This window comes from Lonchura striata, chromosome 32 (assembly GCF_050655825.1).
Source record: "Lonchura striata isolate lonStrDom1 chromosome 32, ASM5065582v1, whole genome shotgun sequence".
NCBI lineage: Eukaryota > Metazoa > Chordata > Aves > Passeriformes > Estrildidae > Lonchura > Lonchura striata.
In genome coordinates, this window is record NC_140734.1 from 2,218,858 (window position 1) to 2,289,689 (window position 70,832).

A 70,832-nucleotide genomic window follows, 5' to 3' on the forward strand; every position below is an offset into this window, starting at 1 on the left:
CCCCATGTCTTTCCCAACAGCCACCCCGGGTCATTTGGATGAGTAACATTGAGGTATATGAAAGTACAGTTCCCCAGTAAATCTTTCCCTGTCCATGGCCATTCTTGTGGCTTTACACATCCAGCTGGTCCATATCCCACCCTTAGGTATTTATCCGACCCTCCTCCCGGGGCCCATGCTGATGCTATTGTCTCACAACCCCAATAACCACAGTAGTAATGCCCGGGGAGGTTACAATATGACCTCCCTAAATTTGAAGCAGGGCACATATAGAAACTTGTCAAATTTAACAGCCGCCCACAGCTTGGATTTTTGGTCATGTTACATACTCCAGCTTTAAAGCTTGGTGCCCCGGGGGTTATCACAGTCTGCAGGTTATAATGAGTATCATGATTTTCCCACCTACTTAATGTCCATTTAAAGGGTTCATGGGTTTCAGTAGCAACACTTTGGAGAGGAAAGCATATCATCACAAATGTAAGAATCTTTAGGGCTGAGTAGTACGCACTGCAGGGGATGCTGCTTATCATGCCCAATTTCACATTCCTACTTTTTCTCATTCCATTGTCACCATTCCCGTGCCTATGGTGGTCAGTGTTTTTTCTTACGATTTGGGAGGGTCCCTCATCCCCACTAGCTATCTCTCTGTCTCTCCTGTCAACTTGGTTGCTACAAGCTACAGGGTAGGCCATCTTCTTGACAGCAGAGATATTCTTCAGGGGCGGGATTATTTCCTCTCTCCCACTTTGACCTCCGGGAGTTCCAATTTTTCTCATTTAATTGTGGGGTGTCGCACCTCAGTCCCTTGACCAGCCTGCGACACTTGACCTGGACTATGTCCGTAAGAAATGGACTTGAAAGCTCGTTGGAGTGGTAGCAATGGAATTCAGGATTTATTCCCTTCATAAAAATTTCCCACCACTCGAGAGATTCTTTAGTCAATTCCCGAGTGGCGACCTTATAATTCAATATTTCAGAGGTCAACTTGCGTTGTTCTAGCCAGCAGCGCTGACACACACTTTTTGGAGCCCTCCCCTTTCTACAGTGAGCCCACCACAGCCCTTTACAAATTTTACAAGAAAAGCAAGCAAAAGGGAAACAATTACAATCTAACCAGCTACATTTTATTCTAATATCTTCATGCTCGGCATGACCCTCCCCTTCCCAAGGTCTCTGCTCCCTTTCGAGTCGGATGGGCCGATAATAGGGCTGCTGAGCTAAGTCTTCTAAATGCTTACAGTATCCTGGGGGCTTTGTTTCTCCTATCAGTTGTGTTTGCAATCCCCAGTCATTCCCGACCCAAATGTCCCCGGAACTGGCAGTGTCCATTAAGATTACTTGAGGGTTCTCTTTACTGTTAGCTTCAAATCTCCCAGCTTCCCATCAATCTTCCAGCTCGTCTCTCTGGAAGTTGCATGAAATCGAGTCGGGTCCACTGGCCCCTTTATTCTGCTAGCATGGGTCCATCCCTTTTCTGCCGTACAAACTGCGGAATCAGTGGTGATTAAAACCAGATATGGTCCGTCCCACCTTGGGGTGATTGAATCTTCCTTCCAGCTTCAGATGAGAACCCAGTCGCCGGGTTGTACCTGGTGTAATACAAGATCTAGTGGTGGTCTTTGGGCCCACATCCCCTTTTCCCATAACTGTTTCTTGTATTTCATTAAAACAGTTAAATATTTGTTAATACTTTGGTCAGTGATATTAGGATTAGATTGAACTTTTTCTAGGGAGTAGGGCATCCCATATAACATTTCAAATGGGGAAAGCCCTATGTCTGATCGTGGTTGAGTCCGAATATTTAATAATGCTAGTGGCAGACATTTTATCCAAGATAACTTAGTTTCTAGTACCAATTTAGTGAGTTGTTTCTTAATTTCTCCATTCATTCTTTCCACCCTCCCGGAACTCTGGGGGTGCCAGGGAGTATGTTGTTCCCATTTTATGCCCAGGGCTTCTGCCAGCAGCTGTGTTATTTTTGAAGTGAAGTGGGGGCCTTTATCGGAGTCTATTGTTTCTGGGACCCCATACCTTCGTATTATTTCTTCTAGCAGGGCCTTTGTCACCGTTCGGGCTGTCTCCCTAGCGGTGGGGATTGCTTCCACATAATGTGTTAGATGATCTATTATAACTAAAAGATATTTTATCCTCCCCACTTTGGGAAGCTCTGTAAAGTCTACCTGTAAATTTGTAAAAGGCCTCTTTGCCACGGGTCTCCCTCCCAAGGGTGGCTTCCTTAAATTCTTCCTATTTACACGTAAACAGGTTGGGCAACCCTTAGTAATACTTTTTGTTAGATCATGGAGACCCACAGTCATATAATGGGTGGCAAAGTGGTCTACCAGCCCTTGAGCACCCCAGTGTGTTTTCTGGTGTAATTTATTAAGCATTTGCTGGGCTATGGCCCTAGGCAGAACCTCCCTCCCATCTGTTAACAGCCACTTCCCCGATTCTTCTTTTATCCCCAATTTTGCAAGTTTCTCCCGCTCTTCTACAGTAAATACAAATTTCTCCTGGGTGGTTAACCCAGGATTCTCTGGGGTATCTGTAGGATCCCTCCTGGCTCTCTCGCTCAAGGTCAGTGCCTCGATAATTGCAGCCTTCTTCGCTTCATGGTCTGCCGCGTTGTTACCCCTACTCCGGTAATCCATTCCCCGCTGATGCCCTTTTAAATGAACTACAGCTATCTTTGCAGGGCCTCTCAAGGCCTTCAGGAGGGCTACTATTAATCTCTGATGCACCAGGTTCTTTCCTTGTGAATTCACAAGGCCCCTTTCCTCCCATAATTTTCCAAATGTATGTACTACCCCATACCCATATTTAGAGTCTGTATAAATGGTTCCCTCTTTTCCCTTTAATAATTCCAAGGCTCTTAGGATGGCGTATATTTCACAGGCTTGGGCTGACCATGTTTTGTCTAGGGCTCCGGACTCAATTACTTCTAGGTCAGGTCCCCCTACTATGGCATACCCTGATTTTCTTTGGCCCTCTACTATTCTGGATGATCCATCTACAAACAGCTTTTCTCCAGTCTCTAACTCCTCTTCTTCCAAGTCAGGTCTAATTTTAGTTTGCTCCTCTATAGTGATCACACAGTCGTGAGTCAGTGGGTCAGTCTCTGGCTCTCTGAAGAGGAAGGAGGCTGGATTTTGTAATGAGGTGGTTTCTAAAGTGAAATTAGGGGTTTCTAATAGAATCCCCTCATACTTTAGGAGCCTGGCATCAGATATCCATTTGTCTGCTTTTTGCTGCATCACACTCCGTATGTTATGTGGAGTTAACACCTTCAGAGTGGCATTAAAGGTGATTTTCCTTGTTTCTTCTACTAACTCTGCACAGCCTGCAATTATTTGTAAACAGCCCGGCCATGCCCTACTTACAGGGTCTAGAATTTTAGATAGATATGCAATAGGTTTCTTTTTCCCCGCCCAGTCCTGGGTAAGTACTCCATAAGTTACCCCATCTGTAATATTGACAAATAAAAAGAAGGGCCTCTTTAAATCTGGGAGGCTTAGGACTGGAGCATGGAGCAGAGTTTCTTTTAATTCTTGGAATTTAGATTTTTCCTCTTCTGTCCACTTAAGGTGCCCATCTTGGATAAGTTTTTGATACAGAAATCTTGCCTTCCCGCTATAGTTTTTGATCCACTGCCTACAATACCCTGTAAGTCCTAATATCTGACGAATTTGTCGTTTATTTTGCGGTAAAGGCAGGGGTAGGATTGCTTCTACTCTATCTGGATCAATTTTCTTTTCTCCCTTTTTCAAATAATGTCCCAGGTATCTAACTTCCTCTTCTACAAATTGTAGTTTTGCTTTAGAAACTTTTAATCATTTCAGTCCCAGGAAATTTAATAGTTTGATACTTTCTTTCCGGACTTTGTCTTCTTCTTTACCTGCTATTAACAAATCATCCACATACTGAACTAGCTTTACCTCTGGGTCTGTTTTATAATCTTGCAAAATTTGTTCTAGGGCTTGCCCGAATAAATTGGGAGATTCCGTAAATCCTTGAGGTAATACCGCCCACCTGAGTTGCTGTCGCCTCCCCGTGTCAGGGTCTTCCCATTCAAAGGCAAAATAATCTCGACTGGATTCGTCCAGAGGGCAGGCCCAAAAGGCATCTTTCAGGTCTATGACACTATACCACTCGTTTTCAGGTCCTAATTTACTCAAAAGGGTATGGGGGTTTGCCACTACTGGGAACCGAGCCACGGTTCGCTTATTAATTTCCCTAAGGTCATGCACCAGCCGATAGGATCCGTCTGCCTTTTTAACTGGGAGTATGGGGGTGTTAAAAGGCGACATACATGGTTCCAATAATCCTTTATTTAGTAATCTTTCAATTTCGGGTTTCAATCCTTTCCTTCCCTCTAGTGAAATAGGGTACTGTTTTATTCTCACCGGGACCTCAGGGTTTCTGATCTTTACCGTGAATGGAGTCATATTCAATTTGCCCACGGTTCCCGGATTGTACCATACTTCAGGATTTATTTTCTCTTCATCTTCCAATTGAAGAGGGCAAAGCCTGATTTTCAATTCCTTTTCTACCACTTCGATTTGAATTCCCAGTTCAACAATTAAATCTCTCCCCAATAGGTTGTAATCTGTTTCAGGGACTAATAAGAAGTCACCCACCCCCATTTTTGTTTCTGATTCTACCATTACCTCTTTAATAATTTGTACTTCAAATGGTTCCCCTTTTGTCCCTACTACCATAGCTGTCTGTTTTGACAGGGTACAGCCTTGGGGCAGGAATTGAATGGTAGATCTTTCCGCCCCTGTATCGACCAAGAATTCTATTTCCTGGCTTTGGGGACCCACCTTTAATTTTATCAAGGGCTCTTTTTGATGTCTCCGGGTCCCCATAAAGTAGAGCCCCTGACCCCCCTAGTCGGCCTTGAATTCTTTCTCATCTCTAAGCCACACTCTGCACTCTCTCTTGAAATGTCCCTTTTTGCCACAATAATAACAAGTCTTTTCTTCCGTTCCCCCCCCTTTTCTTTGTTACCCGCTTTGTCTCGAGTAAACTTCTGTCCTGTCTCTATGCTCCTACTTTCCCTTACCGCAGCAACCATCATTTTAACTTGCCTCTTCTGACTCTCTTCCTCTCTCCAGACGTACACTTTCTGCGCCTCCCGCAGCAGCTCTGCCAAATCCCTATCCTGCCAATCCTCCATCTTTTGTATCTTCTTTCTAATATCGTCCCAAGACTTGGATACAAAATGCACTTTTAATATTGCCTGCCCCATTGGATCATTCGGTCTTAATCCTGAATATAATTGGAAGTACTTTCGCAGCCTCTCCAGCCACTCAGTGGGTGTTTCATCTTTCCTCTGTCTGTCATTGAATGCCTTATTGATATTTTGACCCCTGGGGACCGATTCCCGAATACCATCAATTAATATGGTTCGGAAGTCCCGCATATTGGCCCTATGATCCTGGTCTTGGTTATTCCAATTAGGATTTTGAAGAGGCCACTTAGTGTCAGCTGGGTGTTGAGCATGTGCCGGCTGGGCATCCCAGACCCGCATCCCAGCTGTCCTAATCATGTTCTTTTCTTCAACCCTAAATAGGATATTCAGTATGGACTGCAGTTCTTCCCAAGTGTATATATTGGGGCCCAAAAATTGATCCACTCTTTCTGCCACACCTAAAGGATCCTCTAATAGGCTTCCCATCTCCTTCTTGAAATCTCTCACATCTCCCGAACTCAAGGGAACAGAAATGAATCCTATTCCTGGTTGTGGCCCCCCCATGGGCATTTCCCTCAGGGGAAACAGTTTGCCTTTTGCCCTGCTCCGGGTGACTGGGCCAGTCTATTCAGAATCTGAGTCAGACTCATCATCCGATGAGGGGAGGGGGGGTGCTCGTGGTACAGGAGGAACATAAGGAGGTGGGGCTACTATCAGTTCCTCTGGTCGTCCCTTTCTTTTCCCCTTAGGTTTTTCGGAAAGTTTGAATACAAGCACCTCTGGTCGACTCACCCAGATCTTAGCATAGTCACTCTCCTCTGGGCTAGGGGGTTGTTTAGTGCTCACCCAGATGTTTAGAGCTTGTCTAACCCATTCCTCTGAGGACCCGAATATGGGCCAGAATGCATTTTTGGAAACTTCCCTCCCTCCCCACACTTCTATACAGTAATGTATCATTTTTGCTTTATCCTTTCCCCTCGTTCCTGGGAACTGTTCCCAATTGGTCAACATGAATCCCAGGGGACTGTCCTTAGGAACCGAAGGGAGTTTTACCCCCACTGGGGAGGGGGATTTACTCTTCCCCTGCCCCATTCCTCCGGAGTGCCTTCTAACACACACAAATAATCAAAGAGTCACAATCACTTCCCCTGGTTCGTGGCCCAGGCCCTCGCGGGCTTTGGGAACCGCACTACTGAGGGTCCGCGTTCACTTGGGGCGTCCGGCTGCTGGCTCCCCTCTCATGCAACTCACACACTCGCCACACTCCGGGATCCCGACCCCGCCCGAACGGAACCCTTATACTTACGCGTCCTGCGCCTTCGTCGGGACTTTGTGCACAAAATTTAAGGGGTATCTTGGGCCCGCTTCCCTTTCTTTGCTTTCCTCTCAAGGCTTTTGGGTTCGTCGGTCGGGATGAGGACAAGACCCCCAGTCTGAGTCCGCTCAAAAGAGCGGAGTTGTGGCGCCTCTCCCAGAGAGGGGTCCTCCAAATCCACGATCCGAGTCACGGCACCAAATTGTTATGAGTGAGCACAAGAGGCCATCTGATCCGATTAACAGAATTTATTTAATTCATTTAAGAGAGTATATGAGAGCAAAGCAAAAAGCAGCGCTGTGGCGACAGAGGGGAGCAACCGCTCCGCCAAACTGCCGCCCTGTGATCCCCTAGCTCGCTCTTCTTATCTCCTTCCTTAGTTCACTCGTTTCTTCTGCGCAGTCGCATTCTGTTGCTAGGTGGTCGTTTTCTGCCTCCTGGTGGTCGTGGGATGAAGGCTGGTTGTCTTCCTCACAGGTGTCCTTTGATCTGGGGATTCTCACAGTCTCAAGTATACGTGTTATCTTAGAAATGCATGTTATCAGTTAAGCACTGCAAAGCCTATTGCCTACTACCGCTGTAAAAGGTTAGGAATGCGTATTATCAGCAATTCACAGCCTGTTGCCTATTACCGCTGTAAAAACAAACTTCTTTGAAACAAATTACTATCTGCAGCTGCATCGAACAAAAAGGTCACCCTTCTCTTACAGTGCCAACTGGAGCTGCCGGTGCCTTCCCCGGGAGCGCCGCCCACTAAAACGTGGGTCTGCTCCCACCGGGGTAATTTGACGGCCGAAAGGATAAATCCACGGGTCTCCTGGACTCCGAGGGTCCTCTGCCGTGGGGTCAGGCTGTCTTCTGGCCCCCCGGCAGGCGCCAAATTGCCACAGCCCCGCCCCAGAGCACTGTCCTCAGTCCCGGCTAGCTCTCCTGCGGGGCGAGTAGGGCGAGTGGAAGCACCCACCACTGTACCAGCTGGGCTTTGGAGAGTGCTTTGTGGGTCCTGAGGTCGCTGCTGATTCCCCCGGTGAGGAAATGAGGAGAGGCACTTGTTGGGGGCATGTTTATGGAGGTCCTGGGGATCCAACAGCACCGGAGGGGGCCAGCCAACAAGAGCTACTGAGGGGTGCTGGCAACATGTTCCATAGGGAGAGGGAGGGGGCCAATCAGCCAGTGGGGAACAGACAGGAGTGACTCTGTGGGGATTGACATCTGGGGGATCCAGTGAGGGAAAGACAGGGGAGGGGTCCCAGGATCTCATCCAATCACTCGGTGCCCTGGATGGAAGTTTCCAGAGGTAGGGGAAGGGGCACCGAGTGACAGACAAGGCACTTGGGAGAGGGCAGGGAACTGACTCGGCACCTTCCAGGGAAACCGGCACTTGGGGAAAGGCGGGAAAACTCAGGGAGAAACCAATACAGTATGGGGGTATACTGGAACAAACCATGACAGAATAAAGATGTAATAAAACATATAAAACCGCAACTCCACAAGATTTCCAATGAAATTGTGTTCAGAAGAGAGCATGGAGCAGCGGGGGGTGTTCTGGAGCTCTCCTCTTTGTAGTTTTCATTCTTCCTGGGACCTCAGACTGGTGACTTCATGGCTGCTGCTGATTTCCTTTCCCTTTTTTAGATGTAAATGGTGAAAGTATCTTTGACCTGCCTTACTGGACATTGTGAAGAGAACAGTCATCTACTGCAAGTGGAAGTGTCACAGGTGGAGCAGGGTTCTGTGAGTGCTGTGTGAGTATCAAATCAGACCTGGTCACACCTGGTCAGAGCTGCCAGAACAATTGGTCCACGCTGCCCTTCCCTGCTCTGCCTGTTCCACACTATTTCATGCCAGAGTAATGGAACTGCTGTTAAGTGTGTCACTCGAGCCAGGACAGCAGAACCAGCAGAAGCCAGCCCCGGAATTAATGGGACTCTGCAGAGGAGCCCCAGACTGTTCATCAGTCTGCCTGCAGAACTGGCTCCAACTCTGAACTCTTGTAACACACACTCTGAAGAAAACATCCTTCTAATATTTCTTATAGGCACTTCTGACTGAGACACTGCATCTGCTTGTGCAGGTAAGAATCCAAAAGTTCTTACTTCAGGAAAAACCCTGTGGTGGTGCACATCCAGCATATGCTATCAGCACATCCTGACTGCACGTGCAGTAGAAGAAGCAGCAGCATTGTACACGTGGGTTTGTTTAGCTGAGCTCCCCTACACTTTAAACAGAGTGCTAACCACAACTATAGTTAATGGCACACCGGTGCCATACCTTGCTCCTTAAAGCCTCCCTGTAACTCAACTTTGCAAAAACAAGTTAATGCCGAGGCTGAACGAGTAACTGCGGTCTCGGTCCGGCAGTGGAGGGCTGACAAACACTGACTTTCCGAGAGTAGCATCTCTCCTGCAGCACTCGGGCCCGGCCGAGCCGCCCCCGGGAGGCCGGTGCAGAAGCCGGCCCGGACTCACCTGCAGCGCCAGGCACCGCGCCCCGCTGCTCTGCAGGGCGGCGCGCATGTGCTCCAGCAGCTCCCGCAGGTGCTGTTCTCCTCCCGCAGCCTGGCCATGCACTCCTCGGCCGCTCCAGCGCCACCATCTCCTCGCAGCGCTCTCGGCAGCGGGGCCCCGGCGGCCGCCGCTCGGCGCTGCCCGCGGCTCCGCGGCCGGCGGGGTCGGCGCGGCGGCGGCGGCGGCGGCGGGGGCTGCGCAGGCGGATCTGGGTCTCGATGTGCTCGCTCTCCCGGCCCGGCGGCAGCCGCGGCCCCGCGCGGGTGCTGAAGTGGCCGCAGAGCCGCGCGTGGAACTGGCGGAAGGTGAGCTCGGCCGAGAGCCCGTCCCACAGCCCCGCGCACTCCTCGGGCTCCGCCGCCTCCTCCAGCCCCAGCACCCGGCACAGCGTGCGGCAGTCCTCGCCGGGGATGCGGCCCGCCGCGGCGCGGCCCAGGCGCTGCAAGATCTCCTGCAGGTAGCGGTCCAGGCCGGTGGCCAGCACGGCGATCTCGTTCTCCACACCGCGCACCAGCCCATAGTGGGAGGCGAGGGCGCTGACCAGCCACTGCGTGCGCCGGGCCGGCCGCCCGTAGGGGTCCCAGCCCTCCGGCGGCTCCATCGCGCCCGCCCGGCCCGCGGCGCGGCCCGAGCATCCCGAGCGCCCGCCCGGCCGAGCGCTCGGCCCCGGCCCGCGGCGGGGCGGGACGGGCAGGGCGGGGCCACCGCCGCTCCAGCGCCGCTCACCGAGCAGCGTCCGCCTTTGTCCGGCACCAAAAGGGATTCCGGCAAAGCGGCCCGGTGCCGCCCTGCTCCGTCTGGCTGCCGAGCCTGCGCCCCAGGTGCGTCTCTCATTTCTTAACTCCTTTCTCCCCTCGGCTTTCTCTTGAACGCAAGCAAGACAGCAGCATCGCACAATCCACTTGGACAAGTAAGGCTCGTGAACGAGTGAATGCTTCTGCTAAATTAAAAGCCCAATGTGCTTGAAAGCCGACCTTCTGTTCGCTCAGACCTGCTCATCTCTGTCGATAAGCTGACTTTATGTGTTGCTGTGTGGCTTTGCAGGGGTCTGGCATAGAGATGAGTAAGCGTTAAACTCGCTCAAAGGAGCTGCCCAAAGCAGTCACTTTAGTCTCTCTTTGGCTGGCGAGTAGGACCGGCCTTGTTGAACACAGGCAGCAGCACAAGCAGGGATCCTCCACCAGCAAAGACATGCCACAAGCCAGGACAGGTGCAGCGATACACAGAATAAATAAATAGACTCCACAACTCGATGTAGTTATGAAGTGGGTATGTATGACAGCGCTTGGCACAAGTGAGATAGCTCTCCAAAACCTTTTGCCCCGAGCTGGAGTTTGTCCCAATATTTTATTCACAAAGGTGTTCCATATGCAATACATTACACAACTTTTCTATGCATATTCAACCCCTGGCCCCGCCTGTCTTTGCCTCTCATGCTAAATAGGTCCACGCCCTTCTGGGCATGCATGGTTGTTTGTGGTGGTCTTTACGGAGGTCTCTGGTGGTCTTTTGAGGCTGAAACCATAGCCTTCCTCTGCATTGAAATTTTGAACTCTTCTCCTCTGTGCATGCACTTTTGGCCTTCTGCTCTGTTATCTGGATAAGTCCATCATCCTTGACAGAGGGGCCTCCTTATCTGAGTTCTTTGCATTCCTGGTCTTCTCTGGTATTTGTCTTTTTGCAAGAAGCTTTAAAGTTTTTGGTTTTGTTTTTTGTTTTTTTTCTCTCATTCCTATGCCTTTTGTGCCATGGCAGAGGTTTCTTAAAATTCAACAAATGATTCTACAAATATGATACATTCATTTTTGATACATTCATTTTGTTAGCTCAAGTGATCTCTGGAAAATCTCTTATTTCACGGGCACCAGAGGGGACTGTGGCACCAGAGGGGACCGTGACAGCAGCCATGCCCCGCTACCATGACCAGGGTGGCAAACCCAGGTACTGCTAACAGGCAGGCAAGGCATCATGAGGAGCCAGGTTTGGGGACCATCCAAGGAGTCCTGTTTGAATATTCTCTCTAGGACAAAATAAAGCAAACCAAACCTGCTGATATGTGAGGAAAGTGAATTCAAGTTCATTTAAAGTGCTGCTCAATCCAGGGCTGGGTTTCTTTTGAGTGAAGTGATGCTAATAAATATTTTCTTTCATATGGTGGGGTTTCTCTGCAAACAGGCTTTGATGAGAAATTTCTGACCCCATTTGGTTTTGCTCTTTTAAGATAAATCCAGAACCTGAGTAGCTTTGTTGAGGAGTGAAGAATTGTTTGTAGCTCAGTTTTTTCTCAGGAAGAGCCTTACATTTTAGCACAGGAGGAAGGTAAGGCAAAGGTTTAAAAGCTTTCCCCTCCTGGAGTGCCACATTCTCAGAGGAATCTGTGAGAAGAAGTCCCCTCAACCAAGGCCAGGGCTGTTTGCCTCCTCTGCAGGCTCAGTATTCTGGGAGTTCCACAAACCTCAACTGCCACTGTATTTTCCTCTGAATATTTCTTGTTGTGCAGTACACAGGGAGAATATTTTATGCTAGATTCCCCTCTGGGCATTGAGGGAAATCTCAGTAATTCTGGTGCCTTTTAAGTCCAGATGAACTTTTTATGAATAGTAAGGAAAAGGGAAGAAGTACTATGGAAAATTAATTGCTCAAAATGTGAGTGGCCCAACCAAACTAAAAACGAAGTCTAAACTGAATAATTTTTTTTATTTTTTTTCCCCTGATAGGTGGGGTAAAACATGCAGTGCTAATAAAGTCTTTAAGAGATACAGCCAGCAGCCAACTGTATGAAATCTAAGAGGTAAAGGATTAAACAGAACAGGGAAGAATCGTCAGCCCTTCCTGTTGAAGGTAGAACAATATGAAAAGTGACTCTGGCTGTTGTCCATGGGTAAGGTGTGTTATTTGTAAAGGAGAGCAGGTGCCCCAAGCTGTTGGTGGCCCATGCCCTGCCGTGGCTGGCCCACATCCAGTCCTAGATGGACCAGGGCGGGGGGCTCGGGAGGGGAGGAGGTGGGGGGATCTCGGGAAGCTTCTGCATCACGGCCGGTCTGGGGGGCCGTGGGGGAGGCACGGAGCGCTGGGGCTCTGCTTTCTTGGGCAGCTGCTGCTGCTGAGGCGATGTCTGAGAGCTGCCAGACCCGTCGCTCTCTGGGCTCCCTGGGGGCGAGGGGGAGTCACGCCTTCTCGGCCGGGATGCTGGAGCTGCGGCAGCGCTGCTGTGGAGAGAGCAGTGGCTGAGGCCCCAGCTGCCAGTGGCACACAGGGACCCTCCTGCACAGGAGGGCCCAGAGCTGGCAAGGCTCCCCAGCACGGCTGGAGCGGCTGGCACACCTTGGCCCAGCTGGACAGCTGCCCCTCGAGGCCCCGGCGAGCAGGGGACGGCTCTGGGCAGGCTCCCTGGCCAGGAGCGGGCCCCAGAGCGCCTCTGCCTTTCAGGGGCCATCTCGTCCCCGCTCTTTCTCCTCCCCACCTTGCTGTGCCTCTGCCCTGTGCCCCTGGGGCTGCTCCTGGCCAGGCAGCCTCAGGGGGAGCCAGCACTGGCTGCAGCCCCAGCGGCCCCCCAGGACAAGGCCCAGCAATGAAGAGGCCAAGGAAAGCACTGGGCAGCAGCAGAACCCTCAGCAGAGTTCTTTGGACAGCTATGGACTGGCCACAACTCCACTGCAGCCTCACTGGGAATCTTCCCTATCAGCAGCCTTTGAAGATGCTGGAGGGTAGAAATCCGCAACAACTTACGGTTTCTGTTCCTTCCACCACCGGAACCCGACATAGCACAGGACCACAGAAAGTGGCACAGTGAACAGTGTCACCACCGTGCCTATCATGCAGGACCTGCGCACATCCGGGGGACAGAAAACTCTTGGCGTGCTCGGTGGATTCAGAGCATCTGTACTGGACTTGCCAAGCATTTCTGTGGGAGCAATGGGGAGCGTGAGCCCGCGCTGTGCTGCACTGCTGAGCTGGCAGCACGGTGGATACGGCCAGGACGTTCTCTGTTTGCCCAGAGCTGGGGCCTGCAGGCACCTTGCCGCCCCTTGGCACAGGCTGTGCCACCCAACAAAGCCCAGCAGGCCGGCAGGAGAGCCCGGGGCCAGCGCAGCTGCTTGGGCCGTCGCTGCTTGGAGGGACAGGGGCCAAACCCATCCCTGAGCAGCCCCTGCCAGCCCTGGCCCTCCCTGCCCTGTGACAGCTCCCCCAGCCCCAGGGGACAGAGTCAGGCCCTGTCAGGACACACTGGAGCAATTACCTCCTGTGCCAGTGCCTGGAACTTCCTGCCCTCCTGCAGTAAAGGCTGGCACTAGGCCACTGCTTCTTTCTGGAACAGCCACCTTCTGTACAGACTTTTGCTTCATCGCTTGAGAAAGAAAAGGCACAGCTGGATGAGATGGGACTGTTCCCCATCGGGGAGGTTCCATCTTCATGACCCAATACTGGTCAAAGTCATGGAGAATGATCAGGAAATCAGATGAACTTTTGCGATTAGAAAGAACCTTCCCTTCTCCAAAACACCACCCCTCCTGATCTGCCTGGAGACCAGGAAATTGCAGGGGATGTCAGGGTGTGCATGGGCCATGGTGCAGTATGGGCTCCATGTCAGCTGGTGCCAAATGTCTTCCTGCAGAGGCTGGGGAGAAGCTGCAGCCAGCCCAGGCTGGGAAACAGCCCTGCAGGCCATGAGAGCAGCAGCGGGGCAGCGAGGCTGCCATGGATCCCTTCCCACTGTGCCAGGCACAGCCTGTCCAGATGTGCAGGGAACACCCCTGGCTGCTGAGTCCCAGGGGAAGGGGGAGGGAAATGCACCCACCACGCTGTCTCTCCAGATCACTCAGCATTTGGTCCAGATGTTTGGCAGCCTCCAGGGATTTCCTGTCTCCTCTGCCTTGGTTCTTCTCTCTAGGAGGACCTTAACAGAAAGGTGTGGCACGTCTCCCTCAGGTTGGAGTGGCAGTGAGTGGCCCTGGGTGATTGGTGCCCTCCAAGGCATTCCCTCAGCTCTGCCTTCCACTCAGGAGCAGGGGCAGGGGGACCACGAGCCTGCGGTGGGCCCACACTGGGAAGGAAGGAGCTCCTTGCGGGGCAGTCAGGGGAGAAAGGACTCCCTGGAGCTGCCAGCAGCTCTAAACCCAGCCCCAGTGGAGGCCAGGGCTTGGCAGCAGCAGCAGGAGCAGCTCAGGCTCCCTGGGGCCGGCAAAGGAGCTGTGAAAGGCTCAGCCCAGGGGCACAGCCCAGGGCCTGGCCCCTTCCCTCTCTGCTCTTCTCTGGGGCTGCACAGAGCACACAGAAGGACACACTGACATTGCACATGAGTGGAAGATGGGCAGCTAAATGCTCCTTCCTCCCACTGACAGTGATCCTGTGGAATCACTGTTGGGCTCTAGAAGGGAGCAGGGCAAGTTTTACAGAATCTTTCAGCCCTGAGATAATGTTAAGGTAAATGGATCATGAGTGAGCTCTTGTCAGAATGACATTGATTATTCTTTTAGGAAAGACACACGGAGTACTTGCCTCCACCACGATCTAGATTCTCCAAACCATCATTCACCAGATTTTCCATATAAGCCATTTTATGATACCAATCTAGAAGGGAGCAAAGACCAGAACCAGTTCCTCATGTGCTGGGATCCCTCTCTGCCTGTGGGAACTGGGCACTGCAAGGGGTTCAGGTAAGGCCATTGGATCCAGATGTGAAAAGACACAGCCAAAGCTGCACAGGGGTCTGGGGAAGTCAGGGCTGTCTCCTGGCCACTCTCCATCCTCTTTTCAGGCCCTGTGCAACATCCCTGGGAGGGGTGGCATGAGTACCCCAAGGGCCATGGGGCCCTCTCCCTCCCACAGAGGGAAACAACCGTAAAGTCCTGGGGATAAGTGCAGCATGTAGTGCCAGAACCATTCCTTCCCTCCTGCATTCCCTCTCTCCCTCCCTCTGTTGGAACTGCTCCCCCAGCCCAAGGGCTCATACCCAGGCCCTGTCGGGACACACTGGAGCCTTCATCTCCCCCTCTGCCCTTTCCCCACCATGGGCACCCCGTGCAGTCACTCCCGGGTTTTGGGATGTGTCTCCCATGGAGGGACCCCAGCAGGACTGCTCAGTACCCTGAGTGCCCTGAGCATAACAATTCCTCTGGGCTGTGCCAGCCTTGTCCAGGCTGTGCCCGCTCTGCCAAGTAGCAGAGAGGGCAGCTCAAGGCTCAGCAGGGCTCAGGCCCAGAGGCACAGCAATTACCTCCTGTGACTGTGCCTGGCAGCGCCTCCCTTCCTGCAGCAGAGGCTGCCAGTGAGCCACTGCTTCCTCTGGGAAGCTCAGCCTTCAGCACAGCCTCTCCTTCCATTTCTAGAGGAAGGAAAAGGGACAGCTGGATCAGGTGGGGCTGTTCCCCAGTAGGAAGGTGGCATCTTCAGGAGGCAGTGAATGTCAAAGTAATGGTTAAGAATTAGGAAATCTCTAAAAACTATTTGGGTGGCCACAGCTCTCTGCTCTCCAAACAGGTGCCCTTTCTGATCAACCCAGAGAATGGGAAATTGCAGGGCATGTCAGGCCCGTGCTGCAGTTTGGGGTCCCTGTCAGCTGGTGCCAAATACCTTCCTGCAGAGGCTGGGGAGAAGCTGCAGCCAGCCCAGGCTGGGAAACAGCCCTGCAGGCCATGAGAGCAGCAGCAGGGCAGCGAGGCTGCCATGAATCTTTTCCAGCTGTGTCGGGCACAGCCTGTCCAGATGTGCAGGGAATGCCCCTGGCTGCTGAGTCCCAGGGGAAGCCTGAGAGAAATCACCCACCTTGTCCTGCCTGTTCCATTTCCTTCAGCATTTGCCTCATGTTTTCAGGTGGCTCATGGTGCTTCTTGTATCCTGGAGCTTTTATGTTCCCTGTTGGAGGACCTTAGAGCAAAACATTTCCATTTCTCAGTGGATCCCACAAAACCAGTGCTCAGCCTGTGGAGTCAGCAGAGACACACTACTCACCCCTGCGATGGGAGCTGGGCTTGCGGGCAGTAGCCATAAAAGGAGCTAGAGAAGTCCTCCCTGCAGCCACACCTGTAACTCAACAGCCACAGGAGCTTCTGTCATTGCTGCAGATCTTGCACAGGCAGCACTGAGCCCCAGGAGCGGTGAGGGGATGGCCCAGGGCCAGGGCACACACGTGCATGGTTCTGTCCTGGCGCCTGCAGCGATGCCCCCCTGGCCGAGCTTTGGGCTCTGAGCTGGCAGCTCTCGCAGGGGGAAAGGCCTTGACCTACCCTCACCATCTCCCAGAGGCTCAGTGATGGGGATGGGTTGGGAAGCTGCACCACCTTCACCAACAGGTTCAGCTGCAAAGAAAGGCAGGACAGAACAGCTCCGGTGGTGCTGCAGGAGATCCTCAGGCTGCACCCAAGGCTCAGCCCCGGGGCACAGCCCTGGGCCCGGCCCCTTCCCTCTCTGCTCTTCTCTGGGGCTGCACAGAGCACACAGAAGGACACTCTGGCATTGCGCACAGGAGGAAGATGGACAGCTAAATGCTCCCTCCTACTGACAGCAATCCTGTGGGATAACTCAGGGCTTGAGAAAGGAGCAGGGCAAATTTTCCTGAATCCATCAACCTTCAGAGGAACTTAGGACAGAAGGGAGCTCTTGCCAGATTGACACTGATTATTCTGTCAGGAAAGGTACATTGAGAACTTGCCTTCAGCATCTGGAAAGGTCTTGAAGTCGTCATTTACCAGCATTTCCAAATCACCCAAGTCATGATACCAATCTAGAAGGGAGCACAGATCAGACCCATTTCCATGGTGTGCTGGGATCCCCTTCTGCCTCAGGGAACTGGGAACTGACAGGGGATCAGTAAGGCTGTGGGAGCCAGGTGGCAATGGACACAGCCAAAGCTGGAAAAGAGCCTTGGGAACTCTGGGCTGGCACCTGGTCACTGCCCACCCTCTTTGCAGACGCTGTGCAACATCCCTGGAGGGGTGGCTGGCACAGCCCAGGGCCCAGGGGGGCTCTCTCCCTCTATCAGAGGAAACCCTCCCTAAAGCTCAGGGGAAAACCATCCCCAGCGCTTCCCGGGGAGCAGGGAGCGCTGTCCTGGGAAAGGGCAGCCAGGCTGCCGGCTCACCTGCTCCCCGCACTTGCAGCGGAGCAGCCTGGGCAGCCCTGGCAGGCAGGGCCACGGCCAGGAGGAGCAGGAGGAGGAGGCGCAGAGCAAGGGCCATGGTGCCTTGCCCTGTGCCAGTCCCGCCGCTCTCGCTGCCACCACTGTCCTGAGGCCACTGTCCCAATGTCATCACCACTGCTGCCACTGCCGCTGCTGCCGCAGCAGTTGTGCTCCAGGACTGCCTGCTGGGGCCTTGTGGTGCTCTGCAACCACGGGGCTCTGGGACCTCTGTGACCTCAGAGCGTGCTGTGAGCTCAGCCTGCTGTGACCCCAGAGCCTGCTGTGACCTCATGGCCAGGCTGGAGTTGCCTGGGGAGTGGGTTCTACTTTCTCTGGGAGTGAGCTCATCCTGCCCAGCAGCTCTGCCCAAAAGCTGTGACACAGTCCCAGCCCTGCTGATCTCACAGCTCGAGGCATGAAGGGATGGAGAGCAGCCCGGCCAAGAAGGATTTGGGGCTGCTGCTAGATGAGAGGCTGGACATGTGTCAGCCATGTGTATCCAAAGGAAAATGCCCAGCAGGTTGAAGGAGGTGATTGCACCGCTCTGCTCTGGTGAGACTCCACCTGCACTACTGTGGATGATGTTTTATATTGCTGGCCTGGGGTTTATGTACAAATGAGGAACGGAACAGGACTGCTGAGGAACACGTCTCGAGCTGTTTCTTTTCTAGCATCAGTCTCATTACATCGTTGTGACAATGGGTAGATGCCAGCAACTCACATGCCCGGCAGCAGACAAACAACTTAATTTTATAACATACTTTACAAGATTTTGACCAGTCATACAAAGCAAAAGCATACTGACAATAGATTTATCCAACCACTATAAGCACACATACCTTTTCTTAAAAAAATGCTTGCTTCTTTCCAATACAATACCTACTTGTATTTTAAGCCTTAAAACCCAATGTCCAGAGCTCCATTAGTAAGCTTAGAACTTCCTAATATCTTGCTAGATATACTTTTCTGTAGCTTAGGGAGTCATTCTAGCCACATGTTAATACACAGACCATTGTTCCATTTGTCCTAACTTTTCTGCTTCTTACATAATTTTTCTGCTGACAAATCTTAGTGCTTAGCTTTAGTTGCAGTTTTGCTGTCTCTGAGGCCTGCTTTTTGCAGCTTTCCCAAAACCCTCTAATTTTAAAGATTCATGCAATTTACAGCAACTTTGGTGAGCCAGAGAGAAGTTTGATAAGAGGATCCATGTTTAGCCCAAAAGAATTTTCTACCAAGGGCGTTGATATACAAACCAAGAAAGAAGGATGAATAAGAGAAACCTGCAACTGCCTATTCCAATAAGTACTTTGCTTGTCTCTTGTGACCAATGAGTAAAGTGTAAACTTACACGCTTTGTAAGAATGTAGGAAAAGCATGCATGCTAGAATAAAAACAGGCTTTGAAGCCTTCTGGAAATGGAGTGTGTTGCTTTGCATTGTCTCCATCTCTACCACGACAAGAGTACTGCATCCAGCTCTGGCTCCCAACACATGAAGGACATGGTTCTGTTGGGTCTAGTCCAGAAAAGGGACAAAATGCTGTGAGGGCTGGAGCCCTTCTGCTTTGGAGATAGGCTGGGAGAGCTGGGGCTGTTCCTCCTGGAAGAGAGAAGACTCCAGGGAGACCTGATTGCTGCCTTTCAGTACCTTCAGGGTAAACCTGATGGGACAGAATTTTTAGTAGGGCCCTTTGTGACCAGAGCGAGGGGGTTTCGTTTTAATCTAAAAGACGGTCGATTCAGACGAGACAAAAGAATCCCATTCTTTAAAATAGTAGGCTTTGAAACCCTGGCACAGGTTGCCCAGAGAGGTGGACATCAACCCTGCAGACATTCGAGCTCGTGCTCTGAGCAGCCTGACCTAGTTAAAGGTGTCCCTGCTCACTGCAGGGCATGGGACGAGATGGCCTTTAAATGTCCTTTCCAACCCAAGCCATTCTGTGCTCCTGTGCACCATCAAAGCAGTGCTGGATTAGTGCTGGGCTGATTATGCTGGCACCTGTATTTTGGTAGTTGTGCCATTTAGCAAATGGCCAAGAGAGGATTGATGGGCTGGGCAGTGAAGTCTGCAAATAACACACAGTGTGCTCAAGGAGAAACTGGAGAGGAACACGGTTTCCAGTTCAGACCAATGCCAGCATTTTGCTGCCCTTTCCATGTTAAGAAATAAAGGAATGTCCTGAAAATCCCTTTGTTGTGTGGGTGTCCTCTTGGCTGTATCAGTACTTGTGTTCTGTAGAACAGGTAAGTTGTTACAGCTTCTTACCCCATTTTATCACTGGATAAAACCCAAATACTGCATTGCTCCCTATCTACTTTCTTCCAAGTCAAGGCAAATTTTGCTCATTATTGAGTGGGACATAATCATCTGTTCACAAGCAAATTCTTGTTGCCATTCACACCATGTTGATTTGCTCTAATCAGACTCCAACTAAGGCCTACCTGTCACTAGAATTAATGGTGATGCATTGTGAGGCAAAGTGTCAAGTAATTTGTCCTGGTGTCTGGCACTGCAGAGGGTTTTTCTGTACTTGAATGACATTTGGAGACAGCTGTAGTCTACCATACTTCTGGCATCGTAGGATTGAAGAAACAGCCTTTGAAACAAGATTTTATCCTTCCTTCCTCCTCCTCCTCCCAGGAATATTGATCTCTGAGGTCTAAGGTCTTCATCTGCCTCACAAACGTTGTTTTAATTCAGAACAGGCATCCAGGCAGTGAGCCACAAATAAGGACTGTGGTTGTGAATCTTGAAGCAGTACAGGTTTATATCACTAAAAGTAATAATCCGTTTCCAAGGTTAAGCCAAGCACTTCCCAAATAACTCCACCTAACCTCAGGGACGTTTCCACATGGATCACCATAAAAGTTGGCAGTGGAAGTTTCAGAAAGCATCACCCCCTTGTCAAAGCTTGGAGTGGGGAGTGAGACTGTCTTCAAAATTAAAAATGCAGCTTTCTGAGATCTTTATATTCCTAGAAAAATAGAATCAGAATTGTTCATATTTGGAGCATTAATTAATGAATGACAAATTGTCAATATCACTGCTTGGGGAACAAAAAAAAAAAAAAAACATAAATAAAAATAAGTTTACATGTAGATAATAAGTAAACCGTAATGCTAAGAGAAAAACCAGACCTGGCAAAACCAAAAGGCTGTTTCATCTGTCTCAATACAAAAAAACCACAATTGACTAGAATCAGAGATCCTCAAGGCCATTACTAGATACGGGAACTTCCAGGTATTGAGAAAAAAATGAAGGAAACAGTAGTGTGCAATTCACAGAGGTAACCTGGAATTTATTGGTGGACTTGTTGGAAAAATTTCTGAGAGCACACTGGAAAACCATAGGGACTGATCAGACAATGTGTAGGCATTTCCAGCAGTGTGAGGGATGTTTCTGGGACCAACTGCAGGGAAGAAAAGCAGCACACAGTTACAGGGACGATTTCTTTTCTGGCTGTAGAATTGATGACGGTCTGTCCCCCTGGGGCTGGGGGAGCTGTCACAGGGCAGGGAGGGCCAGGGCTGGCAGGGGCTGCTCAGGGATGGGTTTGGCCCCTGTCCCTCCAAGCAGCGACGGCCCAAGCAGCTGCGCTGGCCCCGGGCTCTCCTGCCGGCCTGCTGGGCTTTGTTAGGTGGCACAGCCTGTGCCAAGGGGTGGCAAGGTGCCTGCAGGCCCCAGCTCTGGGCAAACAGAGAACGTCCTGGCCGTATCCACCATGCTGCCAGCTCAGCAGTGCAGCACAGCATGGGCTCACGCTCCCCATTGCTCGCACAGACGTTATCACTGAAACAGGAATATATGTCCTGGATCCAGTGCGCATCCCAAGAATTGTCTGCCCCCAGCATGTGCACAGGTCCTGCATGATAGGCACGGTGGTGACACTGTTCACTGTGCCACTTGTGCTGATGGGCTGCTATCTTGGCATTCGGAAGCTGTACGAGAGCAGATGGTCAGTAGCTGATTTTTCTCTCCACTTTTCTTGTAGCTCTGCTCATAGCACTGGTAGTCTGACTCGTAGTCATGCTGCAGTGGAGCTGTTGCCAGTCCATGGCTGTGCAAAGAACTCTGCTGAGGGTTCTGCTGCTGCCCAGTGCTTTCCTTGGCCTCTTCATTGCTGGGCCTTGTCCTGGGGGGCCGCTGGGGCTGCAGCCAGTGCTGGCTCCCCCTGAGGCTGCCTGGCCAGGAGCAGCCCCAGGGGCACAGGGCAGAGGCACAGCAAGTTCTCAACAGTATTTGGGCAACACAGTTCAGGAGAGGACACTGCTTATTTAGTAGCTCATGTAAAGTTTCATGGTAACAGTGATGTTACCGCACAAGCAAATTTGTTCCAGTTCCATGTTTAAAGAAATCCAACCTGATGAAGGTTTGGCTTTGGCCTTGAGGCTTTGCTCTTTGTGTGAGCTGTTCTGGATTGATTCCCACTCAGTCTTGGAGCCAGTTTGGGGTGAAGGCTCATCCCAGCCCTGACCCTTGGCAGTTCTGAGCTCAAAGGGACCGCCAAGGCTGCAGTGCACATGACGGGGGTTCAGGGCTGTATTATCCAAGGACTTTGAGAAGTTTAAATAACTCTATTTTTACCACATCGTTTTCTTCATGGAATTCCTTCTCTTTTTTAAAACGTAGTTTTAACAATCTTAGTTTTAAATAAACCTCCTTTTCCAGAGCTTATTCCAATTATTTGATATAGTGAATGATGACCTAATTACTCCAATGAACTAGAAAACAGTAAGTACAGTATAATAGTGGAGCTATTTTTGGATAAGAAAATAATCCTAGTGACTAGAAAGCTATTACAGCTTCAAAGCAGCCTTGGGACTAGAAACACATGAAGGCCCCCACCCCGAGAGACATTACCACTTCAAGTAACATGGTTACTGACAGCTTTGCACCACTACAGAGTAAGCACAACCAAAATCCAATCATTACAGGTTTTTTCTTCTTTCTCGGGCCTCACATGTGGTGCCAAAAATGGCTTGTTTAGGGTAAACTTGGGAGACAACTTTTGCAGTGGTTTTTTTAGAAAGCAGATTTAATTGGCCCATCCCCCAACTGGTATGGGAAAAAAAACTTCTTTGGAGAGAAGTGGCAATAAGAGAAGGAGTTAACAAGAATACAACTTCTTTATTGCTAATGTTCAATACTAAATTCTGTAATCTTAGGCTAACTAATCCTATGCTTTTAAGAAATAATCATCTACTCAATCCTAACTTGAAGAATCCTAAAACCTTAACCTTGTTTTAAAATAAAACAGCTCGGATTCATAGATGTGTCCTTGCTGAAGCAGACGACTGGTGCCAGGACTCCACTTGCTGCTTGCCAAATTCAGATACTCATTGCTGAATGTGGGACAGCTTTTTGTAGAGGTACTGGCATCTGCTCTTCATCTCAGAGTAGCTGGGGCTACCCTAGGAAGGAGAAATCAAAAGAAAATTAGGGCATGTCAACATTTCTGCAGAGTTTAGAATTTCATGACCTTTTCATTAAAATAGCCTTGAGGCAGACTCAGAGGCTACCAAGCCAGGCCAGTCTGGTTTTATTAATGTAAAAAAATAAAATTACTCTCAGTATGGAGAGTTTTGTGGAAGAATGGCTTCGTGAGAAAGGACATGACTACGTGCAGTTAGTGAAGCAGTAGCTGAAAATTGCACAGTGCAGCAATAGCAGATGTAGCAATAATATCTTATGTCCTTGGCTAAGCTGGTTCTCAACAGTAGAATGTTCAGCAAAAAGATAAATGTAAGGGAAAACAAAGCAAGCTTAGAAAGCTCCAAAGGCGGGGTTGACCTGTTTTTCATACACCAATGATGAGCTTAAATTTTGCAATATGCATGAGCTTCATTATAACGGGTATAACTATACATGTGTGCTTGAAATAAACTGAGACTTGTTGACATTATAGAATGGACTTGTCTCCCGTCATTTTTTCCACAAAATGGTGACCCGATCGACGTGATAGGCGCCACGGTGGAGTGACGAAAAAGGGTTCGGGTCCTGATGCAGCCAGGACGGCAAAAGTGCTGAATTGAAATAGAGTGCACCGTGCCCCAGGTGACTGCAGAGGCAAGCCTGGCCGATACGTGCTGCCGACGACCTCGGAGGGCTGCAACAGCGCTGACAATATAGGTATGGAGAGGCAAGCAGCATATGATTTATTTACTGCATTCTTGCAGAAAAGGCAGATTAAAGGCATTGATTTGCAAAAAGATCTGCCAGGGTTATTAACATATGGGTATTCTAAGGGGTTCTTTGTAAATCCTCATACAGTACATGAGTTGTCTGAGTGGCGTAAGTTTGGGGATAAACTATGGGAGGAAGTTTTAGATGATGATAAGACAGCTAAAAAGTTGGGAAAGTGGTGGAAGATAGTTCACAATGAATTATTACAACATCAGGCAGAAAAGAAAGCTGCCGAGCAGAGAACTTCAGCACTAGAGAAAAATAGAGGTTTTAGCGGGGAGGATTGGTTGCCTGGTGTTTCCATGCCACCTGCTGTGTCTACAGTGGAGTTACCTCCCTTGCGACCTGTGCCTGAGGATACGGAAACAGAGTCCCGTTGTGAGCCCACGGCTCCTCCAGCCCCCTCAGAACAGAAATCGACAGTTCGTCAAAGTTTGTCTGCCAGTAAGCCGACCCCTAGGGCAGAGTCTGACCTAACGGAGGCTCTGGCCAGGGAACGGAGGGAAGTTTGGGCGACTTTGGCAAGAGAGGAGCTGGACAAAGGAGATGGGCAGGCTTTGGAACTAGCAACAGAACTGGCTTGTCCTGTAATTTTTCAGCAGCAGGCAGGCGGGGGGTTAACAGCTCAGATTACACCGTTAGATTGGAAGTTGTTGTCACAGTTGCGAGCTACAGTGAGTCAATTTGGAGTTACTAGTGAACCGGCTAGGCAGATATTGGATTATGTTTGGAGTACTAATATATTGCTACCAGGAGATTGTAGAAGTCTTGCTAAGCTTATTTTCTCGCCACATCAGAGGCTTTTGTTTGGTGCACATTGGCAGGCAGAAGTTAATGAAGCTGTAGCTATACAAAGACAGCCTGGAGATCCTCTTCATGGAGTAACTATGGATGAATTGATGGGCTTAGGACCATATTTTCGCACTGAGGCACAAGCTATGCTAGGACCTGAGAAGTGTCGAGAGGCAATGCGACTAGCTCGAAGGGCTATAGATAAGGTGAAAGACCCGGGAGGTTTGCCAGCGTATATGGGAATTAAACAAGGAAGGGATGAGACTTTTGGAGCATTTATTGATAAGGCAGCGGCAGCAATAGAGAGAGCTGGAGTGCCTGAGTTTATGCGTGGATCATTGTTGAAGCAGTGTGCTTTGCAAAATTGTAATGCTTCTACAAGAAGTGTGTTAAACACATTAGGAGCTAATTGGACTATAGAAGATGCATTAGAGAGGATGGCTACTATACCAACGGGGCAGCAGGCATTTTTAGTTGAGGCTATTAAAGAGCTGGGGGAGGGATTAAAAGAGCAGGCAAAAGCTTCACAGACACAAGTGTTAGCTGCTCTTGCACCCCTCCAAGCGTCAGTAGCAACCCAGGGAAATGTTTACGGCAGTCGTATGAGATGTTTCCGATGTGGAGGGACAGGACACGTTCGGCGAGAATGCTCTGCTGCTGGAATATGGTGTCCTAAGTGCAAATCGGATACTCATAACATTGCTGCCTGTAAGAGGAGACCGGGAAACGCCCGAAACAGCGCGAACAAGAGCAGCCGCGCTCCGACACAAATAGCTGCTCCAGCTTGTCCAACAGGACACCTTGCGTCCAGCCACAAGAGGGAGCTTCGGGATGGACTTGGCAGCCGCAGTAGAAGTGACTTTAATGACACCACAGCCGCAGAAGGTCCCCACTGGAGTTAATGGACCTATTATAATCGAGGGCAGGACAATGGGAGCTTTGTTATTGGGAAGATCATCGGCCTCTATGCTTGGATTATTTGTGCTGCCTGGTGTCATTGATGCAGACTATACTGGTGAAATTATGATTATGGTTCATACTCCATTTCCTCCTATTCGGATTAATAAAGGACAAAGGATTGCTCAATTGGTTCCTCTAGAGCAAGTTACTAAGGCTGTATCCTCACGGAAAAGCCGTGGAGGAGATGGATTTGGATCTACAGGAGGTTTGACTTGATTAACTTTGGATCTGAATGACAGACCAAGAAAAGAGGTTTTGTTGGAATATAAGGGACAAAAATGTATGCTTACAGGTTTGCTGGACACGGGTGCTGATTCAAGTATTATTGCACCACAGTGTTGGCCTGCACATTGGCCTTTACAGCCAGCTGCTACAGCAGTAACAGGAGTTGGAGGTTTAACTCTTGCAAGTCGCTCGCCACCTCTTACTGTTTCAATAGATGGTAAAGTCATAAAGGCAATATTTTCTGTTGTTCAGTTACCACCTACGGTGCAATGCCTAATTGGGCGAGACATTTTGACACAGTTAGGGGTTGTCCTGACAAATGAGCACCCTTTGGGATAATAGCCATTGCTTGGACTTTCCCGATTCCCATAATTTGGAAAAGTGATGAGCCTATATGGGTAAAGCAATGGCCTTTAAAAAGGGAAAGTCTGCAACATGCTCATGCCTTGGTCACTGAACAATATCAACAAGGGCATCTGAAATTATCTACAAGTCCTTGGAATACCCCTATCTTTGTGATAAAGAAAAAGTCAGGGAAATATCGCTTGCTACATGACTTGCGGGAGGTTAATAAACAGATGGAGCCAATGGGTGCACTACAGCCAGGTCTGCCTAATCCAGCAATGTTACCTGAAGGATGGCCTCTATTGATAATAGATCTCAAAGATTGCTTTTTCACAATTGCTTTGCATGACAGGGATACAAAGCGCTTTGCATTTACTTTGCCAGCTCTGAACAGAGAAGGTCCAGATCAAAGATTTGAATGGACGGTTTTGCCTCAGGGTATGCGTAACAGCCCTACTTTATGTCAACTTTACGTAGATTCTGCATTACAACCATTGAGGCAACAGTGGCCACAAGCTATCATTTATCACTATATGGATGATATTTTGATTGCTCAGCCTAAGTCATTTACAAGTCAACAGGTTAAACATGTACAAAACTTGCTGGGACGTTTTCAGCTTGTTGTGGCCCCAGAGAAAATACAGTTAACTTCTCCTTGGAAATACTTGGGATGGACATTGTCTCAAAATTTGGTAACACCTCAGAAATTAGAACTGAAAACACAGATTGTTACTTTAAATGATGCTCAGAAATTACTAGGTGATTTACAATGGCTTAAACCTATAGTGGGCCTTCCAAATGAACTGTTGGATTCTCTTAGACCCTTATTGAAGGGCACAGACCCAACAGCACCAGTGACCCTTAATCCTCAGCAGAAAAGGACTCTTCAGCAAATTACAGACTGTGTGGTTCAGGGTCGTGTACATCGGCAAATACTGGGAATCCCGCTTAATCTCACTATATGGTGTGGTGAAAAACATTTGCTGGGAGCTTTAACACAGCTAGAAACAAAAACGGGGGAGATAAGGGTGTTGGAATGGCTATCCCCTCCACTTCAGCAAACAAAAACTTTAATTCAAAAAATTGAACTGTTAGCAGCTTTGATAAAACGGGGTCGTGAGAGAATTTTGCAGGTTGATGGGCAAGAGCCTGAACTAATACAGATTCCTATGAAAAAGGACTCTTTACAATGGTATTTGGTCAATAGTGAAGAATTGCAAGAAGCTCTGCTAGGAATAGGAGGTGCTGTCATAACTGAAAGTATTAAAAATCCTCCATTACAGTGGATTGGAAAATTTAGTTGGATGGTTCGGCCACAGCGAGAAAAGGAGCCGATTCCTGGTGCAATAACGGCATACACAGATGCAGGGAAGAGGTCAAGAACAGCAGCAATTACATGGCAGGAGCAGGGAGTCTGGAATCATGAAATTCTTACTGCAAATGATTCAGATACCCTTCAGACCTTGGAGTTAGCAGCTGTGGTATGGGCTCTAACAGTCCTGAAGGGGCCTTTGAATATTGTTACAGATTCCTTGTATGTAGTTGGTGTCGTGGAAAGAATAGAGGACGCTGCTATCAAGGAAGTACGAAATCAGAGACTATTTGAACTGTTCATACAACTTCAAAAAGCAGTAAAAATCCGAGAACATCCTTATGCTATCATTCATATAAGAAGTCACAAATGGGAAATTGGTTTAGGAGAGGGTAATGCTCGGGCAGATAAGCTCGTCACAGTGACTCAAACTTCTCCTTTATCAGGGCAAATGCTTGCTAGGGAGGCACATTCTATGTTTCATCAGAACGCAAAAGGGTTACAACGGGAGTTTGGAATATCCCATGCAGATGCCACTGCTATAGTGAGAGCTTGTCCTACCTGTAGTCATCATAATGGGGGTCATGGCATGGGATGGGGAGTTAACCCACGAGGTCTTTCATCTAATGAACTCTGGCAGATGGATGTTACTCATGTAAATAGTTTTGGTCGCTTGAAATATGTTCATGTTACTATAGATACATATAGTAAATACATCTGGGCAACAGCTCAAGCTGGAGAAAAAGCATTACATGTTATAAGGCATTTGTGTAGTTGTTTTGCAGTAATGGGAGTGCCAAAGCAGATTAAGACAGACAATGGTCCTGCATACATTGGTGGCAGGGTGAATAGATTCTTAAAATCATGGGGAATTAAGCACATTACAGGAATAGCACATTCTCCCACTGGACAAGCAATTGTAGAAAGGGCAAATAGAACCTTGAAGAGATATCTGGAAAAACATAGAGAGATTGGAGATGTTCAGGAAAGACTAATGAAAGTGCTCTTTGTTCTTAATCATTTGTGTGTATTTGGGGATTCAGAGGCACCACCTGCAATGGTACATTATGGACAAAAAGAAATGAGAAAAAAGGGCAAAGAAGTATGGGTCAGGTATAGGGACCCTAAAACAGGTATTTGGCAGAACCCAGCAAAGGTCCTATATTGGGGAAGGGGATATCTTTGTGTTTCCACCCCTACAGGTTCACTCTGGGTGCCAGCAAAGTGGACTAAACCAGCTCTGGATGATTCATCTCACAGCCCCCCTGGCGGATCAGGATCAGAGGAGAATTGAAGAAAAGCTGATTCGCACAGTGGGACCTATTCTTCAAGAGATAAGAGGACTTTCCCCAGTGACTGATCAATTTTTGCCTTCAGAGTTAACTTTTACAGCAATTGTTACAGCTATTGAGGCTTTACAGACTGTTCATATTCCAGGACCAAAGAATCCTGAGTGTCTTAGTTGTGGGAATTTTAATTGTAACAGTTGGATTGCTTTTGTTTGTGGGGGTTGTAGAAAAACATACTGGGAAGATCAAGTATTTTTAAAACGACATTTTTGGTGTAAACATTGTGACTTTCAAAAACGAGGAGATTCTTGGCAGAGAGATTTAATACGAGACACAGGCTTAGGAGTTGCTATAGCTTTACAGTTATTTGAAGCACCAGAACAAAAAATATTAGCTTTTTATAGGTGGGAAGCAGAACACGCTTGTGATAGATTAATTAAGCAAGCAAATTCAAAAGTTTTATCAACAAGGTGTCAAAAGCAAGTGAAGGTATCTATAAGATCTTATTTAGGAAAACCAGTAGTAGGAAATCCAGACATAGAATTAGATAAGCCTATTAAATATGTGCAGACATTAAAATTAAAATCCAAGCAGAAGAAATCATGAGAGCGATAAGGTGGATAATCTATTTTGTTCTTTTGACTAATCTTTGTCATGGACTAATAGAATTTAATCAGCCCAGAGAAAATATTTGGGTAACCTTGGCTAACATGACTAATCAAAGTTCACTATGCCTTAGCTTGGGAGGAGTGACAAATCCATTTCGTACCTGCCTAACAGGTGTTCCTGTCTGGAGACCAGAGGAATTTTGTGGGTTGATAAGGAATCAGACGCTTTGCAAGAATTTTGCAAAGGTGAAAGGGCCAGACAAGAATATTGGTTATACAGAAGCTCAAAGAGATGGCTATAGGCAATGTTTGTTGATACTGTCACTTAAAGAAACATTGCAATCTCCACCAGAGGAATTAGATCTCTTTGGAAGTGCTAATGCTAGTTTAGGGAATGTTTCAACAGGAGGATGGTTTAGCTTTGTTCCATTGAATTTGCAGAGTGTAAATAACCCAAGAAACAAATGGGCTTCTCTAGACTCTTCACTGGATTCAGGTAGGGTAGCATCACAGTTATATTCCAACTGTGATGGTTCCAAGATAATCAAACCCTTAAGGTTGCCAAAGGGTGTGTTTTTGATTTGTGGAGATAGAGCTTGGAATGGAATTCCGGTAAAACCACAAGGGGGACCCTGTTATCTAGGAAAACTAGCACTGTTCCATCCTAATATATCCTTGCTAATGCAATGGGACAGGCTAGGGAAGACAAGGAAGAGGCGTGATGTGCATGACTTAAAATGTGATCAGGTTGGACAACCTCAATTTTGGAGTACTTTAAAACAGGTTATAGTGGCAACCCTGTTACCAGGAGGAGCTGCCAAAAAGGCTATGGTGTTAGCTGAACAATTGGGATGCTGGACTAAAGATGAACTTAACAAAACATCAGAGGTATTATCTATGCTTGCTATGGATGTACAAAGTGTAAATCATGCTGTACTGCAGAACAGAGCAGCCATTGATTTTTTGTTGTTAGCCCAGGGACATGGATGTGAGGAATTTGAAGGAATGTGTTGCATGAATCTCTCTGATCATTCTGTATCAATACATGCTAAGATTAAAGAACTACAACAGGGCCTTCATCAATTAAAAGAAGAAGATGGTCTAGGGATAGAAGAATGGCTTAAAAGTTTAGGGATTGGTCCTTGGCTAAGAACTTTTATCATGTATGCAGTAGGAATCTTGATTGTTGTTTTACTACTCTTGCTGATTTTGCCCTGCCTGTTTAACTGTCTTCAGAAGCTGGTGGAACGCATGGTTCAAAAGATGTGGACAACTAACTTAATGGTCCAAAACAAAAACGGGGGAAATATGGAGAGTTTTGTGGAAGAATGGCTTCGTGAGAAAGGACATGACTACGTGCAGTTAGTGAAGCAGTAGCTGAAAATTGCACAGTGCAGCAATAGCAGATGTAGCAATAATATCTTATGTCCTTGGCTAAGCTGGTTCTCAACAGTAGAATGTTCAGCAAAAAGATAAATGTAAGGGAAAACAAAGCAAGCTTAGAAAGCTCCAAAGGCGGGGTTGACCTGTTTTTCATACACCAATGATGAGCTTAAATTTTGCAATATGCATGAGCTTCATTATAACGGGTATAACTATACATGTGTGCTTGAAATAAACTGAGACTTGTTGACATTATAGAATGGACTTGTCTCCCGTCATTTTTTCCACATCTCAGTTTGACTTTGGACGTATTTTTCTTTGTGAGCCACCATCCTTCTGGGCTGTTGTGTATTACAGACCTAAAAACAAACTCTAGACAAGTCTGAAACCACAACAACAACAACAACAACATCTCAAAGCACAGCAGCTCCTAAAGAGGGCAAAACTCATTAATGCTTAAAGCCACTGAAGGGAGTCAAACCTTCTTCAATCCCTTCTCCCTCAAATCAACAGGTGTGAGGTTTATCAAGCTCATGATACAAACCCAAGATGAGGTGGCAATGAGAATAATAGATGCCACATCCCAACACTGTCACACCAAAGCTTCTGCTCCTCTGGGACTGAAGATCTGGTTCTCTTTGCAATGACAAAAACTCATTCCACATGGGAATAAACACTTCAAACCATCCTGAGATAAATATTTACAAGGAATAAATCTTTAACAAGTTAAAATTCAGTACAAGGACAGACAACAACATATGCCAGGGATGCATCCCAGGCCAGATGCACCTGACTGGTGTGCAGGATAAGTTTGAAAATAAAACTCCAGATGCCTTTCAACAATTTGAGAGGTTCCCAAGAAGCAGTAGCTTCGTCCACTGGCCTCTGCCCAGTGACATTTGCTAGCAAGAGCCCGAGCACAGGCCTCACTGCACTGCTGCCCTGCAGGGCCAGGCTTGCCCTCAGCCTTCCCCAGAGCATCCCTGGCTGTACCCAGCGGGGCCCAGGGCCCTGCCTGCTCCAAAGGCCACAGCTGCCCCAGAGCCCCAGAGCTGCAGGAGCCTGCCTGCCCTTGCCAACATCACTGCTCTGAGACAAGCTGGGAGCAATTCCCAGTGTTTTATACCACACACACCCACACACATTTCTCCCTCCCCTCCTGCACTGCAAATACGATGAGGGGATGCAGCAGCACTGCTGCAGCTGAGCCTGTGCAGCCGCACTGCAGGAAGGGAGGGCCCATCCGGGCCTAACCCACCTCAATGTTCATCTCAGCACTTCTCCCCACCTGGCCCATCTCCTCCTTTAGCTTTCTAACTCCTTAGCTGACATTTACTATTAATAATGTCTGTACTATTGACTCTGGAATATGGTCTTTCTTGCACCTTGATTCATGCAGAGGCTTCTCTAAATCATCAAATCTTTACTCCATCATTATCCACACTGGAGTTAGGAAAAGCTGCACATTGGTACCTTCATTGAGATCCAAGGGACACTACTGCTTCAGCCTCCTGAATTCTCTTCATATCCTTTTTGACATGGTAGTCTTCAAGACACGAGTGCTGTCATTGTGGAACTCAGAAATTTGTCTCCTTCTTGAGCCTAAAGGGTGCAGGGGAAATGGAGCCGACATTTGGAGACAGGTAGAAGTAGGATGGGATGTCACATCCAGCACCCAGGAAGAAGAGTGGCCACCAGGTGCTGGCTGGAGGTAACTGAGCTACTGCTCAATCCTCCGCTTCTTGCTCATTGCAGGACTGGTCAAGCCAGGAGCCCAAGGCCGTCTCTACAACAATAACAAAACAGTTCATTAATCTCTGACCCTGATCAGGTTTCGCTCCCATTCTACAAAAGCAGGATTTGTGAATTGGCAAAGGTTGAAAACACATGCTTTTTAAATAAAAAGACCTGTCAAACATGGAGGACCTCCAGGTAAATATCTGCTCTATTGCATTCCGGGCTTCTCAACTTAGGACTTAGCAAGTCCTTCTCTCAGTGTACTGCTAAAAGGCTTTGGGAAGTAGACACTCCCTTCAGCAGCTCCAGCAAAGCCTCCCCAAAGGGGAGGTCCAGTAAGTTTTATCTAGGTCCCAATTTCTGCTTGCACGTACCAGGAAAAGACTCAGCTTTTGCTGTCAAACATCCACATGATTTACTGAAGAGGCACCTGGCTGTTTTAGAGTTTTATGTGTTAAAAATGAGATTAGTGCTTCACTCTTAGAATCCAGGAGTACAGGGGGTGATGCTTGGTTGTGAATTCTCATCAGGATGAACAAAGACAGCAGCCACATGTCAAGAAACTCTTGTGTTTTTAGGAGCAGCTGTCTTCAATCCAGCAGGCTACCTGCTGTGCAGCCTCAAAAGCTCTTGGCTAACAAGCCCTTGAATTCGTACAAGAGTGTCACAAGTGGTTACCAACAAGCCCTCACTGTTGCTCAGTGCCCTTCAATCATCTCTCAGCTCCTCCCAAGGACCTTCTCACAGCTGCTGACTCACAAGCCACAACACAGAGCCACAAGCTCCCCACACCCACAGCAAACTTCCAAACTGAGGATGGAGCACAAGAGGACAGCTGTGTGTGCCCAGGCAGAGTGAGGGAGGAGAGAAATAGAGGCAGAGGAGGGACTGCGGAAATATCACCATTCTGTAGCTCCTGTGTTGGTGCAGCCACGTGGATAGTGCAGAGCTGGAGTCAGCAATGAGAGTGACAGACAGACAGAGGGACAAGAGAGCGAGAGGGCCCCATCTGCCCCACCCTGGTGAGGCCTCTTATGTACAGGAGATTTTTCCTGCAGAGCCAGCCCTTTGAGGCCTCCTCCAGGGAATGAGTTGAGGGTGGGGACTGAGCTCAAGTCTTCAGGCAGAGCAGAACTTTGGCTCAGGACAGTGCTGCTCCACCCCTGCAGGATCCTCTCTTCTCATCACAGCCTTCCTGTCACAGCACTTGGAATGTCTGAGGCAAAACATGCTTAGGCCTGGCCCTGCACATTCACATCACCAGCATTTTTATACCACCAGCAAGTCTGCTGAAACTTAATACAGAGTACAGAATGTTAAAAATGCACAAAATACCTGAGCAGGTCTTGCTGGAGCATCTCTCTCAGAAGGCCCAGGAGATGTTGCTTGGCTGCTGCTGGTGGGGTTCTGAGATGGAGCTGTTTTTCTGTGAGGATGGTCCAATATTTGAAGTTACAAGGCCTAAATATCAACTGTCATAGTCCTTTGCTTGCAGACCTTCAGTGCCAGGACTCAAGGAAACAGCATGAAGCCGAGTTGAGGGAGCTTTAGGCAGGATATCAGGAAAACATTCGTGCCCCAGAGGGTGCTTGAGCACTGCAACAGGCTCCCCAGGCCAGTGGTCCCTGCAGCAAGGCTTCAGGTAGTGTTTGGACAGCACTCTTGGGCACCTGGTGTGATTCTTGTGGTGTCCTGTGCAGGGCCAGGATCCTGGCAGGTCCCTGCTGCCTCAGCATATTCTAAGAACCTAGGCTTCATTTCCCAGAGCTTTCTCCTGAAAAGGCTCTTTTCCTTCCCCAAAAGACTGAACTTACCTAGAAAGTATTAACTTCAATTTCACTCTCTCAGTTTTGCTGTAGCCAGGCCAATCAGTCTGAAGGGTTTGAAACAGATGTTCCTTCAGACTGAAGGAATTATCCTTTGCATTCAGGTCAGCAACCTACAGGCAGACATTTTGGAAAACAAATGTTCATTACACCTGTATGTGCAAACTACGGAAACCTAAATGGGTTACTTCAGTTGGGATGGCAAAACGTGGCTCTCATTATATTGTGAATGTCTTCAGGGTGAAAAATCCCTGCCACTGCCCTGGGCAAACACAGCAACAGACCTCACAGGTTCAGGGAATCAGTTCCTTAAAGTCACTGTAAGATCAATTGAAAGTGTATCCATGTTGAATTTGAGTCCTTTGACTAGGTTCCAAAATGCTTTTTCCTAGCTAAAGAGGAAATGTTCCTATTTGATATATTAATGCTTGCATTATTCAGCAAAAGACTATGTGGATGGGGAATATTTAAAAAGGAAGGAAGGATCTACTGCATCTTTCAATGGGTGTGCATTTTATGAAAGCTGATGAGAAAGACATCCCAGTGGAACTTAACTCGAAGGAGTATTGGAAAAGTCTCTAATTTAAACAGGTGAGGAAGTAGTAAAATTATGAGCAGCAGAATAGCATGGTGGAAGAAGTGCTGGCACATGCTCCACGATCTCACCTCCTGAAGGATTTTTCCAAGGGAATCCTTGTCCTTTTGCCTGACTCCATCTCTCAGCAGACGAGCAAGTAACTCTGGCTCCTTGTAATCCCTCAGAGCAAGTAAATGAATCACCCTGTCCCTGTAGGGTCGGCCGTAAACAGCAGCGCAACCGCTCCAGTCAATGTCTGCAAGTCTCACAGACATCATCCTCTTCTTCTCAGGCACAGGACCTGAACTGCTTTGTTGGGCTCCTCTGACCTCTGCTTTTTCTCCTAAAGAGAGGGAAAACCAGAAACAAATAGTTCAGACTGGAGGTTTGGAGAAGGCAAGGAAGTTGATTCAAAAGAATGTACCAAGACTGTTGAGCCTCTATTTGCCCATAATTTACAGATCTCCAAGAATACAAACAGTAAAGCATTAAAAAGAAACAGTCATTAAAAGCTGGTAAAGGAGTGATACTGGATGGGAAGTTTTTATGGAAAACTATGTTTATGCATTTTGCTTTTATATGATTTCCCCAGTTGGTAAGCTCAAGCATTCAGCTATGTCTAGAATGACATTAAGTGCACCCTCAGCAAGTGCATCCTCTAGAATGGATTAGGTGCACCCTCAGCAAGTTTGCCCAAACCAGAGGCATGGGATGCCGTCTGGAAGGACCAAGAAGTGGGGTCTTTGGAACCTCATCAGATTCAACAAGGCCAAGTGCAAAGGGCTGCATCTTTGGGTTTGGGACATTCCCTGACACCAAGACAGGCTTGGAGATGAAGGTGGGGAGGACTGGGAGATGCCGGTGGATGGGAGGCTCGATATGACTAAAAAACCATACAGATATCCAGTAAAAAATGAAATGGAAGCATATCTAAAAGTGGTCCATCAGTTTAATACCCTTTGCACTTGGACTGTGTGACTCCTTTTCTGCTTGTGTCCTGCACTCTCTGCTCATCTCTTTGGCGTTGCTCATGGCAAGTATTTTATCGAAATCCAAAGGATGGGATTTTTTCACCCTGTCTAACTCTGTTTTCTCACCTTTGGAATAGGGAATCTTCCCCTGCACCCTGACAGACGCAGGGATTCCAGATGGAATCCGAATTTTATCTTTCTCTTGTAGCTGACGGGTGGATGTGGAAATAGAGCTGACACTTGGAGACAGGTTCAGAGTTGAGCAGGATGTGGAAGGCAGGTCCAAGGAAGAAGGAGAGTGGCCACCAGGTGCTGGCTGGATACCACTGGGCTCTTGGTCAGTCCTCTGCTTCTTGGTCATGACGGGATTGATAAAGGCAGAAGGAAGAGGCCGTTTCTGCAAAGATGATGCCAATTAGTTTTGCTCTGAAAAAGCAGCATTTCTGGCCTGGCAATGGTTGAACACACACCTTTCTTACCTAAAACGGCCTGTCATATAAGGAGGTGCTGCAGCTCAGTATGTTCTCTATTTCATTCCTACTTTCTCACCTGAGTATTCAGCAAGTTCTCCTCCAACTCTGTAGCTAAATGGCTTTGGGAAAAGACATTCCCTTCAGCACCTCTATCAAAGGCTTCCCCAAAATGAGGAGCTCAGGCTGGTTTTATCTTGCTCCCTATTTCTGCTTAGACACACCAGGAACACACTCAACTCTTGCTGTCACACAGCCACACGATTCACTAAAGCGGCCCCAAGAAGCTGCCGGTGAGGTGCTGATCGCAGCGTGTCCAGTGCAGAGATGATAACAGAGAGAAGCCCCAGCCTGGCTGCAGGTCTCATTGCTGCTGTTCTCCAGAGGAAAGCCTGGATCACAGTCTCTTCCCTACCAAGCACAAACTGCTCCCACCATCAGCAGCTCAGAGCAGGACTGCCAGACACAGCTCTGTGCCAGCCTGCTGACACAAGTGCTGTAGGCATGGAGGTAGGACATAAGAGGATGCTGGGCCCTGCAGCACTTCCTGCTCTGGCTGGGAAAAGAGCTAGGGAAAACCAGGGCTGTTTAAAGAAAATTCTTTCAGGTACAGAAAATATACCTTGCATGCAGTGTTTTCCAAGATTCTTTCAAAACATTTTCCTTGCCCTCTTGTATTGGCCGTCTCTTGGTGTTAAGCCTGACAAGCCCAAGGTATTCCCTAATGATTCTGAGTCCCCTCCTCACACATGGGATAGCCTGAATCAAAATGGGAGCCTAAATGCTGCTTAGGACAGAAAAACAAGTTTCCTACAAATGCCTCAGTACTGGAATTTGTCCTTATGCTAGACTTCCCTAAGGTTTCTCTTCAAACAGTAGCACTGGCATTACCATGCATGATTTAGGTACTAGAGCTGCCATATCATCAAGAACCCTGCACAGACACAGCTAGGTACCAAAACCATGTCCACATCTTGTCCTTAGCAGAGTTTCCTATGCACCATGACAAACAAATCATGGGTGCAAGCTTGTTGCAGGCTTTGACATTGTAACCGTCTTGAAAAGTATACAGGAATCCCGTTAGAAGTTACACACTTCAGGTTTATATGATGTACAGACAGCACTACTGCTTCATATCACAGCTTGGACACCAAGAACAAGTGGGATAAAACATCATATATGGTAGAGAATGTTTAAAAATTCACAAAATACCTGAGCAGTTCTCAGTGGAGTATTTCTTTCAGAAGGTCCCAGAGACAGTGACTGGCTGCTGCTGGTGGCATGTGGAGATGAGGCTGTTTTTCTGTAAGGATGGTCCAGCATTTCAGGTTACAAGGCAAAAATATCAACAGTCATTGTTCTTTCCTCAGTGCAAAAACAGACCTTCATTTCCCAGAAGGTTTTTTTGAAATGGTTGTTGTCCTGGCTGAACTTACTGAAAAAGGGTCACCTCCAATGTCTTTCTATCTCTTTCACTGTAGCCAGGCCAATCAACCTGAATGTCTTTGAAGAAATGTTCCTTCAGACTGAAAGAATTGTCATTTGCATCCAGGTTGGCTACCTATGGGCAGACATTTAAAACATCAATATTCATTACACCTAAAGGCAGACTACAGATGTAAAACTGGTAGTACAAAGCTAAAGCAAAGCTGAAAAGAAAATCATGCACCGTTTTTCCAGGCCTTTTGTTTGATGTGAAGAACAAAGCAGCTGTCATGTAAGAGGCAGCAATATTAAAGAGGTGTGGTCCATTTGGGCTGTAGAAATTTGGATGTAAGTAAATTCCAAACTGCTGCAAGCATGGAGGAAATGGACACTATGAAAACGTCTCCCTGCACCAGGGATCCAGGTTTTTGCTCCTTTAACGCAGCTTTGAGAATCAAGGTACACTATGCCAGAACTCTCAGTCTTCACCATTTGAAATACATGGAGAGACCAGGTTTTTCCTTTCTGTTTTCCTTTTCTTTTGAGGAGGACCTGAACAACATCATCTCCATGAGCAAGTCCATATTTTTCCACTCTCCAGAGGACACCTGCTGCGCTCTTCTTTCACCCAGCTACATTGCCATGGCAGAACACAGCCTGGACCTGTAACATGGCATGTTTTCATCATCCCATGAAGCACCACAGGATGTTGGCATTTGTCTCTGCAAACAGAACTGCTTTTCTTTCTCAGGTGTCTGCTCAGAGGAAACTACAGCTTCCTATGGAACACTTATAGGAGATAACCTACCTAGAGCTACACTTCAACAGCTTAAAAGTAGCAAAGGTACCCAGAATCAGGAATTCACTTTTTAAAAGCAGAACTAAGGCTGTGTTGGAAGAGAAGGAAGGTTGTGAATAGAAGAGCTCAGCAAGTTCTCCCTACTGGTTTTTCATGTATAGCAAAAAACAACACCACCTCCCTATGAAGTTAAGAGAAATGTGAGTAACAGTTTTCAGGATGTAGTGCTGGTCACACAGCCCTTTCAGAATGCAAACCAGTATCACCAGGCAGTTCACACTGCAAACAAGAAAATACTCCTTCAAAATCTCCTTAAACATCAACAGGAATAAAAAGAAAGGAGACATTTTTTTCATCTCTTACCCTCTAAGGAGCTGAGCTTTGAAATCTTATCATCACCTTTTTCGTAGCTAAAAAGGAAATATTGCTACTTGATATGTTAATGCTTGCATAATTCAGCAACAGCCTACACTGATGGGGAATATTGAAAAAGGAAGGAAATAGCCACTGCATCCTTCAGTCCATGTGAATCATATGAATGGCTGTAATAAAGAAATACCAATGGCACTAAAAGGACAACTGGAAAATTATGAAAAATAATAGGTGCCAAGGAAGTCAAAGACTCAATGCACACAACAGGAATGAAAATCTGTGTTCAAAGTTGGGCCACCATCTTTATCATGTAGGATTTGCCTGGAACACCCTTCCCTGGAAGGCAATCCCCACAGACCCCAGTAGAAGCAAATACCATTGAGAGGCCACCAAGTCCCTTCAAATGAAATACTGCCCTATGCAGCTACCAAAATTCTCTCCTCTGAAACTTGTCCCAGGATATTTTAAGGACCTCAGTGAAGTGTTTCACCCAGTTGAGGGTTTCACCCTTTGAAGTTACTTCATGAAGCAGTTTACCAGTGCAAGGAAAAGAGGGAGGATTAAAATAATGCATGAGAAGCAACAAATTTACAAAGAATTTACATTGTAAGCTATTCTAGAAAAACAGCAACAAGGCCTCCAAAGTTTTGAAGATTTCTTTCTTTTTGTCACATGGACTTGCAGTTGGGTGGAAACTGGGTAAAATGGATGGAAAAATGCAAACAAAGAGCATTTCCTAAACTTCTCATTAGATTCTAATTGAAACCCTGAAGTAAGACTGCTAAGAGTTAGCATTGCTGGCAGCAGCTCCAGGATCTCACCTCCTGAAGGATCTTTCCAAGGGACTCCTTGTCCTTTTCCACAACTCCCTCTCTCTCTAAGCAGGCGAGTAGCTCTGACTTCTTGTAATTCTTCAGAGCCAGTAAATGAATCACCCTGTCTCTGATGGATCGTTGAGAAACAGCACTGAAAAGTCTCCGGATGTATTTTGCAGGGTTCATGGGCATCGTTCTCTTCCTCTCGGGCACAAGATCTGGAGAGCTGTGTGGGGCTCTCCTGAGCTCTGGTATTTTCACTTCAGTAAAGAAAAAAACAGAAAACAAATTGTCAAATAGGGAGTAGGAGGAAGCAAGGTAGTTGATGCAAAAGGATGTACTGAGACTGTTGAAACTCTATTTGTTCAGAATTTATAGATCATTACGAATCCAGACAGTAAAGCACTAGGAAGAAACAGACATTAAAAATACCATGTGAAGGAGTGGTACTGGAGGTGAGGTATTGATGAAAAACTCTTTATATGCATGGTGGTTTTCATTTGATTTCTCCAGTTTGTAAGCTCAAGCACTAAGCTATGTCAAGAATGATATGGACAGTGGGATTAAATGCTTCTTTGGCAAGTTTGCCAACACCAGAGGCCTGGGATGCCATCCAGAGGGACATGGAGAACTTTGGCAAGTAGGGCCCTGGGTACCTCATCAGATTCAACAAGGCCAAGTGCAAAGTGCTGCATCTTTGGGGTTGGGACATGCCCTATCCCAGCTGGGCATGGGTGCTGGGATGGGATGAGGAGCCTGGGATGAAGGTGGGGAGGACTTGGGGGTGCTGGTGGATGAGAGGCTGGGCATGAGCTAGCAGCGTGTGCTGGCTGCCCAGAAAGGCAACCGTGTCCTGGGCTGCATCAGGTGAAACATGGCCAGCAGGTCAAGGGAGGGGATATGACACAGCAAGCACTGTTTTGAAACCAGGAACTCCTGCTTAGTGGCTGATGGAGACTTGATGCATATTGGTGAGAAATCCGGGAGCTCTGTCTCTTCCGTCACACACACAGAGACTGACCTTTCTTGACACGCTCCTTCAGTCTTTCAATGTAGCTCAAATTTTTAATGCCCTTCTCCACTTCCTGTTCCTTGGACCATGCCTCTCTGATATTTGTCTGCAAAGCTAATTGCACAAACATCACATGCTTCAATTATTTAGAACACGGTGAACATGCCAGTTGTCGAGTGTAGACACTGCTAATGTTCTGAGAAGTTCAATCCAATGTGGATAGAGAAACTTCCCACAGCATTTAAACAAAAAACCTCCTAAAACCATACCCCTGAATGACTTCTAAAGAAAATTACCTGAAGCCATAAGCAAGCATTAAGATGGAAATTAGGTAAGAGTTCTTCACCCAGAGGCTGATCAGGCATTGGGACAGGCTCCCCACAAGACTGCTCATGGTCCCAAGTCCACTAGAGCTCGGAAAACATTTGGACAAGTTCCACAGGCACCTGGTGGGATTCTTGGGGACAGAGCTGCACTTGCAAATGCTTGTGGATCCCTTCCAAGTCTGATTCTGATTCTCTGATTCTGTGACAAAGGCCAGTCCCTAACTGGTACAGCATGGAGCATGTTGCAAAGGCACCCTGTACTCTAGCAGCAACCAGACCTGTCTCACCTGAGTTTCTCTGTGCCAGCCTAAAGCCAAAGCGGTGCCAAGTTCCACAATTGTCTCACTACTGCCAGTCCCTCAGTTACCAAATGCTAAATATTCCCTTAGGATCTGTGCACACCACCACCAAGAATCACATAAATCATCATTCACATGCGAAACAGAATGTCCCCAATGAGAAATGTGAAGTTTAGTTTTGTCTCTGCAAAAAGCCACCATGGCACTAGTTTAAAATGCTCTGCAGCAGGCTAAGGCAGAGCAAGAGCTGCACTTGCAGTGGCAGGGAAGTCCCTGCAGGCAGGTGCCTGCAGCCACAGCCAGGTGAGAGCCTGCTTTTCTCAGGGCAGCTGGCTGTACCTGGCTCAGCTCACTGCTGCAGGCAGCACCACTGAGTGCCTGTAAGGGGAATGTGCACCTCGAGTCTGCCTGAAGCCAGGCTCTTTGGGGAAACAGCATTGAGAACAGATTAATAACAAATGACATCACCTAAGTGCATTGTGCTTTGGGGGAAATGATGGAATCCGTGGGGAAGATGACATCAATATCTTCCTTTCAATTTCCTTGACAAAAACCCAACACAGTGTTGTGGCAACACTCATGTATTAATGACCGAGAGAAAAAAATTAAATCAAGCAAAGTTTCCCACACTGACCTTATGAAATTCTCTATGCAACATTCTCAAGGTTGCATAGGTTTACCCATTTAAATTTAAAGGATAATGACACTGCCTAGATACTCCAAAAGCAAAACCTTAGCTACCAAGGCTGTGAATTTAGGAGTAGTCTAAACCTTGACCTCAATGTTCCAAGTTGCATCCCATCAACCAATATGCCAACAAGGAAGGACTAGCAGGTTTTCACAGGGCAAAAACAAACCAGTGGCTAAGTGCAGTGACAAGAGACTGCAAGGTTGACCTGAGGGCATCCCAGCTCCAGTTGAGATCTCTGAACACAAGAGATCCCCTGTCCCAAGAATATGCTGCAAAAATGAATTACCAAGTTGAAAATCTTACAGACATTGAGCAAAATGTGAAAGGCAATCATACCTCCAGCTGGGTTATACAAGTTGACATTCTGCGCACTTCCATTGTGCGATGCCTCCCTGGCATTTGGCTAAAAGGAAAAAGATATTTTCTGTAAAAACTTCAGCCTACTCTCCATTACTGCTGATTAACTAGGCCCTTTGTTTTAAACAAGAGCTGTATTTGCGAAGGTTTGCTGTCACATCACTAGAAAGGGCTGCTTTGACACAGTTCTCCCTCTGCAAGAAGCCAGCTACAGAACTGCCCTGAGAGAGCAACCCTCACCTGGCCTCTAATGCAGCCAAGTGTTCAAGTAGCAAGTCACCCTTTCCCATTTCTGGAATTTATAGGCACAGGCTTCCCTTGAAATCAAGCACCTGAGTAGAACTGAACTGGCCAGTGTTCAGCTAACAATCCAGGTGAGAGTGGTTCACAAAAAGATAAGAATTTTGGACACGACCTGATGCTGGGACTTATTTGGTACTAAGGAAGCACATCTTGGAGTCAGCTCCAAGAAGAATTTCATCTGCATAAGGTGAATTTTGACTTGCAATAGGCATGAAAACCCTTGCTCTTGTCCTGAGCTCTAGATGCAATTCTTGGCAGCTGTGAAATGGAAGCAGTTTATCCTAGGTTAATCAGATATAACAAAGTTTGTGTTGCTTGGCCGATCTCATAATTTAATACAGATTGTATCACATTCTGCGGGAGGTTAAAAATTACTAAAATGTTCATCAGCCTAAGTACATTTTTTAACGAAAACAACTACTGCCATCCAACTGCTTCATTCTGTAGGCAAAATTGTCTGAGATAAAATCTAAAAAGCTATGATGAATGGACTGAAAGATGTGAATGAATTACCACCAGAAGGGAGACATCAATACCAAAGAGAAGATAGAATATTACTTAATTGAAGAAATTATGTCATTTGGAACCAATGAAGATTAATATTTTGTTTTCAAAAAATGCTGAAATTTCTTTGTTTGGAATAGCTTTGTAAATGGTGTGCATGTGGCTGGAGTTCTCCACTATGCATCACAGCTGAGAATAAAGAAATGGTTATTCGTAATGCTAAAAAATACTGTTAGAGAGTTTCCTTTATCCTGACATGTTTGGTGAGTGCAGTGCAAACATGGAGCAATGAGAAATCCATGCATTTTGACCAAGAGCCATGCCCAGAGCATGAATTTCCTGAGTGTCCCAGCATTGAGAACATCTGACTTTCACTGGCACCTCCTCAGTGTCATCCCTGAGAAACACATCCATCAGAGAACTTCCCTCTTCCACTGGCACCTCTTCCGTGTCATCCCTGTGAGTGGCTTCCCCAGGGCAGCTGCCTCAAAGGGGCCCTTGGAGCACCAGTCCTGTCTCTGCTCAGTCACCTGGGACCTGCTGTGCTTGAAGAAATGGCTGCGCTCAGGCAAAGAGGGGTTTTCTTATTTTATTTTTTGAAGCAATCTAAAACTCCTAAGCTTCCCTATTTAAAACAGATACACTCCTCAAGTGTGTGTCAAGCCCTAGGTACCTCAAGGAGGTTCCCCTTCCCCAGGGCAGAGCCCTGCAAGGAATGCTGTAGACACACAGGAAGTTCTGCAATGAACACAAATCCAGAGTTGGCTCAGGGCAGAATGAGAGCAACTCCTGAAGGACAGACCAGCTTTGCACTCCTTGCAGCTCAAAGCTCCCAGTGGGTCCTTGGGAGGTGTGTGAGTGACTCAGGAGTGAGGGAAGGGAAATGCAGAGAGCCCTGGAAGTGCTTCTGTGCAGACAGGCTGTGGGGAAGGGCACCGCACACCTGCCCTGGGCCGGCTGTGAGGGTGGATCATCATCCCAACCTGCACTGGCCATTGCAAGGGACTGCTGCCATGGACACTGCACCGACCCCACTGTGCCAGCCCATTGCTCAGGGCTGCTGTCACTGCCCAGAGCCAGAGGGGAGCCCTTGCTGTGGGTTTGTGCCGTGGCCGCCTGCCCTGTGCCGCGCGGGCCGGTCAGGCGCCGCGGAACCAGCAGCAAACACCAGGGCCAGGGCCAAGGCCGGGTCAGGCAGACAGAAAGGGGCAGTGCTGGGCACTGTTTGCATGGCAGCCCTCACTGGGACACCACACCTGGGTCACCTGGCCTGGCAGGTGCCATGGAAACCCCTGGCAGGGACTGATGGCACAGACCCTGGCACTGAGACGCTGCTGGGCCGGGTGCTGAGCACAGGGCTGGGCACACAGAGATGCTTTTGCTCTTGCTGAGCTCCCACTGAGCCAAAGCCTGGCCTGCCCCTCCTCTGGCCACGCTGGAGAGGGGCTGGGGCTGCGGGAGAGCTTGGGAGGGGACACAGCCAGGACAGGTGGCCCCCACTGACCCCGGGGATACCCCAGACCATAGGGCATCACGCTCAGGGTATAAAGTGGGGGGAACAAGGAGGAAGGGGGGACATTTGGAGTGATGGCTTTTCTCTTCCCAGGTAACACTTAGGCTGGAGGGGGCCCTATTTCACCAGTGGGCAGGGTCAGCACCAAAGACACAGACACCAACTGAAGGAATTGTGTCATTTATATCATGCACAGCTGCAAAGAATTACAAAAGGATAAGCTCAGCAAAGCACATCATCATTAGCAAAGCATTACAAAAAAGCTCAGCAATGCATCCAGTCATTGTTACCAGAGATTGCCTGGAGTGATTAAGGAAAGATCCATCACCAGTTAGCCTCAGGTTTTACCATCATCCACAGCCACACATCAGCTGGGGGAAGCCAAGGACTGGAGAGCCACTCCCAGACACTGGGAATTCCTGCAGGTGCCTCCACCTCTGCAGCCAATGAAGCTCCAACCCCAAAGCTGGGAGAGGACCCAGCTTTTACACTGTTTAACAAACAAGCTGGCATCACTGCTAGTGTGAGAACATCTGCTTTCATTCTCCTGACTGCTTTCTCCCAAAGCCTGGCCAGGGCTGAAGGAGGAACCAAGGGAGTTGACTTTGATCCTTCACCCCCAAACAAGGCCACATGGGGCCTTGTCTGTTTCTAAATACAGAAAGATAAATCCATGTTTTATCAAGGAACACATACATTGATCATGTTGTTAATCATGCTTCTTAAATGAGTGGATACAAATACAACATTTGCTTGGAAGGTTCATCTAGAGGTAAGCTTTGCCTCAGAGCCTGTTCAGGCCTTGGTACTTTGACTGGTCCTGAGACCTACAATCAACTACAACCTTTGTAACAATTCTTTCAGTAACACAGCTTACATTTAAGTATTAAGCAAAAAGGCATCTCCTCTTGTTCTACAACTAAGTACAGTTTATTACTCAGAGCTATTCACATTCCTTTTAAAACATGCCTAAATTGTTGCTCTTCTCTCTTATTTACCAAATGCCTCTCTTTTCTTGACACTATCTTTTAAGGAAGGTCTCAATACTCCACTTCCCAGCACAAAGTGTCCCAGCAACTCACCAAGTGCACACACTGCAATGATGACAGGCCCTGCCACGAATGCATTTCACAGCAGCCTCCAATTTGGCAGCCATGAAGCCAATCCCACCCAGAAGAATTTTCTTCTTTCTGCCACTCTTCTACTGCTCTTTCTGCCAAGGTGATTCCTGGCTGTTGGCCTTCAAACCCATCACTGCTAGCAGTGCAACATCCTCATCCCCTGATAGCCCAGGTTCCTCCTTGGCCAGCAAGTAGATAATCCGAGGCCGTGTAGTTCTCTGGAGTCCCCATTTGTGTTTGTTGGAGCTCATAGGATGTGCTATTGGACATTTTAACAGCATCATTTGCTACCTATTCTAATAATCCATTCAGCTCCTTCATGTCAACTCCACAGGACAGGGCAGCACACATGGGGCGCAGGGCGAACCAGAATCTTTTGCTTTCTGAAACCCAAGACATTCTTTGAGTGGAAAATGTTCTCTGGGCCCTAAGTCTTCCGTGTGCTTGTTGCTGAAGGAGCCTAAATGGTGGCCCTGCAGCTGGGAGTGGTGTGACACTGACACTGACCAGCTGCAGCACCCCAAGTTCTACTGACATTGGCAGTGATGGTAAAGCACAGAAATCTTCTGACACTGTTGCCTCTAGAACTATAACAGGGTTGGGTTTCTCCTGACGGGAAATCTGAGTGAATCCTGTCTCACTGATCATTGTATTCCTGTGTCCCACAGCAGAGTTTTCTGTAACTGTTCCTTCACTAACTCCGTTACGAGGCAGAGCCCATTGACAGAGTTCTGGCCACCCCACAGGGTGGGCCCTCCAAGGGAACCCCATTCCTCCCAGCTTCAGCTGAGAACATACCCAGCAATTAGTGACACTGAGTGCTTTGGCTACCTTGGTCTTTACATTTTCAAAACATTTTTGATGACTGATCCCTTGGTGAAACTCTGTAGTGTTTTGGCAAACAAAGGTTCTGGCTGACTATCAAGGTACAAATTACAGACATCTGTAGTACTTTAGTGACACAATTCTTCATTCTTTTTGCTCAATCTCATTCAAGTTAGGAACAATAATTCTGTTGTCCATGGAGCTGGCACCTTTTTAATTCCAGAATAATGCCCACAAGGTCCTTTAGTGTTCAGCTTTACCATGTTATCTGTGGGTAACAAGGCTTGGTGGGGCCCTTTCCCCTTTGGCTGGAAGAGGGCCAGGACCTCTATTTAGGGAAAAAAAAAGGAAAAAGAAAAAAAAAAAACAATTAGATGAATTGTAAAAGATAAAAATAAAATCCAAGTGTTAGTGAAACATCTTCTGTAACTTTGCATTAAGAGGTAAATGATCTTTTTAAAAAGAGAACTCAGTTATTTACATTGTAAATGTGCTGATTGCATGGATCCATCTTACTGACCTCAGCAGCCTTTTTTAAAGTTTTTGGGGGTTGTTTCCAACATTGTTATTTTAAATTGTGGTCAAAGCAATAGGAAATTGATTGGGGCCCTTCCAACTCCAGACAGGACTGGGAATCTAAACTCTGTCAAACCCCAAATCCTTTAGAAGATGACCTTCCTTCTCACTCTGTGAATGAGCTGCACATTCCCTCTGAAATTTTGAGGGGTTTCTTATGGATGAAAAATCCCACTTACGGCCTTTTGCTCTGGTTTGGAAGTGGGAAGAGCAACTCTCCATCCATCAGCTCCAGACTGCACTGCCTCAGGAACACGGCTCACTTGCCAGCTTTGGCCACTCATGGCACTTCTAGAGGAGGAAGAAAGTGCAACTGCACAATTCCAGCCAAAAAGAAATGAAGAATGAATAGTGGAGATCCAGGCATTCCTGCGGAGATTCAGGGGTTCAGCTGGGACTGTGGAGAGTCTGGATCCTTGCCAGTTGGAAGTGTGTCCCCAGCTGCAATCTCCTGGCCTGCAGGGGAGTCTCACTCACCTGCCAAAGGAGAAAGCTCAGGCACTGTGCTCAAACGGGCTCGTCTGATGCAAAGCTGTCAGAGCAATGTGAGGGCAGAGCCAGCCCAGCTGTGCCCAGGGCAGAGCCCAGCAGAGCCCTGGCAGAGCCCAGGGCAGCCTCAGCACCCGCAGAGCCTGGCTGCAAGGAGAGAAACCAGAAACCACCCGTCAGCTGAAGGCTCCTGTCCCCTTGTCCCAGCTGCCCACAGAGCCCAGGCCATGCTGGCTGTGCCCAGAGCCGTGCCCAGAGCTGCCCATCACTGCTGCCTTTGGGAGCAGAGCAGGAGGGCAGCACATTCCCAGCCTGCAGCCAGCCACAGCACATCCAGCCCTCAGCAGCTGCCCAGAGCAGGAGCCTCCTTGTGCTTGTTGCCATCTCCCAAAAGCTCTGATCCCACCATGCCAAGCAGGCCGGGACTCACCTCACGCCATCCTCCGCTGGGAGAAAAGCTGGTCCCAAATGATGTCCTCAGCCTTCTCCAAGGGCACGGCCCATCCACGCTGCAGCTGCTCCCAATCGCTTCCCAATCCTGACTGGACCATACAGAGAACGCTTCTTCGAGAAAAACAAACAACAAACTGTTGAAAAGTGATTAGAGACAAGGGGAAGCAATAAAAAAACTCTTATCTCTGTCAGGGATCTGAGGAAGGCCCAACCCCCTCATGCTAGGGAAAATCCCACCCATGGGGGAGAGAAGCCCACACTTTCTCTCTTCCCTCCTGCACTGCCTCCCAAAATAACAGTGATCCCAAAGCAAACAAGGGCAGTGGAGCAGCCCAAGCCATTCCTTGCCTGCAAAGCACAGCAGCCCCTGCACAGGTTCTGGAGTCCCACCTCTGCTCCCACCATGGGGGTTTGTTTGTGTCGGGCTGGCTGCCCCAGCCCCAGCCCCAGCCTCAGCCCAGGCCATGCTGGGTGGTGGGGGCTGTTAGCAGGGCCAGGAGCCAACTCCCATTTTGTATCCACCCCAACCCATGCCCCCAGCCCTGCCAAAAAGCAGCTGGGCAGCCGACTGAAGTTGCATCTGCCCAGCACAGGGGGAACCTTTTGTTCCCAGCCAGTCTGAGCAATGTACAAATCTGGGAGCATTTCCCCGGCTGTGGACTCATCTGCAAATTCACTGTGGAGCCTGGCTTTGGAGAAGGTGCCAAAAGTTCATCATCTTCAGCTGCCAGTAGCCAAGTTGAGGAAGAGGTTATCATCCTTGATGTTGTCCTTGCTGTCTCCAGCAGCCCCACCTGGTACAGCTTCTCCAGGGGCTCCTTCTCCTTCCCTGGGGGTCAGACCAGGCTGTCAGGGTTCTGCCCAGGGCCCCAGCTGTCAGGCAACTGGGACAAGCAAAACCACCTTGGATGGCAGCCACCAGTGCTGGGTAGAGCAGCTCAGCTCCAGCACAAGGGCTGCATACTCCCACCAAACAACCCCAGTGCATTGATATAGGCAAGGAAAAAAGTCTGGGTTTCCTTGCTTCTGATTGCCAGGGCATGTGTGGAGCTGTAACTTACCAGGGCCCTGCAGCAAAGTGTGCATGAGGCTCTCTCCCTTCATCTATGACAGGTGAATATCCTGTATCCATGGTTCACAGAACAGGTCTTCTAAGGAAGGTCTGTCCAAGAAGTGCATGGATAAGCACCACCTGATAAGTTCTTGGCACTCTGGGCAGAGAAACCAGAAACCACCAGTCAGCTAGAGAAGGCTCCTGTCTGCTTTGCCCCACTCTTCCCATGCCCAGGCCATGCTGCTTTTGTGCTCCCAGCTGGGCCTAAACTTTCCTATCAATTCCCTGTTGTGGAGGAGAGCAGGAGAGCAGGACATATGCCACCTCCTCAGCGGCTGCCAGAGCGAGATGCTCACGAGCCCGCTGCTGTCTCCCAGCACTGGTATTCCCCTGTGGCCAGAGATGAGGATCCACCTGGAGAGAGCCGCTGTGGCAGCGAGAGCTGATGGTCCCAGCTGATCTTCCGGCCCCTCCTGAAAGGGTGCTGCCCGCAGACCATCTGGTGCAGCAGGATGCCCAGGGACCAGATCGTTGCTGCCTCGCCATGGTACCAGCCCAAGCGGGTCCATTCTGGGGGGCTGTATGACAGTGTTCCTGTGGAATACAAATGGAGTTCATCAGGGGGATGCTGCTGCTTCCAGAGCTTGGCGCCAGCATCCCTGGGCATGCAGGGGCTGCCCGAGTGGCACATGGGATGACTGCTGCACTCTCGCCAGCACCTGGGACTTGTGTACAAACTCAGGGCTGGACAAGAAGCCACTGGTGTTGGAAGAGGGCAGCAGAAGCCCCAGCAAGGCCTGACCATGACATATAAAGAAAAAACCCACTCAGGGCTGGGGGAAAAAAACAGGTCCTTATCTTCCCTAACTGCAGTGCCCCAAAGATATTATGAAGGCAATATTTTATGTTTTCATAAAATATTATGAAAACAAGGTGAGTGGAGCAGTCCAAGCCCTTCCTCTCGCCTGCACACCAAACTGGCTGGTGCACTGGTCCTGGCCCCCTCCTCTGCTACCCCCACCCATGGGTGCTTTTGTCAGGCTGGCTGCTGCTGCTCCAACCCCAGCCCCAGGCAGAGTGGTGGGCAGAGGCCGCCAGCAGGGCTGGAAGATGCCTCCCCACCCAGCCCTGCTCAAAAGCAACTCAGGTAAAGACTCAGTACCCTGACTGGCAGCAAAAGGGAGAATCCTCGCTGCCACACCCAGCTTGGCCTGTGAGATGTTGGCCCATGAGATGGTGGGACGGGGAGTACACCCCTGCCCGGGCTCACCTGCAAAGTCAGTGTAGGCTGTGTCCTGCAGGTAGGTGCCACAGCCAAAGTCGATCAATTTTGCCTGGCCAGTGGCCAGGTCAACCAGGATGTTCTCTGGTTTTATATCACGGTGCAGGACCCCGCGGCTGGTGCAGTGCCGTACGGCCTCCAGCACCTGGCGGAACAGCTCCCGTGCCACCTCTTCAGACAGGAACCTCCGTGCCCGAATGAAATGCAGGAGGTCCTGAGACCGCTCCGGCCGCTCCAGCACCATCACGATGCTGTTGGGGAGCTCAAACCACTCCAGCAGCTGGACCACACCAGGGAAGCCGGTGGACACCTTGTCCAGCAGGACGATCTCCAGGGGTGCGCTGGTGCCGTCGGGCTGCGGAAGGACCACGGTGCCACCAGTGGGACTGATGTCGTGCCAGGGCAGGGGAACCCCTCAGCCAGCCCGGGATGCTCTGCGCCCTGCGCTGGCCCCACGCCCGCTCCCCATCGAGGCGTCCTGGTGGCTTCCCCCGTGCCGGGCCTCGCCTCATCCCCGCCCGGCACGGCCCGGCTGTTCCCGCTGGCCCCGCTCACTCACCAGCTCGCCCCAGCGCCGGACGCGGTTCCGTGGCACCCTTTTGATGGCCACCTGCAAGCCAAAGGCAGCAGCGGGCTGAGCTCGCCGCCCGCCCTGCCGAGCCCCATCCTCCTGCTTCCTTCTCCTCCTCCTCCGCCTCCTCCTTCCTCCTCCTCCATTATCCTTCTCCTCCTCTCCCTCCTTCCCACTCCTCCTCCTCCTCTCCCTTCTTCCCACTTCTCCTCCTCTCCCTCCTTCCTCCTGCTCCTTCTCTTCCTTCTCCTCCTTCTCCTTCCTCCTCCTCCTCCTCCTCCCTCCTCCTCCTCCATGCCCGCCGCCGGCCCCGGCGCTCACCGGGGCGCCGTCCGAGAGCCGCGTGGCTGCGAACACTCTGCCGAAGCCGCCGCGCCCCAGCAGCGAACCCACTCGGTACCGCTCCTGCAGGGCCTCCTGCGCCTTCCCTGCGGGCGGGACGCGGCTGTCAGCGCTCGGCCCGGGGCCAGGAGCGGCCCCCGAGCGCCCCCCGAGCGCCTCGGGCCGGCCATCCCCAGGCCTTCGGTCTCGGCAACGGGACACGGGAGGCTCGGGGCCGGCGGCCGCGCTGCCGAGCGGCGGAGCTCGGGCCGGGGAAGCCGCAGCGGGGGCGGCGGGAGCGGCCGTGCCGCGTGTGTCCTCCGCGGGGCCCGGGAGGCGCCGGCGCCGGGGCCGGACCCTGCGGCGGGGCCGGGGCCGGGCTCGGGCCAGGCGGAGCCAAAGGGCGGCGATGCCGGCCCAGCCCCAGGCACTGATGCCCGCCCGGCAGCGCCACCGCCAGCACGGCCAGAGCCGGGCGGAGGCGAGACCGCGGCGGGGCGGGCGGGGCCGGGGACGGGGCAGCCCCGCCCGGGGCCGGGGGCGGGCCGGGGGCATGGCCCGGCCCGGCATGGGGAGAAGGAGGCGGGGAGAGGAGAGGGACACCGGCTAAGGACACCGAGGGGAAGGTGTCCGACAGCGGGAGAGGGAGGAGAGAACGAGAAAGAAGAGAAAAACTGCTTTTGCTGCTGCCGCTGCTGCCGCCGCCGCCGCTGCTGCCTCTGCAACTGAAGCACCGAGGCCGTTTGTCCGCGTGTCCGTTCCCCGCTCGCCCCACGAGCCCCACGGCCGAGCCCCGCGCGCCCCGGGGACAGCCCCTTCGTCTGACCAGACACGGGAACTTTGCAGTGTGGAGCCCAGATCCAGAGTCCTGACTCCTGCACACTGGCAGAGGAATCCCCTCTGCTGTGTCGCTGCTGTGCATTGTCCTTGCTGAGGCTCAAACACCCTTGGGGCACATTCCCTTGCTGTAGGATTCCTACCTGACCCAAGCACTGCACTTATGTCTCCAGCGTTGCTTTCCAGTAAAAACAGGGGAAGGAAAACTGCGTGTAGCTCATGGTATTTTACAGTGTTTATAACTTGCTAAGTGACCCATCTTAGAGGTGAGATCCATTTGGAATTCATGGCATGGAGAAGTCGTGCAACATGGAAAAGGAGAGCATAGAAATAAAGAGGAAAACATCTTAGATACTTTCTTTCATTTTCATTGCACTTCTGCAAAGCTGTTCCACTTCTCCAGGAATTTTCTCCTGTCTGCTCTTGACAAGAACCTCTCATGGAGAACAAGGTCGAGCTTCTGTCCCAAGATTTGCCACCTGCTCCAGCTTCTCTTGGCTTTCCACACTGCACTGTGTGTGCAGCACGACTTTTGCAGCAAAGCAGGCCAAATCTTTGGAGAACTTTACATGTCCTTTCTTTTCTTGGTGGGCTGGGGAGTTGTGCCACTGGTGAAGTGGCACAATTGTGACTGTCCTGGTTTAGGGCAAATTTTGTGAGGAAACCTCCAAAAGGAGTCCGTCTACAAATCAAGTTCAAGCGGCCCCTCTCCCTACTATTTCAGGAGATGACTTCCCTGGAGAAAAGTGAAAAAAATCAGTTTATTTAACAAGTAAAGTGTTCCCAAGCATGAATAATATGAAATAAACCCCCTCAGAGTTCTGAAGAGATGGCAATTCAGAAAGTCCTTTTTGTGGGTTGTAGTTGGCTCACTCGGTCTCTTCTCAGTCCCTCTGGCACTGGAATGCAGGGTCCCAGACCTCGGTGGGCCACAGGTGTGAGCTGACGGTGTTTTTCTGGGTTTTCAGTCCAGAGCAGGTTTAAACAGTTCCAAGAAAAAGGAAAGTCTGTGATGGTTATTAAATTGTTCAAATGTTCAACTCCTGTTTGTTGGCAAGAAACCTTTCTGTGCCTTTGAGTGTCACCATCCCTGAGCCCAAAGGACACAAACCTGATGAGTTGTGGTTCCCACTGCAGGGGCACTTGGACCTTGGCTCTGCACAGGAGAGCTCTTCATCCACTTTCTCTCTTTTCCTCCCTCTGGGCATGGAGGGAGCTTCTGACTTCAGCTTGTGACTCGTGTGTGGAAAGAGCAAATCTGGGCAGAATTGGGGCAGGGAGGGTTTGGGGGGACCTTGGGATCTGTGCTGGGCACAGAAAGTGTTTTCCATTGCTCTGAGACTGGCTACTGTGCCAAGTGGATTTAATAGCCAGCAGAGGAATGACTTCTGCATTTGATGGAGCTGTGTCTTCCCTTGGCTTTGTTGGCTGACAAGAAATGAACATCCCTCTGTGTCTCAGGCAGCTCTTACTCCAAGGAAAGCAGGTGGGGGTTGGAGCCAAGGAGCTGAAACCTGCAGGTGCAGCCTGGGCTGGAGGGAGCTCAGATTTGCACAAGGCTGCTCTGAGGGCCAGGCTTGGATGGGGGAAATGCTGGAGTGGGGGTAGGGACAGAGTCTGATGGATTGTCAGCCATCAAGGGTCTTGATTTTCATATCTATTCCAACTGCATGAGGAGGTACTTGGATTCAGTGTCAAGTGGAGATTGCACATATTCTTTTATGTGGAGTAAAAAAGTGAAACGGGACCTAACAAATTTTTTCTGTGTCTTTGTAAAATAAAGCATTCACTTTGAATACACTACTAAAGCCTGCCTAATTAATCACAAAAGATTTGAAAACTTAAATCAAATTATTCCCAGAGGCTTGGCTTGTTCAAGTATTCTGAATGTTAATGAGCTCTGGGGAACTATTTCTCCAGTGAATCTAACTCAGAGTACACAAATAATTGTAATTCCTTTTAAATGTCTCCTTGAGAGAGCTGTTTGGGGGGTGAGAGTAAGGGCTTGTGTGTCCTGCTTGGCACAGCCCAGGCAGGGCTTTCACAGCCCCATCCCACACTCCATTTCCCAGCTGGAGCCGCTGGTGCCTCTGAGTTCTGCTGCCCCAGCCCCAGGGAGGACTTGGGGTCATTTGGTCACTCAGGAGCTGGGCTGGAGCTCCAGAGGTGGCTGTGGAGCATTGCCTGTGCTGTGCCAGGGACTGGCAGACACTGCTGGGCTGGGATAGAGGCTCTGGGGGGATTGGGGTTCCAGGGCAGGGCAGGGCTGGGGTTCCAGGGCAGGGCAAGGCTGCACCTGCCCCTTCCTCCCTCATACACAAAATGTTTCCAGCCAACAATCTCCTCCAGTCTTTCACACCAGGCAATGTTGGAGGTGAAATCCCAATTCTGGACATGGGCACCTGGATGAGAAGGAGAGTTCTGTTCCATAGGAAGGAAAGCACAGAGCCCCAGTGTTTGGAAGGCGGATGAGAGCCTCACAAAGCCAAGGTCAGCCAGACTTGTCAGGAATGGCAGGTTTTGTCTGCAGGAAGCTTCTGGATATAGGGAATTTTGGAGACAGAATCCCAATTTTGGCCATGGGCACCTGGAGAAGCAGGACAGTTCTTTCCCATAGGAAGGAAAGCATGGAGCCTTCCCCAGTGTTTTGAGGACAGATGAGAGGTGACCCTCATGAAACCACTGCCAAACAGATTTGTCCTGGCAATATTCCTATGGGAACAATCCCTGGATAAAAGGACATTTGGATGTAAAATCCCAATTCTGGCCATGGGCACTTGGAGGAGAAGGACAGTTCTTTTCCATTGGAAGGAAAGCAGGGAGCCCCAGTGTTTCCTGTCCCAGTGAGCCCCAGTAGCAGATGAGAAGAGACCTTTAACATGCCAAGGTCAGCTGGACCAGTCAGGCAGTCCACGGGAGGCCAAACCAGCCAGACCTGTTCTGTGTTCCTTTGGTTGCATGGGGTCCCACAGTGTTACAAATAGCCCCTGGGTTCCATGAGACCTCCTAGTTTCACAATGGTTCCAAAGATTCCATGAGGCCATGGAGTGTCCCAATGGTCTCCATGGTTCCCCAGGCCCCACAATGACACGTGAGTCCTCTGTTCCATGAGGCCCACAATGTCACAATGGACCTTTGGACCATGGGGGTTTGCAGTGTCACAATGGTCTCCTTTGGCTCCACAGTGTCACAATGGACCACTGATGACACGAGGCCCCACAGTGTCACAATGGTCCTCTTGGTTCTGTGGGGACCCCAGGGTCACAATGGTCTCACTGGTTCCATGAGGCCTCACAAGAGTCACAATGCTTTGCTGATTCCATTGGGCATCATAGTATCCTAATGGTCTCCATGATCCAATGTGTCCCCCAAGTGTCACAATGGTGTCCATTGTTCCATGGTGCCCCACAGTGTCACAATGGCCCCTTGGTCTCACAGGCCCCACAGTGTCACAATGCTTCCTTGGTTCCATGGTTCCTGTGCTGGTGCATTCCCTCCTCCCCTTCTCAGGCTGCCCTGACAGCTGAGAAATGCTCACTGGGCCTCGGTCTTGGCCAGCAGCCCCTGGGCTCAGCTCCTCTGGAGCTCATCACAAACACTGTCTGCTCCAGGCACTGCTGCTGCCCAGCCAGCTCCTGGTTACTTTAGGAGCAGCCCTGGGAACTGTTTGTGTCCCCTCAGTGGCACAACATCCCTGTTCTCACCCTGCCAAAGAAAGCTGCTGATGCCAAGTGCGGCCAGGATGAAACATGGCTGGGACTGCAGCCCCTCTCTTGGGGCCCTACAAACAGCGCTCCAAAAGGAGCCCTTGGAGCTCTCCTGGGCCAGCGACTCCCTCTGAGTGGGGCCTCTCCGAGCCGGGAACTCTCCCGTTTGCTGAATTCGGGGATCCCGAAACAACGAGGGAGCCTGGGCCGATCCCCCCACTCCTCCAGGCTCAACCCTTCCCTGCTGGGGAGATGCCAAAGCATCCTCAGGGAGCATTTCCCTGCCCTCAGGGGAATTTCTCAAAGGTGCCTTGCACTGACTCTCTGTGTCTGTGTGCACACAGGAGTGCCTGTGCTGGGGAATGTGGCAGAAATGCTGCTCTCTGAGGGCTCTGAGTGCCCTGGATAGCTGAGCCTGTCAGGCCTGTAAGTGAGGTCAAGTGATGCGGCCTAAGCTAAGTTAAATGCTGCTAAGAGTTGTTCTTTTGCTATAAGTTATAAGCTGAACTAAATACTGTTAAATGATATTCCTCTGTTAAATTGAAAAGTCATAGGTTATAAGTTAGGTTAAATACTGTTAATATCTGTTCTTTTGCTAAATTTTGAAGTTGAAGGTAGAAGTTAAGGTTAAGTTAAGTCCTGTTAAATTTGAGCTCTGTTCAGCTTTTGGCCCATATTCCCTTTATCCTTGCCCTCACTGTCCTATGTGTCCCTATGCCACACATAGGGACAGTTCTCTGATCATTTCTGGTTTGATTACCTGGATTTTGTTTGGATTTGTGGTTGATTTGTTTCCTAGAGGTGCCTGAAGTGTTCAGTCAGGAGCAGAGTGACTCTTGCCAAGGAACTTTGTGGTGCTGTCGCTTAATATTAAATCTGGTTTTTGCTGCTCCCTTGCCGGGGACTTTTCAGCGCTCTCAAGCCCTCGTTGGTAACAGGGTGAAGGAGCCCTGGCCAAGGCTCTGGCCCTGGTGGACACAGGAACACTGCCAGGGGGTCCCTGTCCCCCCGTCCCAACCCCCACAGCCCCAGCCCCCGTCCCTGTGTCGGGCTCTGGGGTTGATCTCGTGGAACATCCTCTGGGGGAGGCTGCGGCAACGGGGGCGGGGGGACCCGGGGGGACAGGGGACCCCCCTGTGCATGAGCAGTGTTGGACTTCTCTGGGGGAAACTGGGGCAGAGTGACCTCCCCATTGAAATCACACAGCCCCTGTGATGTCCCAGAGCCCCAGTGATGTCACACAGCCCCTGTGATGTCGCACAGCCGCTGGGATGTCACAGGACCCCTGGGATTTCACACAGCCCCTGTGATGTCACACAGCCCACTCTGAGATGTAACAGACCACCTGGGATTTCACACAGCTGCTCTGTGATGTCACAGCCTGCTCTTTGAGGTCCCAGTCTGCTCTGTGATGTCACAAAATCTGCCCTGTGGCGTCACAACCCAATCTGTGATGTCACAGTCACCCTTTAATGTCACAGCCTGCTCTGTGATTTCACAGTCAGCTCTGTGATGGCACAACCCACTCTCTATTGTCTCAGCCTTCTCTGTGACATCACACAGCTGCTCTGTGATGTCACAGAGCCCTTATCTATGATGGCAGAGTCTTCTATGTAGCCTCACAGCCCCTACTGTGATGACACACAGCCAGCCTGAAATGTCATAGACAGCTTTGTGACATCACAACCTCTTCTGTGATGTCCAACCTCCTCTGTGATGTCACAGCCTGCTCTGTGATGGCAGAACTCACTTATCATGTCACACAGCACCTCTATGGCCTCACAGACCCATCCTGTGATGTCACAACACCTTCAGTGATGTAACACAGCCTCCCTATAATGTCACAGCACACTCTATGACCTCACAGCTTGCTCTGTGATGTCATACAGGCATCCTGTGATGTCACAGCCTGCTCTGTGATGTCACATAATCACAGAAACACAGAATTACTGGTTTGGAAGAGACCTTTAAGGTCATCAAGTCCAACCCATGCCCTAACACCATCTCAGCTAAACCATTGCACTGAGTGCCACATACAGTCTTTTTTTAAACATATCCAAGGATGCTGACTCCACCACCTCCCTGGACAGACAATTCCAGTACTTTATCACCCTTTCCATAAAAAACATTTTTCCTTATATCCAATCTAAATTTCCCTTGGTGCAGCATAAGACTGTGTCCTCTGGTTCTGTCAGCTACTGTGAGGAGAAAGAGACCAACCCCCACCTGACTGCAACCACCTTTCAGACAGTGTAGACAGTGATAAGGTCACCTCTGAGCCTCCTCCAGTCTAAACAACCCCAGCTCCTTCTGTTGTTCCTCACAGGACTTGTGTTCCAATCACCTCACCAGCCTTGCTGCCCTTCTCTGGACACGCTCCAGGTCCTCCATGTCCTTCCCAAACTGGGTGGCCCAGAACTGGACACAGCACTTGAGGGGCTGCCCAACCAGGGCAAGTACCAGGGAAGAATCACTGCCCTGCTCCTGCTGGCCACACCATTCCTGATCCAGGCCAGGAGCCATTGGCCTTCTGGGCCACCAGGGCACACTGCTGGCTCATGTTCAACCGGGCTTTCAACCAGTGCCCCCAGGTCCCTTTCTGCCTGGGCACTGACTAGCCACACCATCCCCAGCCTGCAATGTTGCACGGGGTGTTTGTGGTCAAAATGCAGGGATGGGCACTTGGATTCACTAAGCTTCATCTTACTGGACTCTGCCCATCCCTCCAACCCTTCCAGGTCTCCCTGCAGAGCCCTCCTACCTTCCAACAGATGGACACACGCTCCCAGCTTAGTGTCATCTGCAGATTTACTAATGAAAGGCTCAATCCCCACATCCATGTGGTCAATAAAAACATTGAACAGAGCTGGCCCAGCACAGAGCCCTGAGGGACACCACTGGTGACTGTCCCCAGCTGGATGCAGCACCGCTCACCACCACTCTCTGGGCCGGCCATGCAGCCAGTTCTGAGCCCAGCACAGAGTGCTCCTGTCCCAGCCGTGGGCTGCAGCTTTTCCAGGAGTGTGCTGTGGGAGGTAGTGCCAAAGGCCTTGCTGGAGTCCAAATAGACACATCCACAGCCTGTCTCTCATCCACCAGGAGGGTCACCTGGTCATGAAAGGAGACCAGGTTGGTCAAACACGACCTACCCCTACTAAACCCCTGCTGGCTGGGTCTGACACCCTGACATCAGAATGCAAAAGGGTTACAACGGGAGTTTGGAATATCCCATGCAGATGCTACTTCTATAGTGAGAGCTTGTCCTATATGTAGTTATCATAATGGGGGTCATGGCATGGGATGGGGAGTTAAACCTCGAGGTCTTTCATCTAACGAACTTTGGCAGATGGATGTTACTCATGTAAATAGCTTTGGTCGCCTAAAATATGTTCATGCTACTATAGCTACATACAGCAAATATCTCTGGGCAACGGCTCAAGCTGGGGAAAAGGCATTACATGTTATAAGGCATTTGTGTAGTTTTTTTGCAGTAATGGGAGTGCCAAAGCAGATCAAGACAGACAGTGGTCCTGCATACATTGGTGGCAGGGTGGATAGGTTTTTGAAATCATGGGGGATCAAGCACATTACAGGAATAGCACATTCTCCCACTGGACAAGCAATAGTAGAAAGAGCAAATGGAACTTTGAAGAGATATTTGGAAAAACATAGGGAAGTTGGAGATGTGCAGGAAAGGCTAATGAAAGTGCTCTTTGTTCTTAATCATTTGTGTATATTTGGGGATTCGGAGGTACCAACTGCAATGGTACATTATGGACAAAAAGAAATGAGCAAAAAGGACAAGGAAGTATGGGTCAGGTATAGGGACCTAAAACAGGTATTTGGCAGAACCCAGCAAAGGTCCTATATTGGGGAAGGGGATATCTTTGTGTTTCCACCCCTACAGGTTCACTCTGGGTGCCAGCGAAGTGGACCAAACTGGCTCTGGATGATTCATCTCACAGCCCCCCTGGCGGATCAGGATCAGAGGAGAATTGAAGAGAAGCTGATCCACATAGTGGGACACCTTCTTCAAGAGATAAGAGGACTTTCCCCAGTGATCGATCAACTTTTGCCTTCAGAGTCAACTTTTCTGGCAATTGTTATGAGTATTGAAGCTTTACAGACTGCTCATATACCGGGACCAAAGAATCCCGAGTGCCTTGGTTGTGGGAGTTTTAATTGTAACAGTTGGGTTGCTTTTATTTGTGGGGGTTGTGGAAAAACGTACTGGGAAGACCAAGTATTTTTGAAACTACATTTGTGGTGTAGAAATTGTGCCTTTCAACACAGGGAGAGACTTGGAAGAAAGATTTAATACAAGATACAAGCTTAGGAGTTGCTTTAGCTTTGCAGTTATTTGAAGTGCCAGAACAAAATATATTAGCTTTTTCTAGGTGGGAAGCAGAACACGCTCGTGATAGGTTGATTAGACAGGCAAATTCAAAAATTTTATCAACAAGGTGCCAAAAGCAGGTGAAGGTTTCTATAAGACCTTATTTAAGAAGACCAATAGTAGGAAATCCAGACCTAGAGTTAGATAGGCTTATTGAAAATGTGCAGGCATTAAAATTAAAATCAAAGTGGAAGTAATCATGAGGGTGATAAGATGGATAATCTATCTTGTTCCTTTGACTAATCTTTGTTGTGAAATAATGCAATTTAATCAGCCCAGAGAAAATATTTGGGTAACCTTGGCTAACATGACTAATCAAAGTTTGCTATGCCTTAGCTCGGGAGGGGTGACAAGTCCATTTCGCACCTGCTTAACAGGTGTTCCTGTCTGGAGACCAGAGGAATTTTGCGGGTTGATAAAGAACCAAATGCTTTGCAAGAACTTTGCAAAGGTGAAAGGGCCAGACAAGAGCATGGGTTACACAGAAGCTCAGAGAGATGGCTATAGGCAATGTTTGTTGGTACTTTCACTTAAAGAAACATTACAATCTCCACCAGAAGAATTAGATCTCTTTGGAAGTGCCAATGCTAGTTTAGGGAATGTTTCGACAGGAGGATGGTTTAGCTTTGTTCCATTGAACTTGCAGAATTTAAATAACCCAAGAGAAAAATGGGCTTCTCTAGACTCTTCACTGGACTAAGGTAGGGTAGCATCACAGTTATATTCCAACTGTGATGGTTCCAAGATAACCAAACCCTTAAGGTTGTCAAAAGGTGTATTTTTGATCTGTGGAGATAGAGCTTGGAATGGAATACCGGTAAAACCACAAGGGGGACCCTGTTACCTAGGAAAACTAGCGCTGTTCCATCCTAATATGCCCTTGCTAGTGCAATGGGACAGGTTAGGGAAGACAAGAAAAAAGCGTGGCGTGCACGACTTACAATGTGATCAGGTTGGACAACCTCAGTTTTGGAGTACCTTTAAACAGGTAATAGTGGCAACCCTGTTACCGGGAGGAGCTGCCAGAAAGGCTATGGTTTTAGCTGAACAATTGGGATGCTGGGCTAAAGATGAACTTAATAAAACATCAGAGATTTTAGCCATGCTTGCTATGGATGTACAAAGTGTAAATCATGCAGTACTGCAGAACAGAGCAGCCATTGATTTTTTATTGGCCCATGGACATGGATGTGAGGAATTTGAAGGTATGTGTTGCATGAATCTCTGACAATTCTGTATCAATACATGCTAAGATTAAAGAACCACAACAGGGCCTTCATCAATTAAAAGAGGAAGATGGTCTGGGGATAGAAGAATGGCTTAAAAGCTTAGGAATTGGTCCTTGTCTAAGAACCTTTATTATGTATGCAGTGGGAATCTTGATTGTTGTTTTACTGCTCTTGTTAATCTTGCCCTGCCTGTTTAGCTGTCTTCAGCATCTAGTAGATTCAAAGATGTGGACAACTAATTTAATGGTTCAAAACAGAAACAGGGGAAGTGTGGAGAGTTTTGTGGATAAGTGTCTTCAGGAGAGAGGCCATGACTATGTGCAGTTAGTGAAGCAATAGCTGAAAATTGCATAGTGCAGCAATAGTGGATGTAGCAACAATATCATATGTCCTTGGGTAAGCTAGTTCCCAGCAGCAAAACGGTCAGCAAAAAGATAAGTATAACTGAACGTAGAAAGTCCCCCCAAAAAAACGAAGCAAGCATAGAAAGTTCCCAAAGGCGGGGTTGACCCCTTTAGATACACCAATAAGGAGCTTAAATTTTGCAATGTGTATGAGCTTGATTATAACGGGTATAACTGTACATACGTGCTTGGAAGAAACTGAGAGTTGTTGAACATTATAAAATGTGCTTGTCTCCTGTCATTTTCCACAAAAAGCTGTGCAGAAAGAAGTAGTTACTTTGTACAAGGGGATGGGAATGAAGCACTTTCTAGAAATCAGCAAATTTAGCAGAACAAGCTAACTGCAAAAGGCTAATTAACCACTGGCTATTTGAGCAGACAGTCTTGTAAAGCATGTGCAGAAACAGAGGTAAAAAAGTTGAAGCCTGAGGAAGCCTTCTGAGCCTTCATCCAAAATGACCAGCAGGAGGCTGGCAACTGTCATCATTAAGCCCAGAGTTACACAAGCTCACCAGGAGACTGAATTGCAGAAGATGAAAGTTTAATACAGAAACTCTCTCTTTTATAGACAGGTTTGACACCTTCTACTTGACTGGCTATTTAACAAAAACATCTTTCTCACAAACAGTCCTTAAGAAGAACAGAAAATCAGAATAGAAAAACACCACCTGCTGGTTGTTTATACTAACAAGTTATCATCGTTTCTGCAACTCCCTAAAAGGTCTCACAAGCCACTGTGAAAAACGAATGTCGTGTCTCCCTCTCTGGCCAGGCTGTCATCCACAGATGACCACCTCGTGCAGAAACTGCACATGTGCTACAAGGGCTCATATAATGATGTAATTAGTATACATGTTGCAATATGAAGGTTAGGAAAGTATAATGTGTACATTAAGTTAAAAAGTTTAAAAGCTTGTAGTGTGCAAGGAATGGACAAGTGTGTTTTTGGTGGAGCTGTTGCCCTCACTCTGCTGTCAAATAAACCAAATAGCCGCTCTCTAAGGCCCTACACCATGGAGTACTGTTTTCTGGCCTTCTTTTTGGGTGTCATAATCACAGTATTTTTCTCATTTTCTTCTTAGAACCTTCTAAGCATAAAGCGAGTAAGACAGCAAGTTGTGTATTGACAAGGTGGAAACAGGGTAAGTCAGGACAGAAGAAACATTTCCAAGTCCCCTGCTGGGACAGGAAAAGTTGGGAAACAGTTCTGGGGAAGAGTGTCCCTGCCACAGCCCTCAGCGCTGCCACCATGCACAGGATGGCGGCTGGGGCTGAGGCAGCCTCTGGGCTCGGTGGAGGCCTTCCAACACAGAACATTGTGCTGCTCCGAGGCAGCTCCCCACTCCTGGTGTGGTGCCAGAGTTCTAAGAGCTAGACTGAGTTCTGGTAGTGACTTCACTAATCTACAGAATGCCCCTTCTACAGTGCCTGGTCTGGTGCTCTGCCATCTCACACACCAGAGTGGGATTCACATACTGCAGCCCAGAGTTAGGTTTTTGCAACATTGAAGTGTGTGTGGTTGGCAGGATTGCTGGGGATAAATCTCTGCAGAGCTAAAAAAAATGTGTGCACCATCCCTGGTGGCTGGATTTAAATAGGCACAGGAATTTTGGAAAGATAAGGACATGATAGCAGAGAACAAAGTAAAAATTGGCTGAAAATAAAAGGCGGAAAGGCTAAAGGAGTGATTTGTGCACATTTGGGGGTTTATTTGTCTTGCATGCAAAGCAAAATCAGAAGGTTCCAAGTGCCTGAAAGATTGGAAATGTGGAATGTCCTCCATAGCAGAGTGTTGGACCTCTGGATCCTTAAAACAATTTTATTGTGCTGGAACAGTGGCAGTTTGAGCTGGTGCCTCTGGCAGATCCTGAACAAAGAACCTTTGGGCTTTTATACTCTCCCAGCTGAAGTGTGATAGTCTGGGGCCTTCCTGCTGTGTCCGAGTGGCCGGTCACTGGCTGGCACCACAGGTCCCCAGGTCCTCTGCTGAGCCATCCCTCTCCTGCAGTCAAGTTTAGTCTGTCACTTTTGGCTTTTGTCTCTGATCCACCACCAGGACCACAAGTGCACATCGTCCTGAGGATGTAAAAATGCCTGTTCTTGCTGGAACGTTGCTGTTGCGTGACACCCTGCAGGCAGAGTGGGCAGCTGTAGGGATGTTGACTCGTTTCCCTGGTGCCAGCCCTGCTGCATGCATTAGAGCTCCTGGGCCTTGGTGCTCGCTGGGATTTGGCCTGGCACCCCTGGGAGTTACAAAGCATCTTCAAGGAATCCCCACAGGTTAAACCACATGATTTAGCCTGGGATTTTAAGTTGTTTCTCAACTTGAAGAGGGCCTAAACAAGTCTGTAAAAGGGCTAAACAAGTGTCCTATGAATTCTCTCCCTGGCAAGTTCAGTTCCACCCCCGAATGCCCCTCAGCATTCTCAAGGCAGTGGCAGGAGCCGGGTGCTGACCCGGAGCCCCGTTGGGCAGGGAGAGCGCGGCACAGAGCGAGCCCTTGGCGCCCGGGATGGCCACAGGCCCGGGAGAGCCGGGCGGGCAGCGCCAGGGCCCCGCTCAGGGCCCCCCGGGCTCCTCTGGCATCGGTTCCGTCCCCTCGGGCGCTGAGCGGGGCCGGTGCCGCCGCTCTGCCTGCGGGGCTGTCTGTGCCCGGCCCCGATGGAGGCAGGGCCGTGGCTGTGGCCCCTGGGCTCGGGGTGCCGCCTGCCCGGCGCTCAGCACCGCCCGTGCCGTGCCCGTGCAGCGCGACCCGGCGGGGCAGCTCCGCCTCGGCCCCTCGCCACAGCCGTCCCGGCACGGCGGCTGCCCCTGGGCCGCGGCAGCCCCGAGCCGGACTGTTATGAACAAAACAGCCTGGCTGGGACACTTGGCTGGAACTAAGTACTGACATTGAAATGTTAATTAGCTAATCGCTCCTGGGAATCACCTACACCCCCACCCAAACTAGGACTAGGATGCAAAATAATCCAGTGGAATCATGGGAGGGAGTTTTGGGGATGAAAAACACCCAAAAATGAAAAAGAGGGGCACAGTGGAGGGGGCTGGATGGGTGTGCTGCTTGGGGAAAAGGGAAGCCCATCCCTAGTCTGTGTTTGACCTGTCACCATGACCTGCTGAGGACCAGATTGGACTGGGCTGTGGGAAGCAGGCACAAGGAAAACAAACACTCTTCCTGGTGTTACCAGGAGGGAAGGAGAGGGATAGCTGCTGCTGGACCTTGGCAGCAGGCTCTGCACATCCCCCCACCCTTTGGTTACCAGTGTGCCAGGAGGAAAGGAGAGGGGATGGTCGGCTGGTTGGGACTGCAGATAGAGGCTGGACACATCTTCACCTCTGGCTACCAGCGTGCCACGGAGACTCCAGGGACAGACTCTGCGGGACTTCGTGCCCTTCAGCTACTGGAAAAAGCTACAACACCCCCCTGCCGAGCTGACTTTTTAATAAAGAGCTGAACAGTAATAGAGGCATAAAACCTGTTCATTTCAGTCCTGTGCTCAGCAGAGACCCCCAGCACCCTGCACACCTTGGCAGAGATCCCAACCCCCCTGCATACCTCACATAGGATTCCAAATCTCATGCATGCCTTCAAGTGGACCCCAGTGCCCTCCATGCCTCAGAGGGAACCTAAAATATCCCTGTGTGTCTCACAAGGGACCCGAGCCTCTCGTGCACCTTATGGGGTCTCCAAAGCCCCCATGTGCCTTATGGAGAAGCCCAGGCCAGCAATGCCAATTGTTTTGCCCTGGAAATCAAGTGTTGGTGCTGCTGTGTTTTTGTGCCTCTGGGGCTGTTCATCAGCCCTATCAGGCCCCAAGGACACACAGCTCTTCCCTTCCCTTTCCTTCTGGCCCTTGCCCAGAAGAGCAGACCCTGTGCAGCACCCTGGATTGGTGGTGGCCCATCAATTAGGTCCTACCAAGTGTGTGTTAACTGGGGAGGAGCTTTGTTTTGCCTGCTGGCATTGCTGCTCAGGCTGTGTCCCTGGAGATGTTCTTGAGGGCTTCCCTCTTTTCCTGGACATGCCACTGGAGGATGTCCAGGCCCAGATGATCCCACTGAAGGAGATGTGCCCTCAGCCCCGGGACGCTCAGCATGGGCTCCCCCAGCCCCTCGGGGCCCCGCCGCAGGTCACAGCAGCCCCTGCCTGGCTCCTGCCTGCCCTCACCGTGGGCATCCACGGCTGGTCCTGGCCATGGAGCTCAGCCAGGGCTGGTGCCGGCTGGGCTTTGCTGGTGGTACCACCCAGACACTGGGGTGACAGCTCCATCTCTTTATTGAAATGCAAGAAGGGCAGACAGGGGGAGGGGGGTCACCTACAGTGTTGTTTAGAGGGCAGAGCCAGGGGGCTCAGGGGCAGAGGAAGGGCCATGTTGGCCTCAGTTGGGGCTGGAGGGTTCTGGGCTGATCCTGGGATTGCCAGAATAACTCGGGAATGGGCTGGGATGGGACAGAGGGAGATCAAAAATGGATGAGGGCAGCTTGGGGATACCCATGGGGAGAGGAAGAAGCAGTGGGATCTAGAGGGTGATAAGAGGTTTCCTCGTAGATGGTTGTTCTGGGGTCCTCTTCTCAGAACTTCTAGAAAGGGCTGACCACATCCTTACTACTGCCAAAGTTGCTGCATCGCTGTCTGGGTGTGAGGTGTAGCCACTGTCTTTCATCTCCTGTCCAGAAGCATGACTGTGCAAAGAGAGAAGTGGCTGAGGCCCCAGCTGCCAGTGGCACACAGGGACCCTCCTGCACAGCAGGGCCCAGAGCTGGCAAGGCTCCCCAGCACGGCTGGAGCGGCTGGCACACCTTGGCCCAGCTGGACAGCTGCCCCTCGAGGCCCCGGCGAGCAGGGGACGGCTCTGGGCAGGCTCCCTGGCCAGGAGCGGGCCCCAGAGCGCCTCTGCCTTTCAGGGGCCATCTCGTCCCCGCTCTTTCTCCTCCCCACCTTGCTGTGCCTCTGCCCTGTGCCCCTGGGGCTGCTCCTGGCCAGGCAGCCTCAGGGGGAGCCAGCACTGGCTGCAGCCCCAGCGGCCCCCCAGGACAAGGCCCAGCAATGAAGAGGCCAAGGGAAGCACTGGGCAGCAGCAGAACCCTCAGCAGAGGTCTTTGGACAGCCATGGACTGGCCACAACTCCACTGCAGCCTCACTGGGAATCTTCCCTGACTGTCAGCAGCCTTTAAAGGAAGCTCTTGGAGAATGAGATCAGCAAAACACTCACCAATTTCTCATGCAGAAATACCAGATTCCAGCCGAGCACATCATCAGGCCAAGTGCTGCAGCAGCCACAATGGCCATCAACTTCATCAAACAAGATGTTCCCCAGCAGAAATCTCTTCTCATGCTTTTCCAGATTTTGTCAGCATGTGTTGAGGTGCCAGCTGCATCTCGGGAGCAATGGGAAGAGTGAGCCATTGCTATGCTGCACTGCTGAGCTGGCAGCACGGTGGATATGGCCAGCACATTCTCACTCTCTGTTTTCCCCAGAGCTGGGGCCTGCAGGCACCTTGCCGCCTCTTGGCACAGGACTGCTCAGTGCCCAAAGCCCTGAGCCTGCATGCCATAATTCCTCTCTGCTGTGCTCTTCTGCTCCCAGCAATACTTGTCAAACAGGTGGATAAAGACAAGGAAAATGCCCAGAGTTTTGGAGCTGCTCCAAAACTCCACCCTTCAGTAAACAGCTGCCTCTCTGCATCTCCCCAGAGAGCAGGAAATTGCAGGCATCTCAGGCCCATGGCGCAATTTGAGCTCCTTATCAGCTGGTGCCAAATGCCTTCCTGCAGAGGCTGGGGAGAAGCTGCAGCCAGCCCAGGCTGGTAAACAGCCCTGCAGGTCCTGAGAGCAGCAGTGGGGCAGCAAGGCTGCCATGGATCCGTTCCCACTGTCCCGGGCACGGCCTGTCCAGATGTGCAGGGAAGGGTCCCAGCTGCTGAGTCCAAGGGGAAGGGGGAGGGAAATGCACCCACCATGCTGTCTCTCCAGCCACGCAATTCAGGGTGCGGCTGTAGGGCACAACTGCTCTATGGCACAGGAGCAAAGTGTCAAGAGCAGGGACAAGGAATAAGGAGAGGTCTTCTGTATGATTGCTAACTGCGTTTATTGCCAGGAGAGTCAGTGACAGAAACACACAAATGCAGGCTGCGGGAGGGTTTTTAAACAGGAGAGGGTACAGAGCTTTAACCAACTGGGAGAATCCTGGGGAGGAGCACAAGGCGGGGAATACAATGTTTAAACCAATAGGGAATTAGAGGGGAGGGAAACAATTGAAACAAACCAATGGAGCCTCGAAGGATACAAAAAGGACAGGGAAGTTTCTGGAGAAAGGGGCAATTATGAGAAGGGATTGACATTCAGTGGCACGAGGAACAGGGAACATTCGGCTACAAAGGGCAGGTCTTTGGGAAGTTGGACAACCAGGGGAAAACCAACAACACAAGGGGAAAGGAACAATCCATTAAGGATAAAATATGCTATAGCAACACAAAAGTGGGAGGTTTATAGAACCGAGCATTGAAACAGAATTGCAATTGAAAACACAATAGAAACAACACCTCAAGACCTCAGTGCTCAAGAGAAGAGCTACAGACACCACCACACTGGATATATCTATATCTATATCTATATCTATATCTATATCTATATCTATATCTATATCTATATCTATATCTATATCTATCTATATCTATCTATATCTATATCTATATCTATATCTATATCTATATCTATATCTATATCTATATCTATATCTATATCTAATTTATATATCTATATCTGTATCAATCTAATCTATGTCTATAATCAAGTCACTTCAGCTTTAAATAAAATCTCTTCATTTATCCTTTTCCTATGAATTGTGGTTAGAAAGAAGTTTTATTTTATACAGATACATTTAGTAAAGACATTAAATAACAGATGCTTTTAAGGTGTCCAATACAGGAACTGCAGCAAATTCGTCCCTGATTTCCATTCATGAGTGCCTGCTGTCAGGGAGGGATCAGAAGTTCCTGTCTAGAGGGTGGGAGCAGATGTATGCGCCCTTTTCCAGGATCTGCTTTGCAGCTTTTTTAATGGAGCCATCCAGGTTTTCATCGGCACCTATGGTGAAAGAGATAGAAGTCAACTAAGGCACCGTAAAGAGCTGTTGTAAATCTCTTTCAAGATGTCTTTTTGAATACAAATATAAATGTAATGCCAGGAAGATACTGAACATTCTCTTCTGAAAAAGACTGATTATTACAGAGTGAGCTTCAGAGAGCCAATGTCCAACTGGTCAGTACTTCCCAAAGAGTCCAAATCCCTAATTTCCATCGGTTACTTGTCAGGAATATATACAGAAAAGATAGATTTTATATTCCTCAATAAAGAACCCTGGAAGTTTGCTTCAGCTATGAAGTGAAGAGAGTCTTCTCAACAGGTTCCGAGGCTGCTTCTTCTTTGAACTAAAAGCAGAGCAAAACTCTTCTGTTGGTCACATCAAGCCAACATAAGTTTCATGAGTCTGTGAAAGACATAGAAGTGTAAATATTATTTCATATTATTGTACTTACTGTTTTCTAATTCAGCCATGGGGTAAATAGGCCATAATTCACTTTATCAAATAACTGGAATAAGCTCTGGAAAATAAGGTTTTTTTCAAACTTTCAAGTTTTCAACTTTTTCAAACTTTCAAGTTTTAAAAAAGGGAAGGAATTCCGTAAAGAAAACGATGTAGAAAAGACTGTAATTTAAACTTCTCAGAGCCCTTTGATAATCCAGCCCTAAACCCCCGTCATGTGCAGTGCAGCATTGATGGTCCCTTTGAGCCCAGAACTGCCAAGAGTCAGGGCCGGGATGAGCCTTCACCCCAAACTGGCTCCAAGACTGAGTGGGAATCAATCCAGAACAGAGCTCACACAAAGAGCAAAGCCTCAAGGCCAAAGCCAAACCTTCATCAGGTTGGATTTCTTTAAACACGGAACTGGAACAAATTTACTTGTGCGGTAAAATCACTGTTACCATGAAACTTTACATGAGCTACTAAATAAGCAGTGTCCTGTCCTGATGTGTGTTGCCCAAATACTGTTGAGAACTTGCTGTGCCTCTGCCCTGTGCCCCTGGGGCTGCTCCTGGCCAGGCAGCCTCAGGGGGAGCCAGCACTGGCTGCAGCCCCAGCGGCCCCCCAGGACAAGGCCCAGCAATGAAGAGGCCAAGGAAAGCACTGGGCAGCAGCAGAACCCTCAGCAGAGTTCTTTGCACAGCCATGGACTGGCCACAGCTCCACTGCAGCATGACTACAAGTTCGGTACCAGTGCTATGAGCAGAGTTACAAGAAAGCTGTGGAGAAAAATGAACTACTGACTGCTCTCGTACAGCTTCCGAATGCCAAGATAGCAGCCCATCAGCACAAGTGGCACAGTGAACAGTGTCACCACCGTGCCTATCATGCAGGACCTGTGCACATGCTGGGGGCAGACAATTCTTGGGATGCGCACTGGATCCAGGACATATATTCCTGTTTCAGTGATAACGTCTGTGCGAGCAATGGGGAGCGTGAGCCCGCGCTGTGCTGCACTGCTGAGCTGGCAGCACGGTGGATACGGCCAGGACGTTCTCTGTTTGCCCAGAGCTGGGGCCTGCAGGCACCTTGCCGCCCCTTGGCACAGGCTGTGCCACCCAACAAAGCCCAGCAGGCCGGCAGGAGAGCCCGGGGCCAGCGCAGCTGCTTGGGCCGTGGCTGCTTTGAGGGACAGGGGCCAAACCCATCCCTGAGCAGCCCCTGCCAGCCCTGGCCCTCCCTGCCCTGTGACAGCTCCCCCAGCCCCAGGGGACAGAGTCAGGCCCTGTCAGGACACACTGGAGCCTTGCTCTCCCTCTCCGGCCTTTCCCCATCCTGGGCACCCCGTGCAGCCACTCCCAGGTTTCAGGATGTGGCTCCCACAGAGGGACCCCACCAGGACTGCTCAGGCTGGCTGAGCCTGGCACAGCAATCACCTTCTGTGGCACTGTCTGGCATCTCCCTCATTCGTGCATCGGGGGCTGGCATGGAGCCATTGCTTCCTCCAGAGAGTGCTGCGTTCAGCAAAGCCCTGTGGTCCATCTCTGGAGAAAGGAAAAGGGTCAGCTGGATCAGGTGTAACCATTCCCCACTGGGGAGGTGGCATCCTCAGGATGCAATACTTGTCAAAGACATGGATAAGGGTCAGGAAGAGGCCAAGGCTCTTGGGGCTGCCACAGGACCCACTGTTTTACAAACAGCGCCCTGCCTGAACTGCCTGGAGGCCAGGAAATTGCCGGGGATTGCAAGCCCGTGGTGCAGTTGGGGCTCCCTGTACCAAATGCCTTCCTGCAGAGGCTGGGGAGAAGCTGCA

At 49.4% G+C, this 70,832-nt stretch overlaps 2 protein-coding genes and 1 pseudogene across 2 annotated transcripts; 1 reads left to right on the forward strand and 2 right to left on the reverse strand.

Moving 5' to 3' along the window:
* Positions 1-7,430: 7,430 nt before the first annotated feature.
* On the reverse strand, positions 7,431-12,834 carry LOC146764606 (EF-hand and coiled-coil domain-containing protein 1-like). The gene is made up of 5 exons (XM_085564048.1): positions 12,746-12,834; positions 9,991-10,064; positions 9,099-9,880; positions 8,892-9,067; positions 7,431-7,584 (listed from the first exon to the last, which is right to left on the reverse strand). Exons 1-5 carry the CDS (start codon positions 12,832-12,834, stop codon positions 7,431-7,433), a joined length of 1,275 nt encoding a protein of 424 aa, XP_085420174.1.
* Positions 12,835-22,101: 9,267 nt separating this feature from the next.
* Positions 22,102-28,178, forward strand: LOC146764607 (uncharacterized). Its single transcript, XM_085564111.1, has one exon. The coding sequence runs from the start codon at positions 23,266-23,268 to the stop codon at positions 25,009-25,011; it is 1,746 nt and encodes a 581-aa protein (XP_085420237.1). The 5' UTR covers positions 22,102-23,265; the 3' UTR covers positions 25,012-28,178.
* An 18,951-nt stretch (positions 28,179-47,129) lies between these two features.
* Positions 47,130-51,842, reverse strand: LOC144247824 (serine/threonine-protein kinase pim-1-like; annotated as a pseudogene).
* Positions 51,843-70,832: the final 18,990 nt, after the last annotated feature.

What these genes read in the sequence shown, in the direction of transcription:
- LOC146764606 (XM_085564048.1), bottom strand. Translation starts at nt 12,834, where the DNA reads ATGATAGGCACGGTGGTGACACTGTTCACTGTGCCACTTTCTGTGGTC. An exon ending in AGCGCTGCGAGGAGATGGTG is followed by an intron (nt 9,068 to 9,098) that starts GCGCTGGAGCGG and finishes GTGCATGGCCAG; the next exon opens with GCTGCGGGAGGAGAACAGCA. An exon ending in AGAGATGCTACTCTCGGAAA is followed by an intron (nt 7,585 to 8,891) that starts GTCAGTGTTTGT and finishes TTGGATCCCCAG; the next exon opens with GACCTCCATAAACATGCCCC.
- LOC146764607 (XM_085564111.1), top strand. Translation starts at nt 23,266, where the DNA reads ATGGAGAGGCAAGCAGCATATGATTTATTTACTGCATTCTTGCAGAAA.